We start from the raw sequence: 67,577 nt of genomic DNA on the forward strand, positions 1-67,577 counted from the left end.
TATTATACTATGTACATTATATAATATATAATATATTAAATATAATACATAGTACTTTATATATAATATATTTTTATAATCTCCTCTATATATTATATTATTTTATTATGTATTTTATATTATATTATACTATATATTATATATTTATATTATATATTATACTGTATATAATGTAGTATTATGTATAATATATAGTTAATATATTAAATATAATACATAGTACTTTATATATAATATATTTTTATAATCTCCTCTATATATTATATTATTTTATTTTATTATGTATTTTATATTATACTATATATTATATATTTATATTATATATTATACTGTATATAATATAGAATTATATATAATAGATATTATATATTATTATATATATTATATATTATATCTATTATTAAATATTGAATGCATTTAATATTAAAGGCATAAATACATAAGTATTTTGGAGGGTGTTTGGCTGCATTTCAACTCATTTCAACTCCAAATCTTGTGCTTGAGTCACCATCAACCCTATTGCAATGGTGGGGTTAAAACCAACAAGCAGCAAGGCTCAGAGCTGGCCATTGGATGTGTTTGCTGGGCTGTAAATTGCATTTATCCTTCAGCTTCTGGCCAAATATCTGGGATGTGGTGTGGTCCACCAGCAGGATCAACAGCTGCATGATTCAAGCTCTCTGCTTCAATCTCTTGAACTGGTTTAACATTGCTGTGGTTGAAACTGCCAGGCAGCACCAAGACAGGGAGATGAGCAATAAAAACCCAATCAGTGTGGGAAGAGGTTAATGAGGCCATTGGAAAAGCTGTGTACAAGAGAAAAATAAGCCAAGGAAAAGCCTTATTGGCTGATGAATAGAACGTTTCACTTCCAGATGAAAAGCCAAAGGATGCAAAAGAATGGCAGAAGGAGAAAGCTCCAGCTGAAAACACTGTTATGAAGAAGAAATTTGGGGGTTTAGAAACTACAAAAATGAAAGAAATGGCAAAACAGAGCAAAGCAAAGGGAGATTCCCAAACAACAGGAGCAAACATTTAATTTCTCATGGCCAGGAGCAGGAAGCAGAGGGAACAGAAGAGGAGGAGTGGGAAGAGAACGGCAGGGATGGACACCAGAGAGGCAGGGGCTGCAGAGGGGGAAAGCCCCCCTGGTGGGTTAACCCAGCGAGCAGAGCAGGAGGGAGTCTGCAGGCAAACATGGTTTTTGATGTGCTGGCAGCCGGGGGCTGCTCCATGCCAAGTGAAGGCAGGTGTCAGAGGCAGTTTGTGTTCTGCTTGCTGAAGCATTTGGTGTCATGCTGGCGACTCCGATTTCATCACAGGGAAAGGCAGGTCGCTGCCGCACGGAATAATTAACCGCTGCTTTATTCCTCCCCTTGGAAGAGGCGACAGAAAACGCCCACTCAGGTGACATTTTGTGCAGCCAAAGTATTGCAGACTTCAAGCGGCTGAGACAGAAAATATCAGTGTTTAGGGTTTTTTGGGTTAACTGAGCCCGGAGTGCCTGGGGTTGGAACAGGATCTTCCTTAAAGTCCTTTCCAACCCAAACCATGATGTAATTCTGAGATTCTATGATAAAGTCATGATCAAACCACACCGACCTTGATCTGATGGGCAAGACGTGATGGTGAGGAGACAGGATTTATAAACAGGCTGAAATATTCATTTTAAAAGGAAATTCCTCTTGTCTTGATGTTAGAAGATGCTCACAGTATTGAGAAACCTCCCTAGTTTGGCTTGGCTGTCCCAGACCCCCAGCATGCCTGTTCCAAAACCCGTGTCAGCGTTACTGTCTTAACGAAATCTGCCTGATTTTGGCCCTAAATATAATTGAGGGCGTGCACAGCTCAATTTTTAGGGTGTTGGGTGAAAGTGTGTTCAGAGGTGCTCCCTGCAGCGGGGAGGGCAGGAGCTGGGTGGCGCCGGCCGAGGTGAGGTAAGGAAGCACCGATCGCCTGCACCGGGAGGGGAGCGGATGGAAATTCCCGTTCCACCGGGAGCAGCCCGAGCGCTGGGACGGGGTCCAAGGCCGCGGGACGGGGAGCGGCTGGAGCGGGATCCTGGGATCCCATGGGGCCAGGAGGGCCGGGATTCAATAGGGACCGGGTCTGTAGGACCGGGATTCAATAGGGACCGGGTCTGTAGGGCTGGGATTCAATAGGGACTGGGTCTGCAGGGCCGGGATTCAATAGGGACTGGGTCTGTAGGGCCGGGATTCAATAGGGACAGCGTCTGTAGGGCTGGGGTTCAATACGGACCGGGTCTGTAGGGTTGGGATTCAATAGGGACCGGGTCAGCAGGGCTGGGATTCAATAGGGACCGGGTCTGTAGGGTTGGGATTCAATAGGGCCCGGGTCAGCAGGGCTGGGATTCAATAGGGACCGGGTCTGTAGGGTTGGGATTCAATAGGGCCCGGGTCAGCAGGGCTGGGATTCAATAGGACTGGGGCCGGGATGGGGGCTGGGATCGGGACCGGGACCGGGACCCGGACCCGGATCGGGCTCGGGATGGAGGCCGGGATAGGGATCGAGATCGGAATCGGGATCGGTATCAGGATCGGGATGAGGATCGGGACCGGGGCCGGGATCGGCATCGGGATCGGGATCGGGATCGGGATCGGGACTGGGCACTCGCCCTGCCCCGGGCGCGCCCCCGCCTCCGGCGGCGCGCATAAAGCCCCGCCCACCCTCCAACCTTAGCCAATGGGAAGCGCCGAGGGAGAGCCAGGCGGGGCAGGGAAAGCGGGGTCCGCGCCCCCTCCCTCTGCCCCTTAGCCAATAGACAGCGCGGGCGGCGCTGCGGACAGCGCTGATTGGCCGAGGCGGCGCGGTTGCTAGGCAGAAGCGGCGGCGCGGGGCGGCATGGCGGGCGCGCTGGGCGTGGGGCCGGGGGTGCTGGCGCTGCTGCTGCTCTGGGCCATGGCGCTGCTGCTCGTGATGGCGCTGGGCCGCGCCGGCCGCGCCCGGTGAGCCGGGGGGATGGGGTGGGACGGGCCCGGTGAGCCGGGGGGATGGGGACGGACCGGCCCGGTGAGCGCGGGGTTCGGGCCCGGTGAGCGCGGGGTTCGGGCCCGCCGGTGCTGAGCTCGCCCCGCCGCTCCGCTCTCGCCCAGGCTCGGCGCGGTGCCGGTGGTGCTCGGAGCCGCCGCGGTCACGGCCGCGCTGCTGCTGTTCCCCCGGGAGAGCGAGAGTCCGGGCCCCGCCGGCGCTGAGGAGGTGAGCCCGGCGGGAGGGGAGCCCCGGGGCTGAGCCCGTTCCGTGGGCACGGCCCCAGGTGGGTCTCTGGGCCAGGGACGGGCCTGCGGCCATCCTGGAGCCCTGGGAATGGTTCCTCACCCAGGGATGGGCTGCAGGATGCTCTGGGAATGGATCCTCACCCAGGGGCGGGCTGCAGGATGCTCTGGGAATGGATCCTCACCCAGGGGCGGGCTGCAGGATGCTCTGGGAATGGATCCTCACCCAGGGGCGGGCTGCAGGATGCTCTGGGAATGGATCCTCACCCAGGGGCGGGCTGCAGGATGCTCTGGGAATGGATCCTCACCCAGGGGCGGGCTGCAGGATGCTCTGGGAATGGATCCTCACCCAGGGGCGGGCTGCAGGATGCTCTGGGAATGGATCCTCACCCAGGGGCGGGCTGCAGGATGCTCTGGGAATGGATCCTCACCCAGGGGCGGGCTGCAGGATGCTCTGGGAATGGTTCCTCATCCAGGGATGGGCTGCAGGGTGTTCTTGGAATGGATCCTCACCCAGGGATGGGCTGCAGGATGCTCTGGGAATGGTTCCTCACCCGGGAATGGGCTGCAGGATGCCCTGGGAATGGATCCTCACCTGGGAATGGGCTGCAGGATGCTCTGGGAATGGTTCCTCACCCGGGAATGGGCTGCAGGATGCCCTGGGAATGGATCCTCACCTGGGAATGGGCTGCAGGATGCTCTGGGAATGGTTCCTCACCCGGGAATGGGCTGCAGGATGCCCTGGGAATGGATCCTCACCTGGGAATGGGCTGCAGGATGCTCTGGGAATGGTTCCTCACCCGGGAATGGGCTGCAGGATGCCCTGGGAATGGATCCTCACCTGGGAATGGGCTGCAGGATGCTCTGGGAATGGTTCCTCACCCGGGAATGGGCTGCAGGATGCCCTGGGAATGGATCCTCACCTGGGAATGGGCTGCAGGATGCTCTGGGAATGGTTCCTCACCCGGGAATGGGCTGCAGGATGCCCTGGGAATGGATCCTCACCTGGGAATGGGCTGCAGGATGCTCTGGGAATGGTTCCTCACCCGGGAATGGGCTGCAGGATGCCCTGGGAATGGATCCTCACCTGGGAATGGGCTGCAGGATGCTCTGGGAATGGTTCCTCACCCGGGAATGGGCTGCAGGATGCCCTGGGAATGGATCCTCACCTGGGAATGGGCTGCAGGATGCTCTGGGAATGGTTCCTCACCCGGGAATGGGCTGCAGGATGCCCTGGGAATGGATCCTCACCTGGGAATGGGCTGCAGGATGCTCTGGGAATGGTTCCTCACCCGGGAATGGGCTGCAGGATGCCCTGGGAATGGATCCTCACCTGGGAATGGGCTGCAGGATGCTCTGGGAATGGTTCCTCACCCGGGAATGGGCTGCAGGATGCCCTGGGAATGGATCCTCACCTGGGAATGGGCTGCAGGATGCTCTGGGAATGGTTCCTCACCCGGGAATGGGCTGCAGGATGCCCTGGGAATGGATCCTCACCTGGGAATGGGCTGCAGGATGCTCTGGGAATGGTTCCTCACCCGGGAATGGGCTGCAGGATGCCCTGGGAATGGATCCTCACCTGGGAATGGGCTGCAGGATGCTCTGGGAATGGTTCCTCACACAGGGATGGGCTGCCGGATGCCCTGGGAATGGTTCCTCACCCTGGGGATGGGCTGCAGGATGCCTTGGGAATGGCTCCTCACCCAGGGATGGGCTGCAGGATGCCCTGGGAATGGTTCCTCACCCAGGGATGGGCTGCAGGATGCCCTGGGGCCCCAGGAATGGGCTTCCAGCTCAGAGCGAGCCCCGGTGCCATCCCCGTGCTGCCTTTGTGCTCTCCCCCTGGCTCAGGCTGTGTTGCTGCTGGAGCTGGGAACTGTTAATTTCTGTGACTGAATTGCTGATTCACACACTGGTCCCCCTGTCCTGGGGGTTTTGGCTCCCCTCCTCCCGTCCCCAGGGGCTCTGTGCAGGGATTGCCCTCCTGCCTTGGTCCGTCCCGGCTCCAACAGCTCCGCTCCCTCTGCCATTCCCTTTCCTTGTCCTTCTCCTTCCAGTGTTCCCTCAGCTCTGATTTCTGATTAAAGCCCAATAACAGCTCTTCAGCTCTCCTGTAGGTTCGTGCCATGCTTGAGCACGAAGCCATCTGCCTTGTCAGGCCCAGGGATCTCCCCCAGTTTTTGGATCAGGCTGTCTGAGCTGCCACCTTGAGCTCTCCCAGAGCTCTTTGGGCCTTGAATACACAAAGTTTTGTGGCCTTTCAGGTGCCATTTCCTCTGTTCCATTATTAATGCGTGTTAATTATTGCTTTTCTGGTTCTTGTTCTGTGTAAATCCCTACTAAAAGATACTTGTAATGTTATTTTCTTCTCTCTGTGTCACATCTGACCTGCTCCTGTGAAGGTTAGGAGTGAGATGAAGGGCAGCCCAGTGCGTGTTTGTTGCCTGGGAGGCAAATGGAATTGCAAAGCTTTTTTTTTTTACAGATCTTCAATTGGACTGGACCTGCCCTGCCTATCAATAATACATGACCTGGGCTTTCTGCACCAAAACTCTGCTAATTGGCTAATTAAAAAGTGAAACGTGCAGACGGAGCCGGCACTTGGCTCACCAGAGACTCTCTGCAGGAGCACCAGGGCTGAGCTAATGCGATGGATAAAGCTGAGCTGGGGCTGAGCAGAGCTCTGGGGGGTCTGGGGAGCAGAGAGGGGATTTCATAAACAGCCTCCTGGCCGTGGGCTTCTCTTTGTCTTGCCTGGCTACCATGGCTTTTTTTTCATTGTTATTTTTCTCTTTTCTCGCTGTCTCCCTTCTAAAAGGGAATGGAGGTTTGTGGCTGGGGAGAACTGCTTCAGGGCTTGACTGCTGCTTCTTCCCTGTGCTCAGAGCTGTGCTGCTCCACATTAACATTCCCAGCAGCTTTTTGCAGGGATTCTTGTTCTCGTTTGTCGCCCACTGTGCATTCCAGGGATGAAAAGCAAGGAGAGAAATCTGGGGGAGCCCCAGAGGTTCCTTTTTCCAGGATGTGGCATTCTCCCTCCTTTTTCCTTTTCTTTTTCCAGAGGTTCCTTTTTCCAGGATGTGGCATTCTCCCTCCTTTTTCCTTTTCTTTTTCCAGGATGTGGCGTTCTCCCTCCAGGCTCCTGGAGCAGGCTGGGGCTGTGACGTGCTGGGATCTTTGTGTTTCTCTTCCCTGCAGGTTGTGGACACCTTCCTCATTGGCCGCTTCATCCTCCTGGCTGTGATGAGCCTGGTCTTCCTCGGGTGCCTGTTCCTGTTCCTGATTTACCACCTCATGGAGCCTGTGTATGCCAAGCCACTCCACAGCAGCTAGAGACAGCAATCTCTGCAAAGAGGAGATCCTGATTTCCTGGGAATAAACCAGACAGAGACAGCAGGAGGCTGCTCTGGAGGTGACCTTGATGTTCTGAAAGAGCCAGCGAAGCGAGTGAAGCTTTTGCTTCATCTTAAAAAGCAAAGTTTGGTCTGAGCATGAGCTCCTTCCTCCCCAGGGGTTCAAGCCTGTGCACCTGCAAAGGTGTGTGAACATCTGAATGCTGCTCTGCTTTCAGAGAGCTGAGATCCAGCACTTGTGCTGCTCCTGGTGCAGTGCACTGAACTCAGCTGAGATGGTTTGTTGTTGTTACCCACAAGACATGGGTAGAGCAAACAAACAAACAAGTAACAAACAAGAGCAGTTTGTTACTGCTCCTTTTTCACTGTGGTTTAATAAAACTCTTTGAGAAATCCCTGACTCAGGCTTTATTTATTCCACAGGGATGTCACATTTGGCCACACTGTGGTGACAGTGCCCATGAGAGCTGCCTTTTTTTGGGGCAGACGTGGGGGTTTGAGAAAAAAACCCAAACAAACATCAGTGTGTGGCTGTGGGTTGTTTGGGATGGTCCCCTGGACTGGAAATCAGAGGGGAGCGGAGTGGGGAGCCAATGCCAAGTGGTGCCAGAACAGCAAAAGGAAAGCTGCCCTGCCAGGAGTGAGGGAGAGGCTGTGTCTGCCCTCGCTGGTGCTGGGCAGTCCTGCCAGCCATGGAAAGCCCCTTGCTGATACCTGAGTGTTCCCTGCCTGTGCAGGCCCTCAGGTGTCACCCTGGGTGCTGCCAAAGGCTCACAGTTGCTGCTACCCTAAAACTTCAAACCTTTGCTCAATCCTAGCACAGATCCTGCTGGTCACCTCCGACACCTTCCCTGTCCCTGTTTTCCCCACTTGGGGGAGGAAACACCCTCTGTGTTTTAGAGGAGCAGCCATGGGGTTGAATGCCATTTTTGCTCCTGTTTTTGGGGAGAAGCCAGGGGAGCAGTCCTGCTGCAGCAGAGCCTGTGCTGAGGGGGAGCTGTGGGCAGCAGTGTCTGTGCCCTCCGTGGCAGCAGTTTGTTTTCTTGCATGAAATCTCAAAAAGCTTTAAATTGCAGGGAAAAAAAAAAGCATTTTTGGTGGCCTGGAGCATCCTGTGACTGTTTCAGCAGGGAAGAAGCCTTTACCCTCGCTTCTGTGTGGGGAGAGGCTCCCACAGGTGCCCAGGTCATGGGCTGAGGTGGGCTCTGTTATGTCTCATGTTCTCCAGCCCACAGGGATGGAGCTGCTCAGCCCTCCATGGCTGAGCAGGCAGCAAGAATTGCAGTGAGGTCAAAGTGTGAGACACCCCTGAGCAGTGGTCAGGGTCAAAACAGCCAAAAACTTAAGGGCAGAAACTCAGATTTTTTTTCCCCTTTTAGAGATTTTCTTTTTAATTTTGAACTGATGACGGTAAATCAAAGAACCAACTGGCTTTTTCCAGCCCTGTCCTGACAGCTGCCAGTCACCAAACATGAAGGATTGATAAGGCAGAGCCAGTGGGCGTGGAGGTGATGCTTCCCTGGCAGAAAATGCCCCAGCACCCCGGAGCACTGACTCAGTCAGCTAAAAAATGTTAGTACAGTCCCAAAAAAAGCAGAGATGAGGCATCTCTGCTTTCCAAACTGCAGCCACGCTCAATCCCTTCCTGTCCTGAAGCCCGTGTCCAAGGGAGTGTGTTGAGGAAATGCTGAGCATTTATGCATCACAAGCACATTGGGGTCTCCTGGTGATTTTGATGTTACACCTGAGATAAAATTCATATTGAATTCATTGTGTTAATAACATTAATGAACATGGAGTTTCTCTGGCAGCTCCAGCTCTGTGCCTGCTGTGTTGTTATCCCTGTGTTTGTGGGATGATTTGGGAGCCTCATTGAGGCCACAGTTTCACCAGGGCTTCAGTCCAGCTAATGGGAGGGAAACCACAGCAAAAGCAGCTGGGGCACTAAAAACCCAACCCTAACAGCAGAAATGTGAAACTATTCCCCATTTTGCACTGTCATTAAACCCAAATAAGGGCTTTTTTCTGTCCCCTTAACTGTGACTAAAATGAGTCAAAAGGCTGATAAAGCAGCAGTTATTTTGGGGAGAGCAGAAAGCCATGCTGCAAGACAGACACAGTAGCTCCTGCTCAAGGAGGTGATTTCAGCATTTTCCCAAAAACCCCATTAACTGGAGAAAGCCTCATGTGCTCTCACCCCCACTGAGACATTCTGAGCTTCATCCTCATCCTTCAGAGCCCTGGGCAGTGGGGAGCCACCAGCTGGATGAACTCAACCCGGGCTCTCTGTGTATTTATTTATTCTGGGGAGTTCTGCTCCTCCCCGCATAGGGGCTTTCCAAACGGTTCCTGTTTATTTTTGGAACAGGAAAGACCACGTCAAGGAATTGGTATGAGCCAGAGCTGCTTCCCAACCAGCCCCAAACGGCCATTTTTTGCTTCCATCCACATCCCAAAGCTCCAGCTCCTGGAGGATAATCCCTTCTAGCACCTCTGCCTCCACCTAGCAGCCTGATCCTTTCTTCTGGAATTAACGTGCCACAGGAGGGCAGGTTTGTCTTAAACCCCAACCTCTCTGTTGCAGGTGAGGATTTTGGGACCTCAGAGGATGTTAAAGCCAAGGAGCCCTGCTGCAACCCAAACTGATCCAGCCCTCCTCCTGCAGGATCAGAGAACCAGATCTGCCATGTGCCCAGGTGCAGGCAGAACATCAGGCTGAATCTCAGCTCAAGAAAGCTGCTGTGCTAAAAGACCCCATGTGTGCCAGGATGAGGGCAGGCTGGTTGCTTTCAGGTCAGGGGGAAAAGCAGCCCTTTTCTCTCCCTAAATTCTCTGCCTGTCTCAGAAATGAGCAGGGATGCCCTGCACAGGATGCTGGTGCCCAGGTAGTGCCAGGCTCACCAGCCCGAGGGCAGCTGCTCCCTCCTCCCTGAGGAGGGCAGGGAGCAGTGCCAAAGCAGAGATGGAAGGAGCAGGAGTGTCTGCAGGGGAAACTCCTCTCCTTGATTTAAGGTCCTTGAATGACGGCAATTCCTCATGTCTCACGCTGCTCTCTGCTGGCACTTAATTACCCTCACTGGAAAAACTGCCCTCAGATTTCCACCTTGACTTTGCTGACTTCAGCTTCCCTGCTGTTGGATCCTGATTTGCCTTTGGCTGCTAATTAAAAAGCCCTTCAGCCTTTGCCAGCTGCTCCTTGCATAGGTAATTACAGACCGTGCCCCAGCCACCTCCTCACCTTCCCAGCAGACCAGCAGCATTCCTCCAAAATCTGTGCAGCCTCTTCCCCGTCTGCCTCCTGGGGGATGGCATTGCTGTGCTGTGGGACGGTGGGGTCACCTACAGAAAAACCCAAACACTGATTTACCAAGGCCAAAGAGCCCGTTTGGGGTGGGATTTGTCCCATCACAAAGGTGGACACGTGTCCATGCTCTCAGTGCCACAGGGGCTCATGGCAGAGGAAAAGCAGCAGCTCCTCATCCAGCAGAGGAGGAACAAGGCAAGTTGTCTTGCACATTCCTCCCAGAGGAGCTCAGCTCCATTTAAACAGTGTTTTTTGGCTAAGCCAAACCCAGGGGATCCCCTCTCTGCCTTCCTACTCACCCTTCAATTCCAAAGCTTAGTAAGACCTGGAGTTTTCTTTGGCATTTGGCTCCTTTTTTTTTAAGTTTAAAACTGCCATGGGCTGTGTGCCCTTTCTCCTCGCTCCTGGCAGTGGAGCCAAGGTTGTTCAGACTTTCCAAACATAAGTGGGACACGGCCCAGGCCTAAATTTGTCCCGGAAAAATTGTAAGCAGCTGAAAGAACAAGCAGGAAAGGGAGGGGGGAAAAAAAAAAAAAAAAAAAAAAAAAAAAAAAGTAAGAAAGGGGAGGTGGGGGGAAATCCCCAAACCAACTTGCTGTTGGAATAAGCCCCCATGTGTGTCAGGACTTACAGGATTTTTTGCTTGAAGGGGTATTTTGAGGCCCCCTCCCCAGAGGATGGTTTTAGGTCACACAGCAGTGCCCAAGCTCCATCACACTGACAGGGCCATCCTCAGCCCAGCTCATGGGTCTCTGCCAGCAGCAAGGGCCTTGTGCCCACAGGGTGTGTGTGCCACGAGCCTGGGGACGCTGCAGGGTCACCCCGAGGCTCTGCTGAGGACAGACCCTGTTGTGACACCTCTCCTTGTGGCTCCATCAGGGTGTAGCCCAGTGGGGTTGATGTTTTCCTGGGGAAAAGGGCAATTGTGGATTTTATTTTTCTCTGGGTGCTCCATTTTTCCTGCTTTTTTCCCCAAGGCCCATTGAGCACCAACAGTCAGAGTGGAGGGGATTAAAGGCCATCACTGTTTGGCCCCCCCAAACCTGCAGCTGCCACTCTCCCAGCTGCCTGGTCCCCTGTGCCACTCCATCCCCCTCAGAGCTTTACAGGGAGCTGGTTCAACTGGCTAGCAAGTTTCCTCCTTTTTTTTCCCCCACGCTTTTTTCCCCTTTGCTGATGAAATCAGCACTTAATAAAATCGCATCAGGCCCAGATGTTTTCTCCTCGGGTCAAGATTCAAGGAGGTGAAGTCAATTAGAGCTGCAATTTATCGCTGTCACACACGGAGCCCCCGGCACCGGCACCGGGCACTGCTCTGCCCTGGGCAGAGCGCCGGAGCCAGGCGCCCTCCCCGGGTGGCGAGGGGATGCAAACACATCCCAGGGGATGCAAACACATCCCAGGGACAGAAAACACATCCCAGGGGATGCAAACACATCCTAGGGGACAGAAAACACATCCCAGAGGATACAAACACATCCCAAGGGACAGAAAACACATCCCAGGGGACAGAAACATCCCAGGGGATGCAGTCATATCCCAGGGGATTGGAAACATCCCAGGGGATTGCAAACACATCCCAGGACACTGCAGTAACACCCCAGGGGACAGCAAACACATCCCAGGGGATTGCAAACGCATCCCAGAGGACAGCAAACGTATCCCAGGGGATTGGAAACATCCCAGGGGACAGAAAACATCCCAGGGGGTTGCAAACACATCCCAGGGGATGCCAACATATCTCAGGGCACTGCAAACATCTCAGGGGATGCAAACACATCCCAGGACACTGCAGTCACATCCCAGGGCACTGCAAACTTCCCGGGGGATGCAAACACACCCCAGGGGACAGCGAACATCCCAGGGAACAGCAAACACATCCCAGGGGAGGCAGCCACACCCCGTGGATTCCACACGCCCCTGCTCCGTGCACATCAAAGCCGCACCCCGGCGCACACAGCTGGCTGCACAGCTGGCCCTGCCTTCAGCCAGCTCACACCGTGGGGGCTGCTGAGCCCCATCGCTGCCCGGGGAGCCTGCGGGGCTGGGCCAGCGGCACCGCCGGAACCTCCTGCGGCCGCTCCTCATTAGGAGGCTCCCAAGGAAGATCATCAGCTGCCGCACCGGCCCGAGAGCAGCCACAGTGTGCGAACATTTCACCTCGGTGTGCGGCTTGATGCATGTTCTTTTGGAGCTGAATGGTATGATTTTGGAACATTAATAATCAGGAAAAACACCGGGGGGTTTTTTTTGTTGGTTTTTTTGGTTTTTTTTGGGGTTTTGGGGTTTTTTTGGTTTTTTTTTTTTTTGTTTTTTGTTTTGTTTTGTTTTTTCTTTTTTTTTTTTGTTTGGTTTTTTTTGCAGTGGGATGAGTCAAGGAGTAAACCTAGCTTAATTTGGGCTCAGCCCAGGGATGTTCCCTGTGTAAAAGAAGCAGCTTTTTGTTGGTGAGGCAGTGCCTAAAGTGATTTGGCATCATCCTCCTGATCCAGACCCTGGAATACCAAGCAGGGTCCGGATGGGCCAGGCTCACAAACAAGAGACTGCACGTGGAGGAAAGCAAGGACAGGGGCGTGATCGCTGCCCCCAGGTATTCACAGACTTGGCCGAGCCTGTCAGGACACGGCATGGAGTGGTTTTGTTTTGTTTTTTCTTTTTTTTTTTTTTTTGGTTTTTTTTGCAGGGGGATGAGTCAAGGAGAAAACCTAGCTTAATTTGGGCTCAGCCCAGGGATGTTCCCTGTGTAAAAGAAGCAGCTTTTTGTTGGTGAGGCAGTGCCTAAAGTGATTTGGCATCATTCCTGATCCAAACCCGGAATACCAAGCAGGGTCCGGATGGGCCAGGCTCACAAACAAGAGACTGCACATGGAGGAAAGCAAGGACAGGGGCGTGATCGCTGCCCCCAGGTATTCACAGACTTGGCCGAGCCTGTCAGGACACGGCATGGAGTGGCCACACGGATTTTCCACGTTTTTATTAATAAAACGGCCGATGGTGCAGAATTGACCCAGAAAACCGCTTGGCCAGGGCCCCTTGACCACTCCTCGCCCTTCCTCCGTGGGAAGCCAAGCCGTGGTGGCCCCGAGCCCGCGGGCCGTGCCCGGGCTGCGGCTTTGCCCGCGCTCCCTGCCGTGTGCCCCGGCCGCTCCTCGCTCCGGCCTTGGGGCGGCCGCAGGGGACGCGTCAGAACTCCTTAAACCTGCGGGGACAAAAGCGAGCGGCTCAGGGCGGCGGCACGGCCCCGCGGGCTGGGAGCGATGGTGGACACTGCGATCCATGCTGGGCACTGCGATCGATGCTGGGCACTGCGATGCTGCCGGAGATGGAAAGGGAAAACAGCTGTGCCGGGAGAGCCCAGCCCCGTCCGCGCCACCAGGAGGAGAAGCAGGCGCGAGGAGGAGATGCAGCCACTGTTGTGTCTCCGGCCAAAGCTGAAATGTCCCCAAAAATCCTACAGCGTTTGTGCCTCTTCTCTGCAAGCTGCTCCAGAGACACTCCCCAAAGCGCTGAAGACACTGCAGCATTGCCACATGAGCCAGCCGCTCCCCCCAGCAGAAACCAGCCAGCGTTTGGTGCCAACGCGGCTGCTGTCATCCCCTAGGACAGTCGTCACCCTAACCAGCCCCGGCACCAGAGAGCAGAGCCTGGCAGCCCTCCACCGGCAGCCGGAGAAGGAGATTTGGGCCGCACTTACCGCAGCACGAGGCCCAGACTATTGGTCTGTCACCTGCAAACACAAGACATAAGGGACGGAATGTCCGCAGGGGTCGGGGTCCGGCAGCCCCACTGCCAGGACTGGCGGTGGCCCCTTCCTTTAGATGTCACATGGGGATGTTGGTGGCAATCGGAGCCAGGGCAGTGCTGATTTGGAGATTATTTATACACTCGCTGCAGTGATTCACCCAGATTTGATTAGCCAGCCCTGGCTGCGTGTAATCAAGCTCAGTTGCACAGGTGGGCAAAGCCTATAAATTCAGTCCTTTCAAGTGCATTAATCAATGCCAATCGATTGGGCATCTGGGCCAGTATCTGCTAAATCAGCCGGATTTAAAGGATGCGCTGCCCAGCCACATCTCCCTCTCCCCGCTTCCTCCCACACTCTTCCCTGGCCATTGCAATTTGATCTTTTGATTCCCAAATCTTGATCTCGGCCCTAAATGATTGGAGCAGTGGCTATTTCTAGGCTGAGCCTGCAAAGTGAAACTCAGAATCAGAATGGATCAGGCTTGTGTTCGCATTTAATCCTCAGGGCTCAAGTGAAGATACTTACACCGAGCTACTTCCCATCCATCACTGACTCTGTTAGCTGCACACTAGAGCTACAAAGACACAAGGACACTGTGTTTAGCACCCCAAGTGTTTTTTGAGGTGCAGCTGGCTAAAATCCCCCAGGCGCTGCCCCGGCTGGAGGTGGCAGCGTCTCAGTGGCCCCAGGGCGCGGGGCAGGCGGGCTGGCGATGCCCACGCGAAGCTGCAGCAGCGACAGCAAGGGGTAACAAACATCCTTCTGCAGCAGCAGCAGCGACAGCGTGCCCGGGCGGCGCGGCACCGGGGGCCGCTCTGGGCTGGCAGCTACGTACCCTCTCTGCCTCGCCATGGAGCCACACCAGCCACGCGCCTCCTTGACCACCACGCGAGCCAGGAGCTGCAAGAGCAAGGGTGCAGGGTCGCTGCAAGGCTGGGGCGCTGCAGCCTCCAGCCCCGGCACGATTCCCACCACCAGCCGGTCAGTTCTACAGCTCTGCCCAGCAAAGGTTATGAACTAAACCTGTGCGAGGAGGAAAAGCCAAGTGAAAGCAGAGGTCTGGAGTCTGGGGGGAATAGATTTGTAAAGAATTCTCAAAACTTGACAGAAAGTTTACACAGTCTTGTATATTTGTATGTAAATACTGAGATAAGGTGTGTAACCTTAGGAAGGTTATGGAATGGAGATGACATTGTTGAGAGAAAGAGATTGAAGTACAAGTAAGTTTTATTAGGTTTCAAAGTATGATTTTGAAGAAAGATTAAATATTTTAGAGAATTTGAATTGTGAAAAATGTATTGTAGTAGAACTATGTGGGGAAGAAATACAGGTGATTAGTGTTAAAAGTAATAGTAATATTGTGTAGTAAAAGTTAATAGGTTGAAAAACATTTATAAGGTATTGTAACTAGAAGATAGGTTAGTTTCTGATGGAATGGTGTTGAGTTTTTTGTGACTCACTATTTATTGAGACTGATAATAGAATAAAATATTTTAAAACATTTCTCAGTTACCCATCTCTGTAAAAGTTGAGAAAACTAACAAAACAGTGCCTGGTGTGAGGAAGGAATAATTCAACTATCTAAGAGGTGTTTAAAACACCTCTTAGTTACCCATCTCTGTAAAAGGTGAGAAAACCAAGAGCCAATACAGGCCTTTGCACTTTGCCCTGTGCCTGGATGTCTTCTGAGAACCATCTGAGCCCTCCAGCAGTGAGCAGGCAGCTAAAAGGGAGCCTGTGACACCCCAGGGCAGACAAAGGAGTTCTGCCCAGGTGACACCTACCAGACAAGCCAGGACATCAGCTGCTATCAGCATGTAGAACACGTTATTCCAGCCCGTGGGAGAGATGAGCCCTGCCAGCAGCGGCCCCAGCGCAGCACCTGGGGGGCACACGAGCCACGTTAGCCCTGTTCACACCTGAGAGGGGAGCAGGACCCCCAGCACCCCCCAGGACACACCAACAGATCCCGTGCCGTCGATGATGGCCGTGACAGTCGAAAGGGCTTTGGCATTTCCTTTGAGAGACTCATGGGTGCCCTGGAAGGATGGAGGGATAAAACATCAGGAGAAAAAGCAGCTTTGGGGTGCACAGCCAGCATTTTCCAGAGTGAAGCCAATGTCCCAGGCAGCAATTTCCATGTGTCAGACCCAGCCACAGACAGGAAGACCAAACTCAAATGCTGCCTGCAGCCAAACCGTGGCAAAACTTGGATTGTCAACAGGAGGCAGAAATTCCCAGGGAATCTGCCACCAAATATTTCCACTCTGCTCGTGCTCAGAGAAAGATGCAGCAGAGCTAAAACACAGTCATGTGGCCAAGGTGAAAAAGCAACAGGAAAAAGCCCTGTATTTAAGGGAGGGTGTGGAGAGCAACACCAGGTGTGACAGCTCTGCCCTTCTCCAGTGGGCTTCAGAGGCATTGGAAAAGAAAGGTAAAGTGCAAAAATCCCAGCAAAACATCCCTCTGGGAAAGAGGGAGCAGGCTCTGGGTGTGCAAGGGCAGCGTGGCGGGGTTGAGGTGCACCTCTTACCAAATCTGCCGACACCGCTGTTGTGATGAGCGCGTAGGGCCCATTAACCAGAGCACCACAGATGATCAGCATCGCTGCAGAGGAACCCGGGAAGAGATGAAATCTTTAGGTGCAGGGAGCAGCAGGACATTGGATGCATCATCCCCACCCCACGTGTGGACATTGCTGTCCCACACATCCGTCTCCTGTGCATCTCCACTTTCCCATGAAGATCCCACTCAGCAGGCAGTGAACACTCATCCAACACCACCCTCCCCCAAATTCAGCCTGGGAGCCTGGCTCAAGAGGAGGAACAAAGGCAGGTGAATCCTCAGTATCTTCCAGCACCACTTCAGTGACAGGACCAAGCTGCACCATGGAGCTCCTTACCTATTGATATGCCAATGCCGTTCTGACCCACATGGTTATACAGGAACAGCTGGAAAAGAGAAAAAGGTGAACCAGTTATGGCTACTCCAGCTGTTTTACCAAGAGTTTTCCTTGCAGCAGTACCCTGGGAATGGGATGGAGAATGTGGGGACCTGAATTACTGCTTGTGCCAAGCACCAGCTGGGATGGGGGGCTGAGTGCACCCTGACCTCTGCATCCCACTGGCATGATGAAATACCTGGCAGCTGGCAAGCAGAGGTGCTGCCACGATTTATGGCCAGTGAGGCTCTGCCACGTCCCACAGCTGCAGCCAGACATAATTTGCCCCAAAGGTGCTCTCGGGGCCGCGGACGTGACGCAGCCCCTCTGCTTCCCAGCACGTGCCAGCTCCTTCAGCAGGAGAGGCTCCCACCCCAGAGCCAGCCAGGACTGGATTACAGCTAATTAACCATGCTGTGGAAGCAAAGCCAAATGAGCTCTGTGCAGGTGCCTGGGAAGGACATCCAGGCCAAGTTCCAGTGGAGCATGAGGCCGTTGGCATGGGGGCTTTTGGGATGAAAATCAAAGAGACAAAAGCTGGACTGGATCGGTGGGACCCCTAAGGCTTTGAGAAGAGTTATGGCAGGATGGAAAAACCTAAGGGTGTTTTTAGTTGTCAAGGTCTCTGCAATCCCTCCCCAGCCCCTAGAGCTGGACATCCTTCCCAGGAACATCTGGGCACGTGAATCAATCTCAGCCGAGCGCGTGACCAGCCTATCCCGGGCACTTGGGAAGAGGAAGGCAGCTGTGACTCAAAGGAGCCGGAGCAGAGGAAAGCCTCGTGATGGGTTTTGAGCCCATGTGACAGCTCACCATGGGAGCAGCGACCACCAGCATCACGCAGCACGTGGTGGCTCTGCCGCCAGTGTAGTCAGAGATGAGGCCAGCGAAGATCCCCCCTACAAGAAAGAGTCACAGGTGTCACTCACACCGCCCCAAAGGCAGAGCTCTGCCCTGGCTCAGCCCCAAATCAACGTGATGCTCTTTCATCCCCATCTTCTGACCAGTATGCCCCCAAGGTTAAACATAATAATGTCAGAGTGAAGAGCTTTGATTTATCCCTTCCACTTCCTCCCTGCAGATGGTTTCTCTGCACTTCCATGCCGCCCTGATCTCTTCCACATTTGCAAACAATAGGAAAAGGAGCCTGAGCAAGTGAGACCTGAGGAAAGAGGCTGTGATGGTTGGCAAAACAAATGGATACCAAAATAAAAGGGATGGGCGTTTGCTGCCTGCTGAGTGCTGTGAACACTGAATAAACCTCCTGGGGGAAAGAGATGGTGTTGCCTGTGGGGGGCACCAGCCAAGGCTGGTCAAGGCCAGGATTGTCCCTAAATCATCCCAGACCCATCCCTCCATCCCGGTACATTGACGAACCTAAAATACCCCCGACATCAAAGAGGGTCGACAGGTCCCCGGCTTCCTTGGCACCGAAATGAGCTGTGGGGGAGAGGAGAGGGGTGAGGAGATGCTTCCCTTGCAAGGCTCACTCGCACCTTGCTGTCCCCAAAACTCACCGACGTTGACAATGTAGAGGGGCAGCCAGTACAGGAAGGTGTAGCTCACCAGCTTGGCAAAGAGCAGGCACAGGGAGAACTCCACTACGCCCTGGGAGGAGAGGAGGGGACATCAGAGGAGCCTCCTTACCCCTGCCTCCTCTGGATGGTGGGTTTGTCCCATTTTCTGCCCTGTGGATGCTCTGAGCTGCTCTGGATTTGCTCTTTCCTCCATCCCAGCACTCACAGGTATCCGAAGTGCCCCAAGGAAGCTGATGGCTTCAGGCTCCTCAGCTGGCTCCTTGGGGCTCTTGGAGTGGTCCACATTGCTCTGGCCTGAGAGGCTGTGTGGGCCCTCATTGGAGATGACTGCTTCAGGATCCTTCTCACTGGTGGTCACTCCTCCAGGATCCTCATCAGCAGCCATCTAAAATCAAGGCAAAAGCAGCACATGTGGCTCTCGTGGCTGGAGGAGGCTGAAACATTGGCTCTGCTGCTGGGGCATGACCCAGAGGATGCTCCCAGTGGAAGAGCAACAACCATCCCCTGTGACAGCTGAACATTGCTCTAATTCCTGCCGTTACAACCTGATGACCCTCTTGTTTCACCCAGCCCAGGACGGGCCCCCTGGGAATCAGCGTGACTCACGTGATGCAGAGGTGGATTGCAGTCAACATCCTCAGGATCTGCACGGAGAAAGAATACCCTGTGAGGAGAGCCTGGAGCAATCCCACTCCACCTGCTCTCCCTCCAGCACCTCACAGGGGCTGGGAACCCCCAGGTCTAGGCTGCATCTCTGGGTACTCTCTTCCCCAGTAAAAACCCAAAAGACTCCCCTGGTATTTCCTAGAAAGGCAGGCTCAGAGGAGTGACTGGTATAGGGGATGAGCCTGCCTGGACAACCCCAAAATGATACTGAGCATCCCCATGGTGGTCAGATCCACATCCCTGCTAGCCACAGGCTGGAAATAAGTTTTTGGGATTGTCAAAAATGCTTAGAGATGGGCAAGGTGGAAAGTTGTTTGTATTATACTGGTTGTCTGCTGTGCCCCAGATGACAACACTCACACTCCACGAGGAAGAAGAAGCAGATGATACCCACGACGGTGATGATGATGCCAGGCACAATAAAGGAGAGGCCCCAGGCAGAGGAAACCCAGGCACCGGCGATGAGCGACCCTAAGATGTTGCCAACGGAGGTGTGCGAGTTCCAGATGCCCATGATCAAACCTCTCCTGGTGGGGACACAGCCGGGTCAGTGGCACTGGGGTGGCTGCCAGGGTCAACAGGGACCAGGACTGGCATGAGACACATAGGAGAGAAACTCACTTTCCTTTGCCAAACCAGTTTCCAACGCATGCCACGACAGCAGGCCAGCCTGTTGTCTGCACCAGCCCATTGCAGACCTGGCAAGAGATGGGAGCATCACCCAGCACGCACCGACCGCAGCCACGCAGCCCTGCATTGCTCTGGGCTGCTGGGCTGGAAAACAGCCACCCCTATCCAAAGCTGTTAAGAAAACACTTGGTTTGTTTGTTTTTTCCCTGCTGGGGCAATCCTGGGGCCGTTGGCATGGCTCCCATGGCTAAACCGGGAGTGGCTGGGGTTGCCAAACCAGCTGCCCGCAGCGCTCAGAGACGGGCACGCCCGGCGGTTTCGACGCCCACGCCACGCACAGCCAGGTTTTGCGGGGAGTGGAAACGCTCAGCGCTGCCCTGCTCAGAAACTGGGCCACGCCAACCCCTTGAGGTCATTGAAAGACTATGATAAAGCCCAGGCACAACACACCTGCACGACGATGAAGTACCAGAGGACGTGGATGTCCCAGAAGTAGCCGAGGCCGAAAAGGGCGGTGAAGAGCCCGCTCACCACCATTCCCCCCGACAGGTAGTAGCGCAGAGGGAGGCGCTCCCCAAAAATGCCACTGCAGAGACAGGGGAGAGCACAGCAGAAGCTGAACGGGTGATGCCAGCAATGGGCATTATCACAGCGAGCCAGTACCCGAATCCTGAGCGGATCCCTGGCTGCTTTCCTGTTAGCATGACCCCATCCCAATGGAAACCAGTTTCCACCAGACTGGTGCAAACTGGTGAGTGGAGGGGAAGGCCCTGAGTACCTGATAAACATCCCGATGGCGTAGGCCACCAGGAAGGCATTATCCAGTGCCCCAAAAAGTTCCTTGTAGTTGTCCCCATCTGGAAAACAAATATTAGGGCCACCTCAGGCTGGCCCCCACCTTGTGTCCCCTCCCCGTGGCTGCTGGCTTCATTGTCCCCCCTTCCCCAAAGCCTGGTCTCCATGGGGGCTTCTGGGGGCATGGCCAGGTGCCATCGGCACTGGGACCTGGTCCTGTCCTGGACTTCACCACCCGCTGCTGCCCTTTGGCCCAGGGGCATGGGACAGATCTTCATCACTTAATTACCTCCGGGTGCCTAATGAGCAGCTGGCTCCCTGCCAAACCCTGGCCACGACCTGGTATTAGGGAATAGGGGAGCCCAACTTGGCTGCCACAAGTGTGGGTTTTGGGGTGCCTGGGGGAGCTCAGCCTTACCAAAGGGGGCCCAGCTGCACCAGGTGGTGCTGTTGGAGTCATTGTGGGGGTTCGGGCCCAAGGCTGAGCAGTTGGGGTGCAGCTGGCTCTGCAGGGAGAGAGAGGGGGGGTGAAATCAAAGTGCTGTCAGCACTCTCCTCCCCACGTGCCCTCTGCAGGCTCCCTGTCCCCACAGCAGGGGTGAGGCTGGAGCTCACCTTGACGATGCTGATGGGTTTTCGGGAGAGGTGGTAGCTGGTGTAGGAGAGGAAGGTCAGTACCAGAGTCAGTCCCCGATAGCTGTGGGAGGAAGGAAGCAGAGAGGTCAGGGTTTGGTAGGACAGGGAAGAGTGGCCTCAGAGGCCAATGAGACTCTTCTACTGGATTGGTAACCTGAACCAGCTCAGCTGAGCTGGTCAGGAAGTGAGCAGACCCCCCAAAAAAGCCCAGGATGTGGCTTAAAAAGATCAGCTGAGTTTTGTGGGGAACATCAAGCAGTGTTTCCACCTCCTCAAGCAGTTACATCCCACCGAAACACAGGGTGAGCAAGTGCCTTCCTGGTGTCACGAGTGGAAACTGTGCTGATTCATCATCACTGCCAGGGTTAATCAAAGATAAGCTGGAAAAAAAAGCAATACCAGCTCCCCTTCCTCCACCAAAAAGCCATTTCACCCCCTTTGCTTGGATTAAATGCAGGGAAAGGGGGAGTCTGGGCTCAGGAAATGGGGATGCTGCACCCATCAGAGCTAACAGATAAAGCCTGGAGAATCCCAAGTAGGATCTAGCACTCTCTGGAGCAATATGAGTATCTCTGCAGGAGCTATCCTGCCTTCAGGAAGAGTTTTATGGCAGCACAGAGGATGCAAGTAGTCAGGGGCAGCTGCAGCACACAAACATGTCACGGGGTTGCTCCAAGTTAAAAAAAAACAACCTTTCTTTTGGTGGTTTTGGCCCATTCTGCTCCTCTTTGCAGTTTCACTTCTCCCTGGAGCTGCAGCAGTGACGGGTGTCCTGCAAATCCAGCGCAACTCCCTGCGCTGTGGTGCCAGCTCCAAGGCTGCACTGTGGCTGAGAAACTGCTGCTTCCCACCCCAAAAAATGAATAAACCACCCAAAATCGCTGCTAGTGGCTGCAGGGCTGATCCAAGAGGAGCAGAGAGGCCACAGTAGGGAAGGGGAAGATAAACTTCACATGCAACACCCCCTGGGTCAGACACTTGGGTGTACAGTTTTTTTTTACCCTACACGTTCTGGCAGGGAAAATTCCAGCAGATGGAAAAGCAGGGGGGGGGCGTCTGGCAATGGGCTTCCAAAAAATCCAACTATTACTCAAAATTAAATGGGCAGCAGTCCCATCACCTCATCAAAAGAGAAGGCAGCAGGCAAGGTTTCTGTTTTGGCCACATCCCACTGAATTTTGAGTGTGAGGGCCTGAGACATCTGGAGGCTGGTGGGTGCTGCTGCCCACCTCGAGGTTCCCCCTCCCAGGCCAAGTCCCAAGCCCTGGGCCGCAGTCGGTGTGAGCTGATCCCAGCTGGGTCCAGTGCCTGAAGGCAATGCTGGGCTCTGGGGGAGTGACCCTTCATCCCTGTCCATGTCAGTCCCCAGACAAGTGGTCTCTGGTGCTGGTCCCAGTGCTGGTGCCGGTCTGCTGGTCCGGGGCCAGCCTCCATCCCAGTGCCAGTCCCTATGCCCAGGGCCAGTCTCTATCCCAGTTCCACTTCCAGTGGTTGCCAGTCCCCAGTGGAATGACACCCCTCCTCCCTAACCCGGGGCTGAACCCTGTGCCGGTTCTGGTGCCCATCCTGGTGTTGGCTCCAATGTCCAGGGCCACTCTCTATTGCAGTGCTGGTCCACGGAAGAGCGAGCCCTGTTCCAGAGACCGTCCCTATCGCGGTGCCGACACCCTCCCTGCCCGATCTCAGTCCCTATGTCCAGGACCAGTCCTGATCCCCCTGCGCAGAGCCGACCCCGCTCCCGGCTCCGGTCCCTAGATCCAGAGCCAGTCCCCACACCCAGGGCCAGTCCCGGTCCCGGTCCCTACAGCCACAGCCAGTCCCGATCCCGATCCCTATATCCATAGCCAGTCCCGGTCCCGGTCCCGGTCCCTACACCCACAGCCAGTCCCACTCCCGTGCCGTGCCCCATCCCGCTCCCCGCTCCCGCTCACCGGCTGTCCCGGGGGAGGGCGCGGAGCAGGCGAACCCCGGGGGCGAGCGCTGCCCTCATGGCGGGCGGCGGCGGCACTCGGGCACCCCCGGCTCCTTTTCACCGCCCCCGGGGCCGCCGCTCCCGCCCCGCCGGCCCCGGTCCCGCCCCGGCCCTGCCCGGGCACGGCCCCGGTTCCTCGGCCGCGAGGGGTGAACCAGGCTGCCCTCGGTCCCTCTAAAACAAATATCGCCTTCAAATCCGGCTGGAACGAGGGAACGGCCGCGCTGGGCAGCGGGAGGCGGCACAGGCCCGAAGGGACCGAGCAGCCCTTTTCGTGTGCCCCCGGGGCTCTTTGAGCTTCCCCAGATGCTGTATTTTCCAGCAGAAAAAACCCCTAGATTTAACTTTTTCACTCCCATCCCAGCAACCCCCAAACAGGCTTCACTGCCCTGCGGGTGACTGAGCGACCCCAGACACGGCTCGGGTTACGGCCAGGGATGTCGGGAGTCCTTCTCTCCTCCACCCCCTTTCAAAGTATCCCATTTATCTTGATAGGGGCAGATTGAGGATGAGGAACCACAACAGCTGTATTTATTCCTTTAACTAAGCCCCGAATCAGCCCACAGCCCCTTTGGGGATCACTCCAGAGAGGTAGGAACAGCGGTCCCCAGGGCCTGAGCAAGTTCCCTGGGGACTTGCCAAGGAACTGCTTGTCCTCAGCTGCCCTAGAGCTGAAATCAGTTACAACAAACCCATTTACAGCTTTAGCCCTTTGCTTCCTTGCCCCCTCACGGGGCAGATCCTGCCCTTTCCAAACCCACTCCAACACCCTGAATTGGGGCTGCAGCACTGACGCAAGCAGCTGTTAATAAACAGCATTAGCCACCACAGATCCCTCAGTGAATGATTCTCCAGGGGGAACCGAGGAGCAGTCCCTGGCTCTGTGTTACCTCTGGACCAGAGGTGGGTTTGCTTTGTGCCCAATGGGATGGGAACGGGGAAAAGAAATGATCCGGCACGCTCGGCCACCCATCCTTCCTGCCGTGGTTAATATTGGAGAGGGAGGCCAGCAAGGAGTAAATATTAATGACAGGGTATGGAGTAACCTCTGCCCAGCACCACATTACCTCACCACAGGCAGTTCTGGGAAAACCCATCTTGCTCCAGGCACTCCTGCAAAGGTCTGAAAATTTTTTTACTAGAAAAATGCTCCTTCCTTTCAGGAGCAAAGTAGAGGCTATGGGAGTGTGGGTCAGGTACAAAGCTTCTGGAAGAGAGGGCCTCACACAGAAAAGGAGGAGGGAACAATATATACCTGGCTCTGGAAGGTGATCCAAGTGGCAGGCAGAAGCCCTAGGAAAAGGGAAGGAAGGGAGCAGGGAAAGGTTAAAAAACCTCCCCTAAGAGATATGACCCCTGGCACCTCATCTCTCCTCCTTTCACACTTCAAATGAGACAAACAATCTTTGAAAGCAGTTTATTCCACAATAATGATTAGTCAATAAGAATATGTAGTCAATAGTCAGCTACTGGAATGCAAATGCCTGCCATAAACCAACTCCACAGAGCAATTGCTTCCTTCACCTCGACCATCGACCATCGCCCCGGCCAGCTGCACCCCTGGGGCAGAGTGGGAGAGGCACAGCACAAACTGGGAGAACAAAGGTGACACCGTCCTGGCAGCTGGCGTGGAGGGGCAGGCAGGATGCAGCAGGGCCCCCCTCCCTGCTCAGCCCAGGTGCTGGGACATGGAGCTCCTCGGTCACAGACGCTTCCCAGAGCGAGCACAGAGAGCAGCCAGGTCCTGGAGAGAGCGTGTGGCTGCATGGGCACAGGAGGAGATCACCGAGTGCAGCGCCTGGCTGTAGGCTGAGCAGGACAGGGACACAAACACTATCAGGGCATGAGAGTTGCACTTATGGCCCGAAACTGGGCTTGGCTCTAGCCTTTCACCAGAGCAGAAAGGCAGTGATTGGGGTTTAAGGTAAATCGACATGCTTGCAGGTTTCCACACACCCATTTGCACGCTCTGCACACTCCCGAACATAAATCAGTACACAAGCCAAAGATCATTTTATGAACCCAAATATCTCTATTTTCCCTCCCAGATAACTCCCAGTGGCCCAGTCAGATATTTTCCCAAGCTGTGCTCAAGGTCAGTGCACTCCATCACCTAAGGAAGTGATGGATCCATTTCCACAACTTTATACATCCTCCTAGCAGAAGATTCATCATTTAAGGCAGAGGGTTCTGTGTCCCTAATGAGATGCTTTGCAGCATTTTCCTCGTGGTTGTGTCCATAGCCACACGTGGCTGTGTCACAGCTGTGTAATTTAACACACTGTAGGGGCTGCAGCCTTGCTGAGGATGCCACTACACTCCCTAAGGGACAGAGGTTGGGTCAAGCAGCAGAACCCCTGACTTGCCCTCTCCAGAGCATATTTGGAGGAGCATCTCTGCACAGCAGCCCAGGAGCATGGAAACACCTATCCTGGTTTGAGTTCTCCCTGTATAATCAGGCCCAGGTGTCTCCTCTCTGAAAGCAGGAGCTCCTACCTTTATGATTTTTGTAGAAGACGCAGTTATTGGCACAGGTATCCGGGTGGGAATCCCAGAAATCAGACCCACAGGAACACAGTGGGGGCAAGTCAATGTTACAGAGTTTGACTTTCTCCCTCATCTGGGCTCTCAGAGCTTCAACATACCTGCAAGGGATCAAACATTCACCTCTGGCAGTGACACCTGTGACACCTCTGCACGAGGAGCACAGACTGCCTGTACCTCATGTGCTCCTTTTCCCGCTGCTGTCTGTCCCTCACTCTCCTCTCCTCCAGCTGGAGCTGGGCCAGGGCTACCCAGGTTCCCTCTCCTGGGGAGGGCTCTCTCTGCTCAGCCATGTCTTGCATCCTCTGCTCCTCTGCCCGGCGCTGATTCTCCTTCTGCCTCTTAATCCTGCAGGGACACACATGCTCAGAGAAGGAGCTTTCCATCCCAATCTCCATTCCTGGCTCTGAGGTCAGGGCACAGGAATCTGGGTGATGCTGCTGCTTTCAAAGGCAGAAGTAATTCTGCACTAATCACAGCATTAAATATAAATAAATATAAACAAACATATTGGCTTAAAACATAGAATGGTCATAAAAGCTTCCTGAGCCTCCATTCTTCCCCCCATATGGCGACACCAGACTGTGAATGGTTTCCTGCCCTCAAACTCTTCCTGCCTGCCTGTTTTCTCACCATCCTGGACTTCCTCTTCCAGCTCCTTCCTGCAACACATCCACACGTGCTCCTGCCATACACAGTTCCCCAAAGCTGCTCTTCTGTCCTTAAACAAAGCCTGCAGGCTGGGCTCTTTAATATCCCCCAGAAAGGACCAACACCTTGGCTTTCCAGCTTGCCCAATATTTCTGATATTGGGCAATATCAGATTGGGCATAATCAGATATTTCTGATTATGAGGCAGCTTGGATCCTTCTGTAAGCACCTTCCAGGACAGGGCAGCATGACAGGGCTGGGTACAGCAGAGACATTCCAAGGATCCCACCTTTACTCCAAAATAGTCTTTAAAATGTACTTTTAACCAAGTTTTCATCTATTTCCTCAGTCTCCTTTCCACCTATGTGGCCCTACAGCCCTTTAGTGGGACCTGGGTTGTGTAATTTCCACCAAACACAACACACATTCCCCTGACAAGCAGCAATTGCAAAGCACAAACACTTTACACCAAAGTATCTGACATTTTGTTCCCAAATGCAACAAGTGTCCCAGGCCACTCCTGGCCAGGGGGCATTAAAAACAAAATGAAGGCTGAGCAGAAGCCAGGACAAAGACATTTCAGACCTTACTTCATGTAGGGGGTCAAATCTTTACATCCAGAAAGAAAATGCTACAGGTGACCTTCTCTGGTTGAGTTATAAAATTGGAAATGTTTTTTAAATGAAATGTAGAACCTTAAGTACAGCACTATAAATCCACTCCAGAAATTGAGGCCAAGGCCAGCTCGGGCTTTAAACCCCGTAATTACAAACCCAGCTCCCCTCTGCACACACTCTAAGCTAAAAATCATAATAAAAAGGTATTGCACTAACTAGGAATCCCTGGGGCCTTGCCAGCACTCACAGCGTAGGACTAGCTCTCCCAAGCTCCCAAGTGCCACTGGAATGTCAGGATGTGGCTCAAGGAGCACTGCTTTAGACTGGCAGTTTTTCCCAAAAAACGCCCAGGAAATCCTGCCCTGTGGTGCCTGTCCCACTCCCCCAAAGCCTGACAGCAGAAGAGCCATGATGGTCAGATTTAGGTCAGCTCATTCAAAGGAAAGCCAGGGAGAAAACAAAAATTAGAGGAGCTTTCCTGTTTTGCTGTGAATTTGCAGAGCTTCTCCTTAATCAACCCCTTCACAGGAGAAGCTGAGAAAACTCCACCACAACCGATACTTTTACACAGATACCAAGTGTTCAACTCCAGAACAAATGCCTGTAAAATATTTTATTACACTGTATAAGTTTTTATGGCCACAAGGGTGAAGGGTCTGATATTAAAAATGCCAGGGATGGTCACAGTTTAGCACAACGACATAACCTCACCCTAAAGTTTCTAAACATAGGCTTAGGTTCATGGTTTGGGAAGTTGCACCTCTTCCAGCCCCATGATTTGGCTCCCAACTCCTAAACAAGCTGCACAGGGAGTTCAAAACTAGACAGAGAAGTGCTAAAGGACTCAACATGGCCCAAGGGTTTCTGCTGGGGGTTGGCTGTGTGAATCCCACCCCAGGGCAGTTACACATCAGTGCCTGCTTTACACCCCACACACTCACAAGACTTTTCCAACCTCCTGAAGGACCCTGATGGAGGAGGTGACCCCACCACCTGCCCGGACTCACCGGGCAACTCTCTGCTGCCTCTGGTGCTGCCGCTGGTGCTCCCGCACTCGCTCGCGCTCCAGGGCCATGAAGAGGCGCCGGCACCGCAGGAACTCGCTCTGCCGCTTCGGAGCACAACACAGGGACATTTGGGAAGGATGCCTGGGATGAATATCCAGTGATACCAGTGCTCTGCTTGTTTCTGGAAGATGGAACCTCGCTCTTTCCCCAAAAGACCCTCAACATCTCTGAGTGCGCATGACCCAGCCCTGGGAAGCTGGAGAGATGGCAGCAAGGTAGGAAAGACCAAGTCATCTCAAAGCATTGGGGAGCTTTGTACCAGCATCCCTCCACTGACACTGCCTATGGATGCCACCTGGCAAATTCCTAAATTCTCGCTTTGCTGAGGGGAAAAGAGCCAATTCCAACTTCAGCCTGCTTGAATTTGGAGCCACCTGGATACTGTGTTCCCCTGAAGTGCACTGGAACCCTGTTATCTCCTCCAAAAGATGAAAGTGTGACACCAAGATGGATTCTCTACAGGCAGAGGAGCCACCAAGGTGGCAAAACCATAGCTGAGACAAATCCAGGGGACCTGCAGGGAAGAACTCCCATATGGATACTGAGGGTTTAGTGTCTGGGCTTTGGCTGATCCCACTGATGCAGCAAGGGCAGGGAAACATCCTGGCTAAAGCTCACATCAAAAGCCCTCCTGCTGTGGGGTACAGAGAGAGTTTGAGCTCCATGACTCCCAAAAGTTTAATGCATAGATTTTTCCTCATGAATGCCAAAACCTTTGGGCTGAGTTTGTCCACCTCACTCGATGGAGAGAGCCCAGCACAGCTGGAGATAAAGGAGGAGGAGAAGAGATCACCAGGCTGCCAGTGAATAAAACTGGATGGAAAAAACCCAGGCAGAGGAGAGTGCTGCAGAACCAGTTATCTTGGATGGATCAGAGCCAAGGAGATTAAAAGCAAGAGGAAAGGGAACAGCAGGGTTAGGAGGAGCAGCCTGAGAAGGCCCAGCTGTTGTCACACTGGCGAGAAACCACAACCATATTTGGGATCCGCTGGGCTGAAAACACTTGTAAGAAACAAAAAATATGCAAATTGTTCATAATTTTGCACTGCAAACTGCAAGGAAGTTGACAAAAGGAGAGAGAAATGTTCCTGTTCATGGCAGGAGGAAGCAGGAAAATCAAAGTCACGGGCTTTAGGCATCCAAGAGAAACATCATCACTCTGTAACACCGAGATTAGCATGAGCCAAACTGTCCAGGACACAGGCTGTAAACCCTCACTGTGAACTCATCCACTTGGCCTGCAGGCTGAGCTTGAGGCTATTCCCAAGAGCAAAGAAACCTTTATATTCCAGTCTTGTATTTAAACAAGATAAAGTTGGCTTTGTTCTTTCTTCTTCCTCATTTTTTTTAAGCATTTTTGGCAGCTTCTTGAGCTCCTTACAACTACAGCAAGCACCCCATGGTTTTGCCAGGCAGAATGAAAGGAGCCTGTTTCTCCTTCAAATTTCTGGTGTCACTGAGATCCCAGATTTTGTAGGAGTAGGTAACAGCTCCACTTAGTCATGACAGATTTTGAAAAATAACCTGGTAGCTTTGCCCAGGCCCTGAGACCAAAAGCTGACAAACTAAACCCAGTAGGAGTTTCATATACCAAAGCTCCTCTGAGGTTTCTTATTAGAGGCAGCAGCATTCCTAACACCCAATTTCTTTCAAACAAAACCACAAGGGATTGGCTACCCTGGACAAACCTGCTTCCTGGTTTCCTCTTGGTCAACACCAGCCCAGAGTTTGAGGGGAGGTTGGCATTCACTGTGTGGCCTCCCAGGAGGCCCAGGCAGGCTCGAGTCCTTCAGTGACCCACCACAGACCTGAGAGATAATGGAAGGGAGCAGCATCAGCATCACCACAGCTCTTTCTCATCTTCCCCCAGCAAAATGCTCTTCACTGGAGGCAGGGCCCCTGTGTGATCCCTCCAGACCTCAACGGGATGGCCTACCTTGGAATGGGCTTTACCTGGGGTCCAGGTTGGCCATGAACAGAAGAGATGTGCCACAACTCAATACAGGAGTCTGAGCACCAAAGCTTTGACAAAACACCTCTAAAGATATCCTTGGAGGAGGGTTCTGGTTTACTTTAATATGGATGCACATCTCCCCATCCCAAATTTATATTATGAATTTCTTGAAGAGTGAAAAAAATAACTAAATGTAAGGGGAATTCCACAGCCAACATGTCCCAAAACCTCAGTGTAAACCTCAGCAAAAACTTCCGCTGTGTCCCCATCTGCCCAGCCAGTATTTCTGCTCCAAGCTGGACTAATCCCCAGCCAAGGCTGGGCACACACTGCCACAGCCATAAAGCCTCTGCCAACCACCCCAGGCAATCAGGATGAACCATTTCCACCCCCCAGATGCTCAAAAACAGCTGCCTGAAAACAAAAGAGGAAGGATAAGTACATCAAGCCCTCCTAAACCCGTCCTAGGGCAGGGCCTGCCACCCCCAGGCATGGACACAACCATCTCCTTCACCTGATAAAAAGCTCTTTCCCCACCCCCCTCTTTTCAAGGTTTCTGACTGATTTGTTCTCTTTTGATCTATTCCACCCTCGGGTCTTTCGGCATGGTCTGAGCATGACTCTGGGTATGATGTGACTGCCCTGGTTTCAGCTTTCACCTGGGCAGCTGCCAAGTGGCATCACAAGCAGGCAGCAATCCAAGGCCATGGAAGCAGGGATGGCAGTGCCGACCTCACTGAGCTCCAGTACTGCTCCCGAGCCCGCTTTGAGGATGGTGGGTTTAGGAGTTAAGCAGGCCTGAGGGAACAACTGCTCTACTCCAAGAGCAGCCTCTTCCAGACACCAAAATAAATCTATGATCTGGACCACTTAAGACCAACTTTGCATGAGTCTTACTTTTTCAAACTGAATTTTGATGTAGAAGTCATCATCCTGCTCAGTGCCATGTGCAGCTGTGCCCTGCTCCAGCAGCTCAGCAGGCAGATCGTGGTGTCCTGCCAGCAGCAACTCCTCACTCTCCTCCATGGGCACTGCAGCTGCCAGGTAAGGGTCTGGGTCCTGGAGAAAGGAGGACATGGGTGTAAACATGGAATTGAAATCTGCCTGCTTTGGTGCCAAGGGAAAACTGAACCCCCTTGGAGCAGCTTTTACACACAGGAGGCTGTATGTGCTGTCACTTGGATGTGATCTGGCAGCACCACGTGTTCAGCAGCACCATGGGCCACCAGAGCTGGGAAACAGGAATGTAGCAGGGTGACTGTGACTCCCCAACTGCAGAGGCAGTGGGACTAACATGGGGTGAAGGGAGAGCAAGGCAGAAACCTCTCCAGGCACTATTTCACAGTGGCACGGAGCTGGAATCTCTGAGCGACACCGAGTACGGAGTACACTCCTTCAGATGGGAAGTGGGCAGGCTCCCCAGTGGCAATCCACAATATTTTGAGAGGCAGCAGATTGTTTCCTACAAAATAAAGAATTAAAATGCCAGAAGCAAGCTTGAAGCCAGGATAATTTTTTTCCCTTGCTTTCTTTTTTTCCTTCAGCGTGGTGGGAAGGGAGGCGCAGGACTGCTGACAGAGAGAAAGGACAGATCAGTAGGAGAGCAGGTGATGCCAAGAATTCCTTGATATGGCTCTGCTGGTGTTTGGGAAGGACAGAGAACAGGAGTTCTCTGTCAGTCTGAACATGGAATTATTTGATAGACACAACAGTAATCACTCCATCAACCCCACTATGACAGAAACACCACAGAACAGTTGCTTTGGTAAGGCTAAGGGAATAGAGGGAAGGGTTATTGCTTTGGAAGTTGCTCTGGAACACTGAAGGCAGAAAGACATGACACTGTGGAAAAACAACACCAATTTGGTGGAATGAGACACTGGGGAAAAGCATTTGGGTGCTGCCATGCTGGGGAGCTACAGCTGTCCACCAAAGCCTGAAGGCAAAACTCAGTAACAGGATGAGCTGGAACACTGGACAGGTCATTTCCAGGCAATTACCACTCTGGTATCTGCTTGGGAAAGCAAGCAATTAACTCCTTGGATGCTTTTAAGCTGAAAAGAAATCTTGGGGGTAGAGAAACAGAAGCAATCTTAGGAACATGGATTATTATCACAGGGAATGCAACATTTTACAGGGAGAAAGGAAAAAGAAGAAAAATGCAGAAAACAGGACTGAGGGAAAGGAACCCCCAACTTTTCAGCCAAAGACTTCATTTGAGTTAGCAGCAGCAGGGAGAAGAATGCTGGGACTATTACTGGGAAGAAAAAGTCAGGTTTATTCCTAAAGCTGAATTTTTAAGGAGGATGGACCTCCCCTGGGCCACTGTCAGAAGCACAGCAGCTAAGGTGCAAACAGCTCCCTGAAATCTGTGGAGGTCCAGATTATCAGAAAAGGGCCCAAGGAGTGTCTTTATTGAAAGGGGAGGAAAAGGAAATACCAAACAGAAGATTTTAGCCTCAAGAGTTTAACTGTGACTTTTGAAAAAACAAGAGGAAATCACCTTGCAAACTAGCTGCAAGCCACAAGAAAACAAGATAAGCAGCAACCACCATAAATTTATCAAGAGTCAGGCCAGGATAAACTGAATGTCTCCTACAATAGAAGGAAGAGGCCTCAGGCAAAGAGCAGCAGAAGACTCTGGGGTCCAGCTGAGCTCTTGACGTGGCCTAATTCAACGCTGGGGTAAAGCAAAACCTGTTAGATGGAAGTCTGATGTGGGATGCACAAAACTGATTAAAAACATGGCCCAGATTTGGTCTCAGGAGTTCACTGCACAGAAATAGGGTAAGAACCAGGTGGGCTCTGTTCTTTGATTTCATTATCAGCCTGGATGAAGGAAGAAAGAAGCATCTTGATTAAGCTACTGACCCCACTTGCCTTGTAGAAGTATAGGGTGAAAAACCCTTGGGATACAATCAAAGAAAAGGGCTAGAATACAAAGTTCTAGGAAATCCAGGGAGCACAAAAGCAGAGGCAGCACTACTAAGGGGGTCAGGTCCATGGTTATGTCTGTGGCAGCTTTTACACCTGAAGAGAAGGGAACATGCTGCTCTCCTGCCAGGCTGGGAACATGCCAAACTTTCATACAGGGAGAGATTTAGATTAATATGGGAGCTTTTTTCTCCTCATATATCATAGAGTAATAAAACAGAGCAATGCAATAAATCAGTATATTCCTCCCAGAATAAATCAGGGAAGCTGTTAAACTTCCTTATGTAGATTAACTGTAGGTGCAGTGAGGCTGGGATGGGAGGATGGCCCCAAACCCCTCCCAGTGTTTCTCACTGCTGTGGATGACTTGCCCAGGACTCCCACGGATCTCCTGTAACCCTCTGGCTCACCTGGGCAGTGGCTTTATTATTTATGCGAGGTCATAAATCAATTTATCTCACTGAATGCATTAGAAGCTCAAACTAGAAGGATGTTTGCTGCTGGGAACAGGTAACAAGGTTCTTGAGACCATAATTATTGTGTTTCTCTGAGTCCTATTTGCAGAGCTGACTGACTTCATCAGAAATCCAAGAGTACAAAGAAAGGGGAGTTTCTAGATAATCAGCAAAGATCTACTTCACCTTTGGTGAACCTGAAAAAGAGAAGAGAATGAGGATTTACAGGATGGGCAGGAAACTGGCTCCAGAGGCAATAAGTCAAAACACCAGGCTGGGTTGCTCCTGATGTTCTGTACATCAGTTTAAGAAAGGTCTTGGCATAGAGACCGGGAAAATAGCTACAACACAAAAGTGGTCTTGAGAACTGAAGGAGCAAAAGCAGGGTGAAATTCAGCAGAACAAAAAGTGGGACTGACCTCCTTCCATGCACTGCTTTGAGGAAAGCAGCTGCATACCAACCATTCTCTACCAGAAGCCAGCCCGGGGTGAGGAAAAACCCTCCAGATCTTCACCACCCACACAAAACAAGCAATTGATGCAATGGAAAGAGTTGTTGAGGTTTGAAGAAATAAAGGCACCCGAAGGGAAGGCTGGTCATCACATTTCTCCCAGATACCCAGATCACAATCTCAACCTTTAAAAGTCTGTTTTGCATTCTTGAGTTCATCTCAGAGATGTTTTCACACACTTTATCCCGCTGCCTTCTCTGAAAGCAGGAAAAGCAGTTTATTTCATTCCTGCTGGAGAAACTTCCTGAATGATGTTTTGGATTTGCTAATTAGAGACAAACTTACAGCAGTTTGCAAGGTGATTTCTCTGCCCTCAGCCCAGCCAGCCCTCCTCACCTCCTGCCTGCAGGCTCCGGGGGACACGTGGGACACGATCCTGCGGGAGGCCAGCCTGCGCCGCACCTGCTGCACAGCCCTGCTGAGCTGAGCCCGGAGGAGAGGCAGAGAAAACACAGCACAAGTTCAGCTGCATGGAGACATCTCCCAGTCAGTCTGCTCCGGCCAAGGAGCTCCATCAAGGCAGCACGACCCAACACACAATCAAGGTCTTTCAGAGCTGCCCCAAGGTACCAAAATTCTGATCCAGGCAACTCATCTGCTCCCAAAACATGTTGCTGAGATGCCAGATCCCAAATTTTCTTGACTGGTATCCAGCCAGAAGTGATTTTCCACCCCATGGTGCTTCAACTGGAATAACTCCAGCTCCTAGTTGAGCACACAGGCTTTCTAAATCACCAAATGCGCCATAAACATCACTATTAAAAAAAAAAAAAAAAAAAGGGCTTAAACAGTCCTGAAGGCAGGTTTCCCCAGATTTTGGGCTGCACGAGTCAAGTTGCAATGACGTGGCACCACCTAGTGCCTGCCAGCAGCCAGACCAGTCCAGCCACAGCACCTGGGAGGAGCCACCCAGCTGGATGCTCTGAGGAGCACCACAGCATTCAGGGTGACAGTGCAAGCTAATGTTTAATCCAACATCTAAACCCACATAGTAGGGATGTGCTGTAGAAAGAAAAAAGAAAACATGGCCCGTTCCCCATTTCAAACACTGAGGATCCAAAATGCCGAAGCGGCGATGGAAGCGCAGGAGGGCAGGGCTCACCTCGGCAGCTTGCTGCTGGAATGGCTCCCTGTGCTCCTCTTCTGGCTGGGCTGGGCCAGAGCCAGCGCTGGGTGCACAGATGATGGGAGCTGGGAAGCTCTGGAACAGGCATGTGTTCTTCCAGGGGGTCGAGTACTGCACAGCAGCACAGCTCTCCCTTTCCACCTGCCAGGAAAAAACCACAGGGATCTCCAACCACGACCCAGCAAGATGTCAACCGTGGTGACATTTCACCACCCTTGGGTGAAATTGCTTGGGAGGGAGCTCCCAAGTTTGGCTCTCCATGCTGAGAATACAAAGAATCATCAGGTTCTTTGGGGCTGAGGGCATTTGCGGGCTTCCCGCTTGGAGCTGGCAGAGTTACATGAGGACATCCCTAGCCAGCCATGGAAACAGCCCAAACACCCCAAGGGTGGCCAAGGCTGGTGACATGTCAGTGCATTCTCTTTTCTGCCACAGTCAGATCCTGGCAAGCCTCCCCAGCACTTGTTTGAGAATAGAAAGAATTAAATATATTCACAGCATAATCCAAAACAAGCATACGGGGGAAAAGGGAATGTGAAGACAGAGGGAAAGCGTTGTTTGAAAACTGCTTGGAAAAGGGATCGGAAAAGAAACTGCAGAAAAAGTGCTTTACTTCAAAGGCAGCCAGGACACATCCACATCATTCCCAACTCCTGCTTGGCTGTTTTTTAACTCCACAGGCAATTCCACAGAGAGTTTCAGAACTCTGTTCTGCTGCTGCTTGAAGGAGCCAGTAACCTTTCCCTGGGGAGGCTTCAAAGCATCTCCAGCACCAACCAAAGTGTCACACTGACCCAGCCTGGACACCGTTTGCCACCACAGGGTCTGGAACCTCAGATTTTCTCATTTTTTCTCATTAACACCTTGACTTAAGCTCCAGTGTTTGGGTTTTTCCCCATTCACGCTGTGTTTGGAGTTTCTCCTGACAGAGCCTCACTTACTGCTTCGTAGGCCTCCTGCAGCTCGAGCCTGCGGCGCAGCCTGGCCTGCCGGTTCACCCGCTGCCTCACCTCGCCCTGGAATCTCCTCAGGCTGGCTGCCTTCCTCCGCTGCTGCTCCTGCAGCTCCTCCTCCACCCGGGATGCCGAAGCCTGGGCAGGTGGAAGCACATTTCACCAGGGTTTGCTACACTGTAGCATTAGAGCAGCCTGTGTCCCTGGATTCCCTTTTCCCCCACCCGGAGCGACCAGGCAGACAAGCAGCACCCAGAGCAAACTTCATGTTTTGTGTGGAGTAACAGCTTGGACAATATCCACTGGGTTATTATGGGCTGGATTGAGTCTGACTAGAGAAACAGAGCATGCACACCTCTGCCTTTACCTCTCTGCAACACACAGGGAAGGAAAGAAAAAGGAGACCCTCGGAGCAGCTCCCAGCTCCCGCTCCCATTAAAGGATGCTCAAATAGCCAAAGCCTGGATCCAAAAGGAACAGGCCAGGCCCTCACCCTGGTGATGTTCTGCAAGGCTGGAAGCACATCAGGGAAGCAGTTCACAGAACACAACACTGCTTCAGAATGCCTTTACCCTCTGAAGTGAAAGATTAAGAGCAATGACCTGAAAAACCCAAAAATCCCATTTTGTTTTCTTTGCAGTTCTGCCAAGCAACACTACCATGGCTTAAATTAAAACAGCACTGCTCTCCTGGCTGCAAACACAGCAAGAGAAACCAGAGACTGAAGGGAGGGAGGAAAGGGGTGAGGCCCTAGATGAACTTGAAACAGCAGGGCCAGCACAGCCCAACAAAACTCCAAGATGGGGAGAAATCTGCACTTTTAGGGACGAAACCAAAACAGTGCTCCAGAGAACAGCCCAGTGCCAGCTCAACCACTGCCCAGCTCAGCAGCAACTCTGGTGCATGAAGCATTACTATGGATTAATTAGAAGTGTATTAAAAAAGCTCAGATAACCCTGGGCAGCTTCATTCACCTCTGGAAGCCTCACATGGGGAGCCCCAGGAGCATCCAGACCCCCTGAAGCTGTCAGGAAAAGATCAGCTCCCCCAGAAGTTTCATAGTGCCAAGATGGAAGTCCTGTGGAATATGGAGATGATTGATTTCCATAAATTATCTCAGCCTTTCAGGATTTAAATTACAATATAGAAATAAATCATCTCAGAAGGGCAGGAGATTCTATAATGTTCAGACATTAATTACAGGGGACTGAACTCATCATCCAATATTTAATGCACTTTTAGTCCTCTTAGAATAACCCTGAAAACAGAAATCCCCGAGATAAGCATCCATGAAGATTTCCTTATGTGTTTCTAACAGGGTACAGTAGGCATTGGCTCCAGAGCCTGAAACACTCAGCTTAATTTTTAAATTTTTTTTTAAATCAGCAACACAGAGTAAAATCTTGACTCCCTGACATCCTTAAGGGATGAGTGGGAAAGAAAAAAGCAGCACTGGCTGGGTTCCCCACCTGATTGATGTCTAAAATGGATGCATTTCTCCTCAAAAACCAGAGTTTTTTGGAGGGGAATCCACTATTAGAGATGCTGAGGGCTTGTGCAAAGGGGAGGCCAGACTACAGGGACATCACAGCTGCTTCTGACCCCGCTAAATCACATCAATACTATTTTTAGGAGCCATGTTCCTGTCTGCCCTCAGGCTGTGAAAAAGATCCCTTCTGGCTCTGGCCCCGCTGGGTGTTTTAGTGGCACACCGAAGGGCTCGAGATGCCCCGGGGCGCACTCACAAAGGCCGGGCTCTGCTGCCCGGGCGCGCCCTCCACCCAGGCGCCCACGGGTGCCACGCTCCGGTTCCTCTCGGCCAGCACCCGCCAGCTGCGCTGCAGGGATCGCGCCCGCTGCCTCCCCGGGGGCTGCCCGGCCGCCCGGCGCGGCTCCTTCGGGGGCAGCACCATCCCGGCACCGCCGCTGCCCGGCCTGGGAGGGGAGAGAGCTCGGGGTGAGTCCGCGGCACCGCAACCCGCAGCCCGCCCCAGCTCCCACGGCGGCTGAAAGCCCCATCGCTGCCCCCCTTCTCTTCTCCCCCCGTCACCCAGCCCCGCGGCACCCCACCTCCAGCTCCAGCTCCCCCGAGGGTCGGCTCCGATCTCCCGGTACCCCCACTCCACCGCCCCCCCTGTGTACCCTCACCCGCCCCTGGGCACTGCTCCACGGCCTCGGGCCCCTCCTCCCGCATCCCCCCACCGCCTCCGGAGGCCCCTGCACCTTCATGCCCCGCAATTCCCCGCCATTCCCCGCAGCCCCCCTCGCCGAGCCCCGAGCCCGCCGGAGCCCCTCAGGCCGCACCAACCGCCACTTCCGCCGCCACCGCAGCTTTGAATCCTGGCGCCACTTCCGCCGCACGGCCACGCCCCGGCAGTCCCGGCCACGCCCAGATCGCGTCCTGGTCACGCCCACAGAAGGTCCGGCCATGCCCCGATCTCGCCTCGGTCACGCCCCCTGAGTCCCGGCCACGCCCTCAGGCTCCCCGGTCACGCCCATAATTGCCCCGCCTCGCCTCAAGCCCCGCCCCCCGCCGCAGCCAACCGCAGGCCGCCCCCAGCCCCAGCCCCTCACGGTTCTGGGATCCCCGGTTCGAGTCCCGCCTCCGGTGGCAAGGGGGTGGAGGAACCTCGGAGCATCCCCGAAACTGCCCCCTGAGCCTCCCTGCAACACCCCACACTGAGCGTCCCCGTGCCAGTCGCTCCCAAATATCCTGACCGCATCCCTGACCCTCTCCGAGTACCCCATTACAACATCTCCACGCAGCATCCCCCCAAAGACCCCCAAAGCACCTCCCCATAGCGTGACCCCAAAGCACCGGCCTCACCAGCCTGCCTCCCTTAAAGTCTCCCCAAGACTCCCTCAAAGCCTCTTTCTGTAGCATCCCCCAAGCCCCCTGCACCATCGCCCGCCCCAAAACATCCCCCTCCCTCTGGGACAGGATGCTCGGAGGCATCGACGCCTTTTGGGGGCCAGGAGACCCCCGGGGGGGTGGGCGGTGGCTCGCTGGGGTGATGAGCCTGGCAGCGCTCGGGAGGGGGGTGGGAAATGGCTCCGGGCATCCTGCCTCGCATCCCGCTGCCCTATTCAGCGATGCCCGGGGAACTAGCGCTAATTGGCATGGAGCTGGAATGGAGCCTGGATGCCACCGGGCTTCGTTTTAGAGCCTGGGAAGAGGGGGGGGGGAAAGCGGGGGGAGCTCTTTTGGGGTGGGGGTTCAGCGTTGCAAAATACCCTTCCTAAAGAAAACCCAGCTTAGCTGAAGGGGGTGTTCAGAGCCCAAAATCCCGCTGGATTGTCCGCGGAGGGCAGGGCAAACCTTTGCTGGGCTCGATGGGGTGATGCCCCCCACCCCCAAGTGCGTCCCGGGGACTGGGAAAACATGGAACTGGGGGTCTGTAACCGGGGAAAAAATTGCAAATCCGAGTGGTTTTTCCTGAAATAAATGTCAGCTCGAGGCCTCCGAGGAGGCGAAAGCCACCAGGACACAGGGCTCTATTGAGAAAGGAAAGAACAAAAAAAAAAAAAAAAAAGAAAAAGGAAAAAAAAAAAAAAAAAATTTAACTTGTTTTTGCGTTAAACATTGCCTCTAGCATTTGAACTTTTTGAAAAAAAAAAAAAAAAAAAAAAAAAAAAAAAGAAAAAAGGAAAAAAAAAAAAAAAAAGAAGGGAAAAAAATAAATTAGCCGGGCGAAGCGCCAAGCCGGGAGCTCCGAGGGACGTGCCCGGAGTGGGGAAGCGGAGCAATTCGGGGGGCGAGCCTGCCCGAAATGTGGGGAGCGCCGGCTGCCCCGCGGGGCCACCCCGCTCCCCCCTGCCTGCTGCCCGTGACCTGGCTTCTGGCGCTGCACGCAGGTAGGGAGTTTTCCCTTTTTTTCCCAAGGTTTTCCCGTTTTTTCCATGGGTCTTGGGGGTATCCAGATGGAGGATGAGGGCCGGGGGGGTGATGAGGGTGGTGATGCCCGATGGGGGGGGTTGGAGGGAGGGTTGTTGCGCTGTCGAGCTCTGCCTGGGAGCTGGGAGAAAAAGGGGGTAAAATTGGAATGAAAACTGGGGAAAAGACTTTTCTGGAGCCAAGCAGGTCCCGATGTGGGGGAGGATTTGGCACTGCCCCCAGCCTGAGCTTCTCCCCGGTTTTTTTTTTCCTCCCCAAACCCCATTTTTTCCTAATTTCTTAGCATCTCCAAATATTTTTCTCTTACCCATTCTTCAGCTTCCCTTAAAAAGTTATTTTTCACCCCATTCCTCGGCTTGCCTCATCCCACTGCAACCCTGGTTTTCTCCATTATTTTTTCTCTAAATTCTCACTTTTTGGATTTTAATGAGCCCCAAACCATCCCATCCTATCCCACATCTGGCAACACAGAAAACCACCTTCAACAATTTTGTTCCATTCTACCAAAGTTTGCACCAAAAGCAGCTCTGGGGAGGCCCCATTTCCCTTCAGATCGGGAGGATGGATGAAAAATAAAACCAACTGGGCTCTTTGCTGGCTTTGATTTAGACCCTAAAAACAGCCAGGGCTGCAGCGAGGACACCCCAAAAAATACTGCAGGGCTTTTTTTTTTAAAAAAAATAGGGATTTGTGCCACAAAATAGTGTGAAAATGAGGATTTTTTAATGGGCTTTTTCAACAGAAGCTATTGAAAAGGTCTGGGAGATCTCCATCCCTAAGCCAAGGAAGCTGTAGGAAAATTGAACATTTCCTGATTTATTCATGAACTCCCAATTTTATTTTTTTTTTTTAATCCAGAGTGGAGAAAAAATTAAGAATAGGGTTAAAAAGGGGGAAGAAACAGTTAAAGAGCAGCGACAGGGAGGGGGCAGGGATGCCTGGAAGGTTAAGAATAGAGTTAAAAAGGGGGAAGAAACAGTTAAAGAGCAGCGATTTGGCGGCGCACAGGGAGGGGGCAGGGATGCATGGAAGACCACATCCCCATCCCATGCCTTGGCCTTCCCTGTGGGGTGAGGGTTCCCCTAAATTTGGCGAGTCGGGGCATGTTTGTGGCGCTGCCGGGGAGGACGGACGGACGGACGCTGCATACCAATAGGTCCCATGACTTTTCGGGCTTGTTTAAGGCCTTTCTTGCTCCCGCTTCACCCAGCCCAGCTGGTTTTCCCACTCTGCCCTCCTCTTCAATATGGGGTTTGTTCGCCGTGGATGACGGTATCCGTACGGGGGGCTCACGGATGGGACCTCTGGGAGGTCAGGACGGGGATGCTGAGGTATTTTGGGGAGGGAGAATGTTTTGGGGAGTGCCCTCCCCCAGAAAATCATGTTTTTACACTTTTTCCCTGCCTTTTTTGGCTTAGAACCAGCAATGAGGAGCAATGCACGTGCATAGACTCTCGTGATGCAGTTTTGCATCTGAGGGGGCTTTGTCTGGACAAGAGCATCCCATGGGGGTGGGGTGGGATACGAAACCCTTCCCCCCCACCATTTTTGGGGTAATTAAGGTATCTTTGCAAAGCATTCCAAGCACTGGCATCTCTCACTCCCAGGCAGTTTTTGCAGGGCAATGATACAACTTTGCCAAGGGTTGCCTCGACTTGCCTCCCACCTCCTGCATTTTTGCAAGTGACGTGTGCATTTTTGCAAAGGGTTGCATCGACCTGGCTGCAGGAGAGCATTTTTGGGGGTGGTAGATGAATTTCTGCAAAGGGTTGCACTGACCCAGCTGCAGGAGAGCTCCTGCCCAAGCCCTGCACATTTTGGGGACACCACATGCATTTTTGCAGAACCTAGCAACAGGAGGTGTGCCATCCACTCCTCCTCCTTGCATTTTTGTGGTGATGCATGCATTTTTGCAACGGGTTGGTTACATCTGGGGGTGGTAGATGAATTTCTGCAAAGGGTTGCACTGACCCAGCTGCAGGAGAGCTCCTGCCCAAGCTCTGCACATTTTGGGGACACCACATGCATTTTTGCAGAACCTAGCAACAGGAGGTGTGCCATCCTTGCATTTTTGGGGTGATGCATGCATTTTTGCAAAGGGTTGGTTACATTGACCTGGCTGCAGGAGCACTCCCACCCCCAAGACAGCATCTTCACAGGGGGTTGTATCGACCCACCTCCCACGCCCAAAGCAATTTTGGGGGTGATTCCTTAATTTTTACAATGGTTCTGCAGGAAAGCTCCCACCCCTCATGCACTTTTGGGGTCACGCGTGCATCTTTGCAAAGATGGAACCAAGCTGGGCACCTTGGGGGTGCACAGCACAGCTCCAGCTTGGGGTTTCCCTGTTTCCTCCACGCTCGGCACCCCACTGTCTCTCCCCACGCCCCAAGGTCTGCTGGCAGGGGTGAACATCACCAGCCCCACGCCGCTGGTGCGCGGCACGGCGGGCAAAGCGGCGCTGCTGTCGGTGCGCTACGCCAGCGCCAGCGCGGACAAGCCGGTGGTCAAGTGGCAGCTGAAGAGGGACAAACCCGTCACCGTGGTCCAGTCCATCGGCACCGAGATCATCGGCAACCTCCGGCCCGACTACCGCGACCGCATCCGCGTGCTGGAGAACGGCTCGCTGCTCATCAGCCCCTTGCAGCTGGCTGATGAAGGCGCTTACGAGGTGGAGGTGTCCATCACCGACGACACTTTCACCGGCGAGAAAACCATCAACCTCACTGTGGACAGTAAGGGCACGAAGGACATCCAGGGGAGACTGGGTTATCCATGGGGTGTCTTCCCTGAGCGCATATTGGGAGGGCTTTCTCCAGCTGGGAGGTGGTTTTGGGGGTTTCAACCACCTCATGCTGGTGGGGTTTTTATGTCTCTCTTCCTGCACCCTGAGCCCATCCATCCCCTGAAACGTGGCATCACCGTGGTTCCTCTACTTGCCCACAGTTCCCATCTCAAAGCCACAAGTGCTGGTGGCCTCCTCAACGGTGCTGGAGCTCAGTGAGTTCTTCACCCTCAACTGCTCACACGAGAACGGCACCAAGCCCACCTACACCTGGCTGAAGGACGGGCGGCCGCTGAGCAACGACTCCCGCCTGCTCCTCTCCCCTGACCAGAAGATCCTCACCATCACCCGTGTTCTCATGGCTGACGATGACGTCTACAGCTGCCTGGTGGAGAACCCCATCAGCCATGGCCGCAGTGTCCCCGTGAAGCTCACTGTTTACCGTAAGCCACCCTTCTCCCCTCCTGCACTCCCAGATTTGGCCATCCCTTGCAGGTGCTTTCAGCTAAAATTTTTGGGGGGCTGTCCCCCCTCATTCCTCTCCTGCAGGCCGGAGCTCTCTCTACATCATCCTGTCCACAGGCGGCATCTTCCTTCTTGTCACCTTGGTGACAGTTTGTGCCTGCTGGAAACCCTCCAAGAAGTATGTGGGGCAATAACATGAGAGACAAAAGGGGTTGTCTCACCTTGTCCCATCCTGGTTTTTCCCATTTCATCTTTTCCCATCCCATCTTGTCCTTACCATCCTATTTGTCCTCATCTTGACACATCCTTCCCTATGCCATGCCAAGACATGCCATGCTGTGCTCTGGCGTGCCATGCCGTGCTGTGCCATCCCGTCCCATCCCATCCCATCCCATCCCATCCCATCCCATCCCATCCCATCCCTGCAGTACTTGACCCTCCCCTGGATGAGCCACAGGCAGTTCCCCCACTGCCCGTAACACGATGCCAGTGCTGCCCCATCCATCCCCTTTCCCTTTCCAGGGAGAAGCGACAAGCAGAGACACAGCCAACCTCTGACTACGCCGAGCAGGACGAGGAGCGCCTGAAGCACGAGGGTGAGTGCCGGCCTCGGCGTGGCGGCGGTGGGCTGGGCAGCACCAACCCATCCCATCCCATCCCATCCCATCCCATCCCATCCCATCCCATCCCATCCCATCCCATCCCATCCCATCCCATCCCATCCCTGCAGTACTTGACCCTCCCCTGGATGAGCCACAGGCAGTTCCCCCACTGCCCGTAACACGATGCCAGTGCTGCCCCATCCATCCCCTTTCCCTTTCCAGGGAGAAGCGACAAGCAGAGACACAGCCAACCTCTGACTACGCCGAGCAGGACGAGGAGCGCCTGAAGCACGAGGGTGAGTGCCGGCCTCGGCGTGGCGGCGGTGGGCTGGGCAGCACCAATGCTCCTGGCATGCTGAGCAACACCTTGCTTCCTCACAGCCGAAGGCATCCCACGGAGCGGCGAGCACGAGCGCAAGAACCCGGTGGCTTTGTACATCCTTAAAGACAAGGTGAGAGCCAGCAGCACCAGTAGCACGTCAGCAGCGTCCCAGCACAGGGTCTCGCACGTGTCCCACATTTTTCTCCTCTTGTCTTTCGGCAGGACTCGCCGGAGGCGGAGGAGGATTCACTGCCTGAACCCCGCGGCACGGTGGAGCCAGGCTACACCAGCTCGCCAGTACCAGCGGCCGGCCGCTCGCCGGGACCAGTGGGGCGCTCGACCCGGCGTTACCATCGCTCGCCAGCTCGCTCGCCCGCCTCGACGCGGACCCACCGGTCACCCCCGGGCTCGCCGGCACGCTCCCGCGGCGCTCCGCGGCTGCTGCGGACTGCCGGCGTGCACGTCATTCGGGAGCAGGAGGAGGCCAACGCCGTGGAGATCAGTGCCTGAGCAGGGGGACCGTGCGCGCCTTGGTGGCAGCGTGCAAGAGGGCAGGGACACCAGCACGGCCACCGAGCAAGCGGGGACACCGGCACAGCCCTGCTCCCGCCACTGGGCGTCATTCTGCTCGGCGTAAAGTCACTAATTTCCTATTGATCCCACCCAGAGCTCCCCTCTTCCGTCCCCCGTCTTCCTGGGGCATCGCTTTAATGGCTTTCTCGCCGGGACGAGTGTGCAGGGAGCGTGCAGAAAGCACACGCGTGTGCAGAGAGAACATGCAATCAGTGCACGGAGAGAGTGTGCGGAGGGTGCATGGAGCATGCAGAGGGAGCGTTGGAGCACTGCACATGTGCATGGAGCGTGCAGGAGAGCACATGGACTGTGCACACGGGGGCAGGCACGAGGGTGTGCAGCAGGTGTGCACACTGTGCGAAGAGGATGCACAGAGCTTGCAAGAGAACACGTGGAGCCCATGGAGAGAACACACAGAGCAGGCAGCTAAGGCTGCACAGGGTGCACAGGGCGTGTGTGGCGTGTGCAGAGCGTCCACTGAGCCTGCACGGCCTTTGTGAGCGTGCCAGCCCTGCGTGTGTGTTCCGAGCGTGCACAGAGTCCATGCAGAGAGAGCCTGTGCAGAGCGTGCAGGGAGCGTGGGGAGGGAACATGCACGCAGCATGCGGCGAGTGTGCAAAGAGGGTGAGCAGAGAGGGTGTGTGCAGTGCTTGCACGAAGCACACACAGAGCCTGCACGGTGTGCGTGGAAAGAGCGTGCACAAAGTGAGCAGCTGAGTGTGCTCAGAGCATGTGCAAGAGTGGACCTGCAGTGCTGGCACAGGGCACGCGTGGAGCCTGCAGTGAGTGTGCAAAGAGTGCGTGTGCTGTGCTTGCACAGGGTGTGCGTGTTTTGTGTGGAGAGAGCGAGCACAAAGCAGCTGAGCGTGCTTGGAGCGTGCACACACACACGGGGAGCACACACACTGCACGCCCAGCGACCCTGCATGCACACGTGTGTGCAAGAGCACGGTGCCCGCCCGCCGTGGCACAGCCCCCATGCATGGAGCAGGACATGCACTGGCACACAAGCTCGCCCAAGGGTGCAACAAGCAGAGGCCACCCTGGTCAGGCAGTCTAAACAGGGGGCTCCCTCCTGCTCCCCGGCTCCCCAGCTGCCATGTCCCCTAAACGTGGGCTGGAAGCCCTGGTCCAAGCATTGCCCCTTTGCCATGGTAGGATTTTCTGTGAAAATCCCCCGGTTTTGGGGCACACGGCGCTGTCTCTCCCCAAGCCTTCATGGGAAATAGGTTTAGGATGAAAAGCAGAGAGCAGCCGGCCAAGCGAGCCGGGCCCTGGGGCACCTGGGGTGGGTGCCGGGGCACCCCGGAGTGCTCGGGGTGCACTACTAACCAATAAACTAAACATACTACCCGTCTGGTGGTGGCACCTTTGGGTGTCTTTGTGGGACAGGGGTCCCCCAGGGTGGGGGGACACATGAGAAGCGGCTGACAGGTAAGACCACACAAACCCGAGACACCTGGCTGGCACTCAAACTGGCATGGGAGACCTTGGACTGTTCCCTCTGGTGCCTACTGATGGCATCCTCAGCTGAGAGCCCGTTTCTTCTTAATTTGTTTTCCTCTGAACATGGCGAAGGAAAAGGGGAATTTATTCTGACTAATTAAATTCATTAACCGCTGGTGTCCCCCCACTCTGCTGTCTCCGGGTGCTGCCAGTGCCACCGTGGCCGGGCACTCCCACTGCCACAGGATGGCTGAGATGTTTTTGTTCACCGTCACCTTCCCCCCCCTCCGGCATTTCCCGGCCCCCGCATCCGGCTATTGTACCCCCCCATCCGGAGCCGGATCCAGCCCCGGTGCTGGCGGGGAGGAACCGGGATTTCGGGAGGAAACGGGAAGGCTGGCCAGGGCCGGCATGGCGGGCGGCTGGGAGACAGCGCTGGGCCTGGGGCTCTGCCTCGCCGCCCTGCACCGCGGAGGTGAGTGCAGCCCACGGGGGCCAAAATCCACTTAACCCTGCCCCTGCCCCACCCCGGATCTGAGAGCCTGCCCACTTGGGGCACCTGCTGGCATTCCCCCACCTCCTTGTCACCCGACAGGCTGCCGCTTCCCCAGCGTGGCCACGGCACCCCAAACTCCAGCTGGTAAGGACACCTGGTGGGTGGGAGATGCAGGTGGGCAGACACCAGAAAATCCTGTTCCCCCCACCCACAATGTGCCCTCCCCACCGCAGTGCTGCGGGACAATTTCCGCCTGCAGCCAGGTGATTTGGTGACCACAGCGGGACAAGCATTGGAGCTGGATTGTGTCCCCCCCTTGGGGTACCCTGAACCCTACATTACCTGGAAGAAGGACGGGGTGACCTTGGACTTGGTAGGTGGCAGGTACAGGGTCACCAAGGGGAAGTTGCAGGTGGCATCGGCGCAACGGAGCGACTCCGGTCTCTACATCTGTGTGGCGGCCAATGCGGCGGGCAAGAGGGAGAGCCGGGGTGCCCGCGTCTCTGTGCTGGGTAAGCCAAGGGTCTCCCACCGGGGGTGGGCACGTCACACCCAGCCGTGGTGCCACGTCCTTGATGTCCCCCTGCAGAGAAGCCAAGCATCGTGCGGCACCCAAGCGACGCCGTGGCGGTGCCCGGCAGCACCGTGGAGCTGGGTTGCAGCGCCCTAGGTGACCCAGCACCACAGGTGCAGTGGCACAAGGAGCATGGAGACCTGCCGTGGGGCAGGTAGGTGGTGGCAGGGGGGACATGTCCCATCCCTGGCGTGGGGATGAGGCTGATGGAGAGCTGGTGCCCCACAGGCACGAGGTGGACCGGGAGCACACTCTGCGCCTCTACGCCGTGACGTCCGCCGATGCCGGCGCGTACGTGTGCACAGCGCAGAGCCAGCTGGGCACCGCCGCCGCCACCACCTTCCTCCACATCGAGGGTCAGTGTGGGACCTCTGTGGCCTCCACCATCACAGGCACCCAGGCCCATCTTGGGGTTCATGCAAGGGGATCCATCTAACAGGGTCCATCTAATGGGGTTGATCCAAGGACAGTCTGTCTGTGGGGGTCCATCCATCATCCATCATCCATCAAATAAAGTCCATCCAGCTAAGTCATTTGAGGGGATCCATCAAAAAGAGAACTTCCAAAGGTATGTCCATCTAAACACGTCCATCCAACAGGATCCATCCAAGAAGGTCCATGTAAGTGGAGCCATCTAAGGAAACGCATTGAGGTGGGAGTCCATCCAAGGGGATTAATTCAGAATCACCCATCTAAAGGGGATCCAGCCAACGTGGTTCCTCCAAAAGGATCCATTTAAGGGGCTCTATGGAAGGTGGAAGTACATTAAAGGGAGATAGAACAACAAATATCCATCCAAAGGGACATCATGGAGAAGTATATCATGGGATCCCATCCCATGTCCTCATGGGATGGGATCCCATGATATACTTCATGGGGCAACACATCAAAGGGGGCCCCTCCAAGAGGGGTCCATTCAAGACAGACCCATCAAAGGGTGTCTATCCAAAAGAGTCCATTTAAGTGAGTCCATCCAGGATCTCCATGTGCAGGTACCTGAGGGGGATGTCTGGGCAGGTTCCTGGGGATCTTGGTCCTGCCTGGTGCTGCCATTTGCCTTCTCCTGCCTCACAGACCGGCTGGCAACGGGCCAGCAGGAGCCTGCCCCACGGGACCTGCTGGCCGTGCGGCTGCACCTGGACAACGGCACTGCACTGCCCACTGCTGCTGTCCAGCTCCGCTGGCAGGTTGGTGTGATGATCGGCTTCCCCCAGGGGAGGGGGGACGGGACACATCTCCGTGTCCCACCTTAACTTGGGATCCTTCCCATCTCCTTCAGATGCTGATGCCGGTGCCGGTGCCTGTGGGCTACGTGGTGCTGTACCGCAGCCTGCTCCCGGTCGCCACCTCCTGGGTCCAGCACGATGCAGGCAGGGAGCTCAGCGCCATCATCCCTGCGCTCCGCAGGGGCTACAAGTACGAGTTCAAGGTCCGACCCTACACCGGAGGGAGCCAGGGCTCAGACAGCAACAGCAGGCACCTCTGGATACCCGAGGAAGGTGCGTCGTGTGTCCCCCGGGATGTCTGGGTGGTGGATGGGGAGGTGGCTGGGGGTCCCAGGGATCTCAGCATCCCTGTCCCGGCAGTGCCAAGTGCGGCGCCCCAGCGTGTCACCATCAGCCAGGCTGAGGCAGGGAACGGCACCGTGGTCGTGAGCTGGGAGCCACCTCCTCCTGAAGCACACAATGGTGTCATCCGGGGCTACCAGGTTTGGGACAATGGGGCAAGTGGGCAGGGCAGGGATCTTCTGGCCAAGGAGGGTCAGTCCAAGGGGATCCATCCAAAAAGGGAGCCTGTCAAAGGTGGGGGTCTATCCAAGGGGGGCACCATCCAGGGAATCAGTCCAGGACGGGGTTCATCCAAAGGGGCCAGCCAGGGTGGGGGTCCCTCCCAGGGCATCTGTCTAGTGGCATCCAAGGGAGCTCATCCAAAGGAGTCCAGCCAAGGGGGTCCATCCAAAGGGGGGTCCATCATGGGGGTCCATCCAAGAAGTATTCACCCAAGGAGGTCCATCCTCGGGGCATGCAAGGGAGCCCACCCAAAGGGGTCCTGCCAAGGGAAGTCCATCAAGGAGATTCGTCTAAGGGCACCCATCCAAGTGAATCTGTCCATGGGGAATCCATCAGTGGGAGTCTGTTGAGGGATGTTCATCTGAAGGAGTCCGTCCAAGGGGGTCCATCCACAGGGGGTCCATCCACAGAGGGGCCATCAAGGATAATCGTCTAAGGGAACACATCCTCCTCTTGGTGCCTGCCAGGTCTGGTCAATGGGTGAGGGCTGGCAGCATGCCACCAACAGGACAGTGGACGGAGCCACTCGCCGCCTGGAAACCCTCCTCCCACACCCCGGGGCCGAATTCTGTGTCCAGGTGGCAGCTTTCAACAGCGCAGGGCTGGGGGTTCCCAGCAATGCCACCTGTGGAGTCCTGGGTAGGAGGAGAGCAAGGTGGGGTGCGGGTGGGGGTCAAGGTGGTGACATGAAGTGACACTGATGGGACTCTTGTAGGGCTGACAGCAGGGAGCAGCAGGGTGGTCCAGGCACTGCGGCAGCCAGCTGTCATCGCAGCCGCTGGTTCCATGCTCTGGTTGGCCTTACTCGCCCTCCTCCTCCTCCTCTGCCAGCGCCGTGCCAGCCAGGACGCTGCAGCTCGACACAGGTGAGAGGCCATGGGGTGGGGGACACAGCAGATCCCTGATGTGGTGGGGATTGATGCACTGACAGCACCTCTTGCCCTACAGGCTGGTGGCTGCTGACTCGCCATGGCTTGGTGGTCCCTGGAAACCCAGCTGTGCCCCCCGAAACCTCAGCAGCAGCAGCAGCCTCAGCAGCCGGCTCCTGGGCAGTGATGGCAGGGACCCTCACCCCTCCAGTGAGCCCCGTGGGGACTGGAATCCTCACCCACTGCCATGGGACCCCCACCCCTCCAGTGAACACCAGGGTTGGGACCCCCACCTAGTGCCATAGAGCCCCCCACTCTCCCCACCAGTACTATGGGACCCCGTCAATCCCATGTGATGCCACTGGATCCCCATCCAGTTCCATGGAACCCTGGCCTGCTGCAACAGGGCCCCCAGCCCAGGCCTTGGACCCCCACAGAGTGCCACGGGACCAGCAAAGTGTACCCAAGACCCTCACCCTATGCCAGGGACCCCCAGTGCCATGGGACCCTCACAATGGTGTTCCCCGTTGTCTGTCTGCAGGCATCAAGGACACACAGACCCAAGGGCAGAGGGGACAGGGGACACATGGCCTCATGGGTGCCCTGACCTCTCTTACTCTTCCAGCCCTCTCCTTGGAGCCGCCGAGCCTCGGCCCCCCCACACCCCCCATCCACAGCAGCCTCCGTGGGGGACAGCCACCACCCCCTGGGGACATGGGGTGCTGTGCTGGGGGGCACCCCGGGGTGCATTCCTCACCCAGCACCCCAAACCCAGCACCCTGGGAGCGTGTTTGCAAGAGAGGTGGGTGTGGGGGGCACATGGGGGGACGTGGGGGACACCAGGATAGTGGCCCATGGCTCTGTGTCCCTCACTCCCCTCGCAGAGCTGCACCAAGTGCACAGCACCCCGGTGCTCATAGCTGGCCCCAGCCACATCCCTGCCACTGGAAGTGGAGGCGAGTGGGGGGCGGATTTTGGGCTGGCAGCCAGGCAGCCTCGGCAGAGGGGACACGAGGGTGACACCACCGCTGCCGTGACAGACAGCAGGGACCCAGGGCTGCCGGTCTTCAGCTCTCCAAAACCACCTCGGGGCAGCAGCTCACTGGCCTCTGGTGTGACCACGTCACCAGTGACACCCCCAAGACCACCCCATGCCTGGCACTCTCCAGTGACACGGTGAGTCTGGGTGTCCCCATCCAGGTGGGTGCCCTGCAACACAACTCTTTGCTGCAAAACCCAACATGTCCCTTGCACCTGCAGGTCACCGACCTTCGTGTGCCCCAGGGACACATCTCTGGTCACCAGGCATCCCAAGGACATGACCCCAGTCACTAAGATCCCCAAGGACATGTCCCCAGTCACTGAGAGCCCCAGGGGTGTGTCACCGGCCACCAGGAACCCTAGGGACGTGTCCTTGGTCACTGAGCACCCTAAGGACACGTTCCTGGACAGCAGGCATCCTAAGGATGTGTCCTCAGTCAGGACCCCCAGGAACATGTCACCAGCCACCAGGCACCACAAGGATCCATCACCAGCAGCCAAGCACCAGAGGGACACAGTCTTGACCACCAGGCACCCTGAGGACACTTCTGTGGTCACCAGGTGCCCCAGAGACCCATTACCTGTAGCCAAGTGCCAGAGGGACATCTCGCTGTCCACCAGGCACACCAAGGACACGTCCCCAGCCAGCAGGCACCCAAAGGACACATCCCCAGGCACGAGGCTCCCCAAGGAGATGTCACCAGCCACTAGGCACTGCAGGGACAAGTTCCTGGCCTCCAGGTATGCCAAGGACCTGTCCCCAGCCAACAAGTACCCCAGGGAGCCATCTCTCATGACATGCACCAAGGGACATGTTCCTGTGCAGCAGGTCCCCTGAAAACATGTCACCAGCCTTGAGGCATCCCAATGACACATTGCCAGCCACTGGGCACCCCAGGGACACATCCCCACTCACCAGGCACCCTGAGGAGATGTCACCAGTCCCTGCGCGCCACAGGGACAAGTTCTTGGACACCAGGTACTCTGAGGACCTGTCTCAGGCCACCAGGAACGCCAGGGACCCATCACTGGTGGCCATGCACACAAGGGATGTGTCCCTGTGCAGCAGGTACCCTGAAAACATGTCACCAGCAATAAGGCATCCCAAGGACACATCTCCAGCCACCAGGCACCCCAGGGACACATCTCCAGCCACCAGGGACCCCAGGGACACATCTCCAGCCACTAGGCACCCCAGAGACACATCTCCAGCCACCAGGCATCCCAAAGAGGTGTCTCCAGTCACTGGCCACCAGAAGGACATGTTCTTGGACACCAGGTATCCCAAGGACTTGTCCCCAGCCACCAGCCACACCTGGAATGTGTCACTGGAGGCCAGGCACTCAGGGGACATATTCCTGGCTACCAGGTACACCAAGGACATGTCCCTGGCCACCGGGCGTCTCTCGCCAGCATTCAGTGACGGGGTCCTCACACAGCAGCAGGTGGCTGAGGTCCTGGAGATGGCGCAGGACACTACCTGCTGCAGGTATTCCCCATCCCCCTGGGACACTCCCATGAGTGCTGCATCCCCTGGTGCCAGCAGTACCCCCACTGTGTTCCCCACAGACCCCCGGCACCGACCACACCACGGTCCTTCTCACCACCGCACACCTACGGCTACATCTATGGGCCACCAGCCTCTGAGCTAGGGGAGGAGGAGGAGGAGGAAGAGGAGGAGGAAGAGGAGGAGGAGGAAGAGCGTACAGCAACGAGGGGCTCTCCAGGAGGGTCGCTGCTGAATGGCTGGGGGTCTGTCTCGGAGGACAACTTTGCCAGCACCCGCTGCAGCTTGGTGAGCTCCTGCGACGGCTCCTTCCTCCTGGACGCCAGCTTCGCCCGGGCACTGGCCGTGGCTGTCGATGGCCTCTGCTACAGCCTTGAGGACACTGATGGGGCCTACGGGGGTGAGTGAAGGTCCCTGGACCCCCTCTCTGACCCTGAGCATTGTCACCTCCTCAAGAATGATGGCTCCGTTGGGACACCATGGTGATGCCACCAGCTCTTGCCTTCTTCCCTGCAGGTCCCTCACCACCACCATCACCTTTGGAGCAGGTCTTCCCACCCGGAGTCCCCTCTGCCACCTGGGACTGGTGGACCATGCTGGAGGTCCCACAGAGAGCCAGGACAGAGGCAGCCGTGAACAGTCGCTCACAGAATGGTGCGCAGTACCCCAGTGCCAGGGTGGTGGGCATGGGGGTGGTGAGGTGTTGCAGGGTGTTGGAAAATGTTTCCTTTGCTTTCCAGGTGGCCAAGGGTCAGGGATTGGCAGCCCCTGGGCCAGGGAAGGTGGTGAGCTGCGGACAGGAGGGACAGGAGTGTGGCAGTCCCCAGGGCGCAGGACACAGCAAGGCCAGACCTCTTGGCTCAGCTAAAATCCAGCTTTATTAGGCAGTTCCCCAAACAGGGGCTCTTTACCAGGAAAAGCTATCCACAAAGAGTGGGTGGCACCTAGGTGGGTGGGTGTCCCTCCTTATTCAGCGTTCTTCCCAAGTGTCCCTTTCTTCCACAGTTTCCCCATCCCAAATTCCTCTTTTCTTCCCAGCATCCTCATCTTCCCCAAGAGTCTGCATCCCTCTAAGTGTCCTTGTCCTCCCTCAGTGTCCTGCTCCTTCTCCAGCATCCTCATCCTACCTAACTATCCTTCTCCAGCCCAAGCACTGTTGTCCACTCATGTCCTTGTCTTCCCCTAGGGTTGTTGACCCCCTTGACCATCCCCATTCCCACTGACTATTCCCATTGCTCCCAGCTGTCCTTGTGATCTCTGATAGTTCATGTCCTTCCTCAGCATCTTTGTTCCACCTTTTCTATCATTGTCTCTCCCAAATATTCTCAACCTTCCCAAGCCACCTGGGTGGCCTTGTGCTCCCTCTAAATGTCCTTGTCCCTTCTAATCATCCTCATTCTCAGGCTTCTCAGCCCTCCTGAGTGTCCTGATCCTTCATCAGTTGTTTTGTCCCTCATGCCAAGTGTCCCCACTGTTCTCATTCCCCCACAGCCATCTCCCTTGTCCCTTACTGCTGTCCTTGTCCCTCCCAAGCAATCTCGTCCCTCCCAAGTGTCCTCTTCCCCCCAGCAATCCTCAATCCCCTAGAAATCCTTGTCCTTCCTCCATGTCCTCTTCCCTCCAGGCATCTTTATCCCCCAGCCTTCCTTGTCCCTCACCAGCACCCTCATCCATCTGCTGTGTCCTTGTCCCCCCATGTAATCTTGTCCCCCACCGAGTGTCCCCTTCCCTTTCAATCACCTCATCCTTCTCAGGCATCCTTGTCCTTTCCCAGCACCCTTGTTCCTCCCAGCTGTCCTTGTCTCCAGGATCCTTCCCCACTCAAGCATCTTCCTCATCCTTCCACAGCACCCTCATCCCTCTTCTGCCTATCTGTCCCAACTGTTTCTGCCCCCAGGGTTCATGTCCTTCCTTGAGCATCTTCCTTGTCCCTCCTGAGCATCCTTGTCCCTCCCCAGGATCCTCATTCCTTGTGAATTTCTTGCCCCACCCCAAGAATCCATGTCCCCCCTCACTCTGACGCCCACTGGCCGCGACTTCTGTGCAACCCTATTTCCATGGAACCACTCAGAAATTAAAGAACATCCCTCCGTGTCCCCTGCGTTCCCATCCCCATGTCCCCAACTCTGTCACCGACTCGCCCTCCCTTTTATCGCTTCTCCTGCGGCGGGCAGGGGAACGGGGCCCCGGGGCGGCGGCCGTGCCCGGTCCCCTCGCCGCGGTCCCCGGGGGTCCGGCTGCGCCCCGAGCCGTGGCCGCGGGAGCCGCTGGAGCCGCGGGACGAGACGCTGCCGGTGGTGGAGCAGCTGCCAGACACCTGCCCGCGGGGCAGGCAGGAGGGTTTGCTGTAGGGGCTGGCCTCATCTGCAGGGGAGGGGACAAGGCTGGGGCTCGGCAGTGACACCCCCAGCCCTTGCGAGGGGCGGTCGGGGGCTCTGGCTTACCGCCGCGGGCCGGGCGGGGGGGGACCCTGCGCTCAGCCCCGCTCGGCTCCAGCTCCGGAGCGGCGCCGGGGGTCTCGCCGGGCGGCGGCAGCGGCGGCGGCGGCAGGTCTGCGGCAGAGAGGGAGGAGAGGGCTCAGCTCCCCCGAGCCTCCTGAACGCCCCGGCTTTTTCCTCCCGCTCACCTCCCGTCTGCTTTTCCCGGCGGTAGCGGCTGCATTTGGGCTTCAGGCGACTTTTGGAGATCGCCCCGCGGGTTTTCCCTGGGGAGGTGGGGATGGCAGCGTCAGCCCCCTCAACAGCCAGCGAGGCCCCCACCCACCCAGACTGGCCCCTCGGGGCTCACCTGTGCCAGGAGGGCAGAGGGCTCGGGGTGGGTGGCCCTCGCTGGCATCCGGAGTCACCGAGGGGCTGGGTGCCTGTGGGGGGATGCTGACACCGTGGGGGGGTCTCCTGGCAAAGAGGGGGTGGAGTGAAGGGTGGGGGGAGTGGCATGGGGGCTCAGTGGCCACCGCAGTGCTGGCACAAGCCCTCTAGAGCTGTGCCAGAGCCAGAAGAAGCCATGTGGTATTGTCACAGCTGGGTGGCAGTGGTGTAGGTGGGCTGAAGCATCACAGCTGGGTAGAAGAGCCACAGCTGGATCACAGCTGGGGGGCAAAGGGGAGCTGGATGGGTGCAGTGGCTCAGCTAGGGTGGAGGACCAGAGCCTGGCAAGGCTGTGATAGCATAGCTGGCCTGCAATGGCACATCTGGAGCACAGCTGGATAGAGGCGGCTCAGCTGTTTTACAGCCACACAGCTGGACTGCAGTGGCACAGCTGGACTACCACACATCTGGATTGCAAGCACACTGGCAGATTGCAGCTGCACAGCTACATCATGACACACCTACATCGTAGCACAACTGAAATGCAACCATGCAGCTCGGTTGCAGCTGCCCAGCTGGGTCATAGCACAGCTGGATATTGCAGCTGCACAGCTGGAGTGCAGTGACATGCCAGCACTGTGATGGCACAGGTGGATCATGGCAGAGTTGGGCCACAGCAGCACAGCTGCGTGGTGATGGCCCACCTGTCTCGTGATGGTGCAGCTGTATTGCAATGCCCCAGTCACCATCAATGTCATGGATGTGTCATGAAAACATGGCCAGAGCACAGCTGGAGAGCAAGCGTAGATGGTGACACCATGCACAGATCATAAGAGACATCTGAACCATGGTAGGACATCCAGACTCCATTGGGGCATCCAAACCCAAATGGCATGGTCAGACCATGGTGGCACAGCAGGAACAGATCATGACAGAGTGGCTGGATTGTGATGGGACACCCAGGCCATGGTGAGACATCCAGAGCCTGATCCAGAGTCCAGTGGCAAGGCCAGACTATGGTGGGACAGTGGAACTGGATCATGTAAACATGACTGGGCATGACATCCAGAGCTCAATGGGACACCTGGAGCTCAGATGACATATCTGGACCTCAGCAGCATGGCTGGAACATGACCGCATGGCAGAGCCAAATGGTGACAAAATGGCTGGGTTGTGATGGAACATCTGGACCATGGTGAGGCATCTTGACTCCAACAGAACATCTGGACCTCAGTGAGGCACCTGGACCCTAATGACACAGTTGGACCATGATGGCATGGCAGGGCTGGGTAGTGACAACGTGGCTGGATCACAATGGAACACCCAGGCCATGGTGGGACATCTGGACTTCGATGGGACATCTGGACCCCAATGGGACATCCAGACCCCAATGGCACGGCCATACCAAGCAAGGCCCATCTCCTACCGGGGCAGGAGGGAGCTATCGAAGTCGCGGAGGCGAGGGATGTCCTCGGTGGTGCGAGGTGATGGTGTCAGCGTGGCGGTGGAACGGCAGCCGGAGGAGGTGGTGGGTGAGGATGCAGCAGTGGCACAGGGGATGTCCTCACCAGGGTACCACACCTCCATCCCCAGCCTGCAGGGTGGAGACCACAGGGTAGCTGCTGGGGGCAGCATGCCCAGCCCCCAAGCCCCCACACTCACCCTCCAGCTGCCTCTTCCTCTTCATCCTCCTCTTCCTCCTCCTTCTCCTCCTCCTGGGCACACTGGCTGAGCTCACTGGCTGAGGGCGGCGGGGGCAGCAGCTCTGTCCAGCTCACTGCCGGCGGTTTCACTGCTTGTCCCAGCTTTGCTCTGGCCCCTGTGCCAAGGAGGGATGCTGGGGGGGCTGTGGGGAGGGCACCACACCACGAGCACCCACGTGTGCCCCCACCCATCCGACCACCCTACCGTGCTCAGCCCGGCCACGGGGCACCTGGGAGGCTGCAGCATCCATTGGCTGGGAACCCCCCCCAGGGTAGGAGGTCCCATACTGTGAGAAGGGACGGGGGAATGTGCAGAGCTCTTCACTGTCAACCTCGATGGTGCTGTAAACCGGCCCCTCGCCAGCCCCCACTCCAAACTGTTCCGTCTGGGCGATGTAACGGGTGATGCCGGCATCTGCAGAGGGTGACCAGCACCATCAGGGCTGATCATGAACCCCTCAAGAGCCACCCAGCCCCATGCTGACCCCTCACCATTGTAGTATCTCTCAGTGGACCCCAAACACCCGGCAGAACTGGCTGTGCTGCCACCACGCCACGCATCCACCAGCCACGGGTAACCACCGCCAGCAGCTGCCCTGCAGGGGGACGGGGTGAAGGAATGCTCATGGTCAGCCCTGGGGCTCCTGGGCAGGACAGGGGGTGCCGGGGGGGTTACCTGGGGTTGCTGCGCACTGGAGCAGGGAAGGTGACTGTGGAAAGAGACGGGGGTGAGGGCAGCGAGAGGCCATACTGGGACCCCGCAGCACTCATGGGCTTACCGGTGGGTGTGTAGGCAAAGGATGCTGTAAAGAGAGGGACGGTGGGTGGCTGATGGGTGAGGGGTGAAGGGTGAGGGGTCCCAGGGGTAGCACCCCCCTGTACCGGTGAAGTGGCTGAGCTCCTTCTTCCTCCGGCGGCGGCTGTAGAGCCAAGCAGCAAAGGCGGCGAGGATGACCCAGCAAGCGCCACCAACGCCGGCAATGAAGGCTGGCTGCCTGGCTACTTCTGCTAAATGCTCAGCCAAGCTGCTCCCAGCTGCTGGCCCCACATCTCGCTCCACCAAGGGGGCTGCAAGTGACACGGAAAAGAGGGACACACCGGCGGGGTGCCAGGGAGCCATCCCCAGCACCGCAGTGGGTGACCCCATCATGCCCCACCCATGGGTGCCAGTTGTGACAATGAGGGACTCACCAATGTGGATGGGGACGGGGGCACTGCGGGCACCCACACCAGCACTGGTGGCAGCGGCAACCTCAGCACGGTAAGGGACCCCGGGGACAAGTCCCCGCAACACTGTCGCCAGCACCGTCCCCTCCACGCTCTGGTTGATGTGGAAGCGGCTCTCATTGCCCAAGCACCAAATCTGGTGGGGACCCGGAGGAAAAGATGAGGAACACACATAAGGATGCCATGACATGGTGCCATGAGTGGACAGAGTGGAGCTGCCACATGCCTGCTGCTGTCCACGCTTACCCGGTAATCACGGATGACCCCATTCTGCTCTGCCAGAGGTGGTGGCTGCCACGAGATGCGGACACTGGTACCATTCCCAGCCACACTGACAGCTCCTGGTGGGGCGCTGGGGGCTGCCGGTGCAGGACACATGGGGTATCACCTCCAGGTTGTCCCCAGGGACCCTCACTATCCCCTCCATCCCCGCACTCACCCGCTTCAGGGGTGCGCAGAGCCCGCACAGCGCTGTCGGGACCACGGAGGTGATGAAAATAGGGTCGGACCTTGACCTCGTAGTCCTGGCCCCGGCGCAGCTCGGTGAGCAGGGCCCCCCGCTCCCCTGGTGCCCACACCGTCTGTGCCTCCTCCCAGCGCCCGCCGCGCTGCCGGTACAGCACCCGGTAGCCCTGAAGGAAGGGTGCCTGGTGCTCCACCTGAGGAGCCGAGGGAAGGGTGGGATGGGGGGATGATCGATACTGGGAGCCCTGTACTGGTAGGGAGGCTCAGCACTCACGGTCCAGGAGAGGTGGACGGTGCCCAGTGGCAGCACCACAGGTTCCTTCAGGTGCACAGCCACTTGTGCCAGCTCCTGCTGCACCTGCTCAGGATCCAGCCCTTGCTGCATGGGGTTGGTGTCTGCTGGAAACATGAGAGTGGAGAGTCCATGCATATCTCCACTGGTGTCACCAAGGGAAGGAGTCATGGTGACCCATACCCATGAGAAACTCCACTGGCATCACTGGGCAAGGATAGACCCAAAAATTTTGGGTGCACGGGCACCTCCATTGGTGTCACCAAGTGGAGATGGGCCCAAGGGTGGGGGGTTTGTGGACACCTTCAGTGATGTCACTGCTGGGTCTCACCTTGGGTGCGCACAGGCTCTGAGACGCCGCTGGGGTCACTGAGCCCGTAGGCATTGACTGCCCGCACCAAGAAGAGGTAGACAGTGTCAGGGACAAGGCCAGTCACTGTGTGGGTCTCACTCTCCACATCAGCTGCCACTGTCTGCCACGGGCCACCCACTGCCTGGCTGCCGGGGGACAGGGGTGACTTGTGACAGTGTGGTATCAGGCCACCACACCATCCCTGCAGCCAGAGAAGAGGCTCGTGTGATACCTGAAAGCCTCCACTATGTAAGAGGTGACATCAGTGGCACCACCGTCCTCGTTCCCTTTCCAGCTCAGGGTGACACTGCTTTTGGTAACGTTGGTGACCACAGGGGTGGAGGGTGGCCCAGGGAGGAGATCGGGTGCAGGGGAAGGCAGGGAGAGGTCAGATTCATCACCTGCAGGGAGATGCATGGAGGTCTGGGGTGGCTTTGTTACCAGTGCCACGGTGTCCCCGCTGTGGTGAGATCCCCATGACCCACCTTGTACCTCCAAGGAGATGCCCCAGCGTGTCTCGCCCGCTGGGCTGGTGGCCACGCACTTGTAGAGCCCGGAGTCTCTCACCTGCAGGGGGAACAGCTCCTGCCCCATCACCCTGAGCACCCATCACCTCGGCACCCACCACCCTGAGCACCCACCATGCTTTGTACCCACCTCTGAGCACTCACCACACTTTGTACCCACCCCTGAGTACCCACCACGCTTTGTACCCACCACCCTGGGCACCCATCACACTTTGTACCCACCCCTAAGCACGCATCACGCTTTGTACCCACCACCCTGAGCACCCACCACGCTTTGTACCCACCACCCTGAGGCCCAGCACTGCTTGCACCCACCACGATGAGCATCCATCTCCCTTTGCTCCACCCCTCACAGCCACTGTCCCTCCCTCCCTGCAGTACCCCCGGGGGTGCCCCTGCCGGGGCCGGCTCACCCGGAGGCCGGTGATCTGCAGGGTGCCGTTCTCCAGCAGGCTGGCACGGGGCTGGACACCTACCAGGGCACTGCCATCCTTCAGCCACCCCACGCTGCCTGGAGGGTCATGGGCCCCCGCCCCACAAGGCAGCCGCACTGTGGCCCCCACTGGCAGCACTGTGCGGTTAGTGGGAAGCAGGCTGAGCACCGGTGGCTGGAGTTCAGCGGGTGCTACAGGGAGAAAATTGGGAATTGCTGCGTGGTGGGATGGGTGTCACTCATATGCTGAATGTGCCAGCTCTCCACTGGCACTGGACTTACCCCCTGTCACCTCCAGGCCTGCCCTGGCCAGGACACTGCCGGCCACGCTGATGGCCTGGCACAGGTAGTGGCCGGCATCGCTGGGCTGGACGTTGACGATGGTCAAAGCACCGCTGGGGCTCACCCAAACACGGCCAGAAGGGACCGGGGGCTGGCCCGGGAACAGCAGGGTCTGAGAGGGAGTGGGATTAGTGTGGGGATGGGGGGTGAGAAGCAGGGGATGAGATGAGGACAGGGTTAGGGGTGGAATGGCAATGAGATTGGGGACAGCGATGGGATGGGATGGGATGGGATGGGATGGGATGGGATGGGATGGGATGGGATGGGGACTGTGATGGGAATAGAATGGGGACAGGGGTGTAATAGAGACTGTGATGGGATGGTGATGAGGACAGGTAGGGATGAAGATTGGTACTGGTGTGAGGTTGAGATGGGATGAGATGAGGATGGAGTGGGAATTGGGATGGGGATTATGTTGGAATGGAAATGGTGATGGAACTGGGATGAGGATGCGGCTATGATTGGGTGTGGGGTCAAGGATGAGGGAAGGAGACAGACCTGGCTCCCCTCCTTCTGCCAGAAGACAGCGGGTGGTGGGTTGCCCTTGCTCTGGCACTGGAAAGTCACGCTCTGGCCAGGGGTGACAGCTTGGTCGTGGGGCCCAGTGACAAGCTGGGGGGGCACTGCAGCAGTGTGGGGAGAGACAAGGGCTTGTCTGGGCACTCCACCAGCACCCAAGGGTGCCCCCAGGGCCCCCCTTACCATGCACAGTGAGGGTGCCCGATGCCTCCGACCTGCCCACGCTGTTATCAGCCACGCAGGTGTAGGTGCCCTCATCCTCCACCTGCAGCCGGCTGATCCGCAGGGTGTTGTCTGGCAGCACCTCCCACCTGGGGGAACCCCACGAGGCTGTGGCACCAGCGGCGTGCCGGGGCACCAGGAGGGCGTGAGGTGCCATGGGGTGGGGATGTAGTGAGGATGTGGAATGTGATGGGAATGTGGGATGTGACAGGTACAGTGGAAATGTGGGATGCAAGAAAATGGGAGATGTGATGGGGATGTGAAATGTGGTGGGGATGTGGAATGTGATGGGGATGTGGGATGCAATGGGGATGTGGGCTGCGGTGAGGATATGGGATGTGATTGGGATTTGGGATGCAATAAGAATGTGGGATGCAAAGGAAATGTGGGATGCAATGAGGATTTGAGATGCAAAGGGGGATGTGGAATGTGATGCAGATGTGACACAATGGGAACGTGGAATGCAGTAGGGACACAGGATGTGCTGAGGATGGAGGATGCACCAGGGTTATGGGATGCAATTACTAGATGCCATGAGGATGCCAGGTGCTCCAAGCACACCAGGCTGGCACACACTGAGCTGCCCAGCTGCACCACAGAACCCTGGCTGGCCATGGTGTCCCTGAGCCACCCCCCTTAACCCCTACTCACCTTCCCAGTGGCATTTCACCCTCCTCCTTGCGCCAGCGTGCCGCCGGCTGCGGATCCCCCATCACCTCGCAGGCAAACTCCACCGTCCCCTCCACCAGCACCACCTGGTTGTGGGGCCTCTTGCCAAATGCTGGACGCTCTGTGGGGTGGCTGTCAGTCCCAGCAGGATGGCACCCACCTCCCTGACGCCCCAAACATTAAATCCCCACGTACCAAAGACCACCAGCTCGGCCGGCTCGCTGTCCCTCTCCCCCACCACGTTGGTGGCCACGCAGACATAGACACCAGCATCACTCTTGTGAGTGCTGGCCACCATCAGCTTCCCACCACGGATCTGCAGGAAGAACAGCTCATCCCACATCCCTATCACATCCCACATCCCCATTACATCCCACATCCACAGTGTATCCCATGTCCACACTGTATCCCATATCCCCACTGCATCCCATATCTCCATGACATCCCACATCCTCATTGCATACACACACACATCACATCTCCCATCCCTATCAAATCCTGCATCCCTGTTGCATCCTGCATCTCCATTGCATTTCATATCCCCACCACATCCCAAATCCTCATTACATCTCACAATTGCATCCACACTGTCATCACATCCCATGCTTCCACTGCATCCCAAATCTGTGATGCATCCCATATCCCTATCCCATCCTACATCCCCATCTCATCCCGTATCCATCACACAACTCTATTCTGCATCCCCCATCCCCACCACATTCCAGGTCCTCACTGCATCCCGCATCCTCACTGCACCCCATCCATGTCACACCCCACGTCCCCGTCCCATCCTCGTCCCTACGGCATTCCCCATCCCCCTTGCATCACCTTCAGCCCAGTTCTGGCCCCTCTCACCGTCAGGCGCTCGTCCTTGTCGCTGAGCCGGACTCCGTTTTTCTTCCAAGAGACGCTGGGCTCGGGGTGCCCGCGGGGCGGGACGCACTCCAGCACGGCCGGTTCTCCCGCCGCCACCACCACGTCCCCTGGGGGCTGTCGGAAATCGTCCCGCAGCACTGCGGGGACACAGCGGCCTCAGCTGCCCAGCCCTGCGGCCCCGGGCTGGGGGCAGCGCCAGGGGTCTGAATTGGCTTTAACAGACTTTCATTTATCTTCATTGATTTTTACTTGATTTTCAAACGCTTTCAAATATTTTCATTTGTTCTCATTTATTTTCATGTATTTCCAATTATATTCACCTCTTTTAATTTCTTTTACCATGCTTTCATTTATTTTCACTCCTTTGCAGTAATTTTCATTTATTTTAATTTATTTCCAATTATTTTCAGGTTTTTCATTATTTCTCTTCACTAATTTGCACTTATTTTTCATTTATTTTCACTTACTTTCAGTTATTTCCACTTTATCTTTTTTCCATGTTTTAATTTATTTTCTGTTATTTACATTCATTTTCACTTCCTTGCTTTTGTTTCCATTAATTTTCACTTGTTTTCTTTCTTCATTTGTTTTCATTTAGTTTCATTTATTTCCAATACTTCTCACTTCTTTGAATTTATTTTCATTTCTTTTCACTCTATTTATTTTCAATTATTTTCCTCTTATTTTCATTCATTTTCCCCTCTTCACTTGGCAAGAGAGGTCTGGGAATGTGAAAGCCCCTCGTCCCACAGCCACTGGAGCAGGCTGGGCTTAGGGGTGACACCAGAATCCCAAATTTCCCCCGCTCAAATCCTCCCAACCCCGTCAGGACTCACCGGCCACCTCCAGGGAAGCATTCCGGCTGGTGGCTTCCCCCAGGTAATTCCTGGCCACGCAGACATAAACCCCCTCGTCGGGCTTTCCCCGCCTCCCGTGCAGGATGCGGAGGAAGAAGAGGGAGCCGCCCGGGAGGAGCGTGCGGTGGGAGCGGGGATCCTCCCGGTCCGTCTCCACCCGCTCCCCGTCCTTGTACCACTCCACCACCGGGGCCGGGCGTCCCTCGGCCTTGCAGCTCAGCGTGGCCGGCTCCCCTTTGGACACCAGGACATCCGTGGGGTGCTCCACGATGCGGGGAGCCGTGTCCTCCAGCGGGGTGTGGGATCCTGCAGGAGAATCAGGAGGGGTGGGGGTGGGTTTGGGGCTGAGCATCCTTGGTTTGTGTGGTGCTCTCCCGGCCCCAGGACCTGCTTTGCTTGGAAGGCAAGAGGTGAGAGATGAAGTGTGGCCAGGTCCCAGCCCAGCATATCCCAGGGTGGGTGCTGTGGGGAGGGAGCAGGACCAGAGGATCACAGGATGACAGAATTCAGAGGATCACAGGATCACAGAATTCACAGGATCACAGAATTCACAGGATCACAGAATCACCAGGTTGGGAGAGACCTTCAAGATCATCGAGTCCAACCCAGCCCCAACAGCTCAACTCAACCCTGGCACCCAGTGCCACCTCCAGGCTTTGTTAAACACACCCAGGGATGGTGACTGCACCACCTCCCCGGGCAGCCACTCCAGAACTTTATTGCTCTTTCTGTAAAAAACTTCTTCCTGATATCCAACCTAAATTTCCCTTGGTGCAGCTTAAGATCGGGTCAGGAGGGTGTCAGGTAAGGCCAGTGGGACAAAGCAGCTTCGCTCCCAGTAATGGCCTTTTCCACCCAGTTTCCACCCGGATGAAATGGGGTTGGGACTAAATTCTCCCCAAAATGGGATTTTTCCATTAGCTGCAAGTGCTGACTTTCTGTAGCAGAGCTGGTCGTTCTGGGCTGCACAAAATGCTTAAGTTTTAAAAAGCCCCATATTGGGGTTGTGGGGCTGTTCCAGAAAAAAAAACAACCCTAGTAGGGCATGGGAATTAATAGATGGTCATTAATGCCAGGATAATTAATGCTCATTAATGCTGGGGCCAGCTGGGCTGAACCACGTGTGTCCCCAGCACCACCTGGGGTGTCTTGGTAGTTCGGTCCCCAAGTGTCACTGCTGGTCCAGTGGCACAGGCACTCACCCCTGCATGCCCAGCCACACGTGCGCACACAGGTGTGGGTCTGCACGCACCTGCATGTGCACAGACACACATGCAGCCATGCACAGACACATGTGCAGCCGTGCACTGCATGTGTTTACCCACAGGTGCATGCATGCACACATGGATCGCCATGCAGGGGTGCACACACACACACAGGCACTCACAGGTATCTGCGCACACACAGTGGGAATTAATAGATGGTCATTAATGCCAGGATAATTAATGCTCATTAATGCTGGGGCCAGCTGGGCTGAACCACGTGTGTCCCCAGCACCACCTGGGGTGTCTTGGTAGTTCGGTCCCCAAGTGTCACTGCTGGTCCAGTGGCACAGGCACTCACCCCTGCATGCCCAGCCACACGTGCGCACACAGGTGTGGGTCTGCACGCACCTGCATGTGCACAGACACACATGCAGCCATGCACAGACACATGTGCAGCCGTGCACTGCATGTGTTTACGCACAGGTGCATGCATGCACACATGGACAGCCATGCAGGGGTGCACACACACAGAGGCACTCACAGGTATCTGTGCACACGTGCATTACACACACGTGCATGCGTACACACATGCATTGCACACATAGGTGCATGTACACATGTGGGCAATCACGCAGGGGTATGCACACACACACACACACACACACACACACAGAGGTGCAAACACACACGCGTGCTTGCACTTTCACACACACATGCACACATGTGCATTCAGGCAGGGGTGTGCATGCCCCTGACATGCACATATGCATGTATGTGTGTGTGCATTCATGCAGGATGTACATGCACACATCTGCACACATGCATGTGTTCAGGTGGGGGGGTGTCCTTACCCATGTGTGTTCAGGCATGCAGAGGTGCATGCACACATGCACATCACACAGGGGTGATGTGCATGTGTGCACACACAGGCTGCACACACATGCTGCACACGCACAGGGGCACACACAGATCCATGCACATCCATGCACATCCACACACGCTCAGGTGGGGCCATGAGCTGACACTTACCCACATTGCTGCATGCACACACATGCACACTGTACAGACATGCAAATACCTGCACAATGTACAGACATGCAAATACCTGCACAATGTACAGACATGCACATGCATGCACACAGCACATAAATGCACACATGCACACTGCACACATAAGCACACGTATGCACACTGTATAGACATAAAACACCTTCACAATGTACAGACATGAACATGCATGCACACTGCCCATAATGCACACATGCAGACATATGCACACTGCACACACAAGAGCACATGCACACATATGCACACACACACATATGCACACTGTACAGACACGCACATGCATGCACACACATGCACACTGCCCAAAAATGCACACATGCACACGCGTGCACACATATGCACATGCACACTGTACAGATATGCACGTGCATGCACACATGCACACTGCCCATAAATGCACACACATGCACACACATACATGCACATGCACACACAACCCCCACACACGTTTCCCACTCGCACACGCCCTTCCCCTGCTCCCCCACACCTGGGGCAGGATGCGGGCACAAGGGGCTGCAGTTTGGGGTGCCCACGGGGTTGCCATGGGGATGGGATGTGGCTGCCATGGGGACGGAAGGAATGCTGCAGGGCACTGGGTACCCCGGGGGGCACAGCAGGGACTGAGGGGGCCGCAGCTGGCCCCGTGACTAATTGGGACAAGCAGGGGGTCAGGACAGGCCCCCTCCTGTGCCCGGCTGGCTATGCAGGGGCAGGGGCTCCCGTGAGGTTTGGGAACACCCCCGCCCCCTCCCCACCCACCCATGGCCAGCTGGAGGGGGACAGACTAAAAAAGAAGGGAGACACTCAACATTTAGTAAAAATTCAGTCAGACACGCTCTCCCTCACCCCCACTCTGTCCCAGACAGGGGTCATGGGGCTGGTTTGGGGACATGGGGAGGATTAGGGCACACACAGCTGGCTGGAGGACGCTGGGATGGTTTAGGAATTTAGAGATGGTTTGGGAACATGGAGCCAGTTCCAGTTTGTAGTCTGGGGCTTGCCTTGGGGACACAGGACTGGTTTGGAGACATGGAGTCTCTCCTAGTTTTGTCTGGGAGTTGGTTTGGGCACACTGGGACAGGTTTGGGACACAGGGCTGGTCCTGGTTTGGAAACTGAGCATGGATGTGGGGACATGAAGGCTGTTTGAGGACACTGAGTTGCCCCTGATTTGGGGTCTGGGGACTGGTCTGGGGACATGGGCACAATTTGGTGTCTGTCCCAACTCACGGTCTGGCAGTTGATGAGGAACACGGGACAGTTTGGGAACAGGGAGCTGCTTGCAGTTCAGGATTTGGGAACACGGGACTGGTTTGGGAACACCAGGACAGTCCTGCCTTGGGGAGAGCGAGCTGGTCTCGGTTTGGGGTTGTGGAGACGATCTAAGGACACCACACCACTCCCGGGAGTTGGTCTGGGGACAGGGAGGTGGTCCCAGAATGTGGACACGGGGCCGGTGTGGGGACACCGGGTCGGTTCTGGAGTTGTGACATGGGGCAGGTCCAGGTTTGGGGACAAGGGGACAGGTCGGGAATCCAGTGTCGGTGCTGGTGGGGTCCCAGCTGGGGCTGGGGTCTGTGGGCTACTTCCAGCATCCCGGCCGGACCAGGAGCAGGAACTCCGGGGCGGGGGAACAGAAGGACCGGGGAGCACGTACCGTTACCGGGGGTGAGATCGGGCAGGTGCAGCGCGGCGATGGAGCGGTTGATACCGAGCAGCAGCGAGGACGAGTTAGAGCCTTCGGCTCCCAGCGAGTCGGCGAACAGGTTCATCTGCAGCAGCGTCTTCAGCAGGTACCGCAGCATCCTGCCCGGCTCGGCTCGGCTCTGCACGACACTGCCCTGCACGGCAAAGACTGGCTCAGCTTAGCCCGATGCGGCTCAGCTCAGTTCAGTTAGGCTCGGCTGGGGTCGGCTCAGTCAGCCCAGTCCCGCTCAGTTCAGCTCCATCCGGTTCAGCCCGACTCAGTTCAGTTAGGCTCGGCTGGGGTCGGCTCAGTCAGCCCAGTCCAGCTCAGTTCAGC

General features: G+C 55.6%; 6 protein-coding genes across 8 annotated transcripts; 3 read left to right on the forward strand and 3 right to left on the reverse strand.

Annotated features, from left to right (window-relative positions):
* The first annotated feature begins 2,859 nt into the window (after positions 1-2,859).
* Positions 2,860-6,977, forward strand: TMEM218 (transmembrane protein 218). Its single transcript, XM_041413891.1, has 3 exons — positions 2,860-2,966; positions 3,114-3,216; positions 6,432-6,977. The coding sequence occupies exons 1-3, from the start codon at positions 2,863-2,865 to the stop codon at positions 6,564-6,566; spliced, it is 342 nt and encodes a 113-aa protein (XP_041269825.1). The 5' UTR covers positions 2,860-2,862; the 3' UTR covers positions 6,567-6,977.
* A 5,872-nt stretch (positions 6,978-12,849) lies between these two features.
* Positions 12,850-22,900, reverse strand: SLC37A2 (solute carrier family 37 member 2). Of its 3 annotated transcripts, none has more exons than XM_041413848.1 (18): positions 22,773-22,900; positions 20,821-20,902; positions 20,624-20,711; positions 20,189-20,267; positions 19,861-19,996; positions 19,402-19,478; positions 19,141-19,307; positions 18,721-18,758; positions 18,320-18,499; positions 18,094-18,184; positions 17,954-18,016; positions 17,390-17,475; positions 16,538-16,586; positions 16,169-16,242; positions 15,596-15,674; positions 15,420-15,517; positions 14,471-14,535; positions 12,850-13,089 (listed from the first exon to the last, which is right to left on the reverse strand). In XM_041413848.1, the coding sequence occupies exons 1-18, from the start codon at positions 22,829-22,831 to the stop codon at positions 13,074-13,076; spliced, it is 1,527 nt and encodes a 508-aa protein (XP_041269782.1). In that variant the 5' UTR covers positions 22,832-22,900; the 3' UTR covers positions 12,850-13,073. The 3 variants fall into 3 exon arrangements, with proteins under 3 accessions (XP_041269782.1, XP_041269781.1, XP_041269780.1); XM_041413847.1 differs by lacking the exon at positions 12,850-13,089 and adding an exon at positions 14,097-14,209; XM_041413846.1 differs by lacking the exon at positions 12,850-13,089 and having other exon boundaries at positions 14,232-14,535.
* Positions 22,901-24,224: 1,324 nt separating this feature from the next.
* CCDC15 (coiled-coil domain containing 15) lies at positions 24,225-38,056 on the reverse strand. The gene is made up of 11 exons (XM_041413743.1): positions 37,935-38,056; positions 37,372-37,561; positions 35,615-35,764; positions 34,650-34,814; positions 33,884-33,970; positions 30,544-30,705; positions 29,381-29,500; positions 27,633-27,736; positions 25,535-25,705; positions 25,310-25,458; positions 24,225-24,622 (listed from the first exon to the last, which is right to left on the reverse strand). The coding sequence occupies exons 1-11, from the start codon at positions 38,054-38,056 to the stop codon at positions 24,516-24,518; spliced, it is 1,527 nt and encodes a 508-aa protein (XP_041269677.1). The 3' UTR covers positions 24,225-24,515.
* A 1,309-nt stretch (positions 38,057-39,365) lies between these two features.
* HEPACAM (hepatic and glial cell adhesion molecule) lies at positions 39,366-45,625 on the forward strand. The gene is made up of 7 exons (XM_041413818.1): positions 39,366-39,481; positions 41,915-42,256; positions 42,468-42,749; positions 42,856-42,949; positions 43,294-43,367; positions 43,755-43,825; positions 43,918-45,625. The coding sequence occupies exons 1-7, from the start codon at positions 39,397-39,399 to the stop codon at positions 44,203-44,205; spliced, it is 1,236 nt and encodes a 411-aa protein (XP_041269752.1). The 5' UTR covers positions 39,366-39,396; the 3' UTR covers positions 44,206-45,625.
* A 460-nt stretch (positions 45,626-46,085) lies between these two features.
* ROBO4 (roundabout guidance receptor 4) lies at positions 46,086-54,094 on the forward strand. The gene is given in 22 exon segments (XM_041413817.1): positions 46,086-46,189; positions 46,310-46,354; positions 46,444-46,722; positions 46,800-46,938; positions 47,013-47,140; positions 47,384-47,404; positions 47,859-47,971; positions 48,064-48,283; positions 48,371-48,492; positions 49,042-49,213; positions 49,290-49,440; positions 49,523-49,653; positions 50,069-50,245; positions 50,328-50,619; positions 50,704-51,225; positions 51,311-51,463; positions 51,554-51,763; positions 51,854-51,973; positions 52,054-52,391; positions 52,508-52,645; positions 52,732-52,843; positions 52,845-54,094. Coding segments are annotated over 22 exon segments (3,678 nt in total). The 5' UTR covers positions 46,086-46,125; the 3' UTR covers positions 52,876-54,094.
* A 2,022-nt stretch (positions 54,095-56,116) lies between these two features.
* ROBO3 (roundabout guidance receptor 3) lies at positions 56,117-67,456 on the reverse strand. The gene is made up of 22 exons (XM_041413842.1): positions 67,212-67,456; positions 63,262-63,588; positions 62,405-62,562; positions 61,745-61,865; positions 61,532-61,670; positions 60,842-60,969; positions 60,638-60,762; positions 60,080-60,251; positions 59,778-59,989; positions 59,323-59,404; positions 59,070-59,238; positions 58,817-58,983; positions 58,468-58,589; positions 58,168-58,387; positions 57,975-58,087; positions 57,693-57,864; positions 57,384-57,569; positions 57,178-57,304; positions 56,994-57,097; positions 56,707-56,916; positions 56,461-56,617; positions 56,117-56,392 (listed from the first exon to the last, which is right to left on the reverse strand). Exons 1-22 carry the CDS (start codon positions 67,357-67,359, stop codon positions 56,221-56,223), a joined length of 3,531 nt encoding a protein of 1,176 aa, XP_041269776.1. The 5' UTR covers positions 67,360-67,456; the 3' UTR covers positions 56,117-56,220.
* Between the last annotated feature and the right edge of the window lie 121 nt (positions 67,457-67,577).

This window comes from Onychostruthus taczanowskii, unplaced genomic scaffold (assembly GCF_017590055.1).
Source record: "Onychostruthus taczanowskii isolate IOZ18803 unplaced genomic scaffold, ASM1759005v1 scaffold43, whole genome shotgun sequence".
NCBI lineage: Eukaryota > Metazoa > Chordata > Aves > Passeriformes > Passeridae > Onychostruthus > Onychostruthus taczanowskii.

Bases quoted from the DNA above. Each gene is read 5' to 3' on its own strand.
- TMEM218 (XM_041413891.1), top strand. From the start codon at position 2,863: ATGGCGGGCGCGCTGGGCGTGGGGCCGGGGGTGCTGGCGCTGCTGCTG. The intron at 2,967-3,113 runs GTGAGCCGGGGG...GCTCTCGCCCAG, and splicing joins GGCCGCGCCGGCCGCGCCCG to GCTCGGCGCGGTGCCGGTGG. The intron at 3,217-6,431 runs GTGAGCCCGGCG...TCTTCCCTGCAG, and splicing joins GCCCCGCCGGCGCTGAGGAG to GTTGTGGACACCTTCCTCAT.
- SLC37A2 (XM_041413846.1), bottom strand. From the start codon at position 22,831: ATGAGGGCAGCGCTCGCCCCCGGGGTTCGCCTGCTCCGCGCCCTCCCC. The intron at 20,712-20,820 runs GTGAGCTCCAGC...CTCTCCCTGCAG, and splicing joins AACCCATCAGCATCGTCAAG to AGCCAGCTGCACCCCAACTG. The intron at 17,476-17,953 runs GTTCGTCAATGT...TCTTTCTTGTAG, and splicing joins TGATGTCGGGGGTATTTTAG to GGGGGATCTTCGCTGGCCTC.
- CCDC15 (XM_041413743.1), bottom strand. From the start codon at position 38,056: ATGGCCGGACCTTCTGTGGGCGTGACCAGGACGCGATCTGGGCGTGGC. The intron at 30,706-33,883 runs GTGAGGAGGGCT...TCCTTTCTCCAG, and splicing joins CCGGAGCCTGCAGGCAGGAG to GACCCAGACCCTTACCTGGC. The intron at 25,706-27,632 runs GTGAGTCCGGGC...GTGTCCCTGCAG, and splicing joins AGGCAGCAGAGAGTTGCCCG to GATTAAGAGGCAGAAGGAGA.
- HEPACAM (XM_041413818.1), top strand. From the start codon at position 39,397: ATGTGGGGAGCGCCGGCTGCCCCGCGGGGCCACCCCGCTCCCCCCTGC. The intron at 42,257-42,467 runs GTAAGGGCACGA...ACTTGCCCACAG, and splicing joins CATCAACCTCACTGTGGACA to TTCCCATCTCAAAGCCACAA. The intron at 43,368-43,754 runs GTGAGTGCCGGC...GCTTCCTCACAG, and splicing joins GGAGCGCCTGAAGCACGAGG to CCGAAGGCATCCCACGGAGC.
- ROBO3 (XM_041413842.1), bottom strand. From the start codon at position 67,359: ATGCTGCGGTACCTGCTGAAGACGCTGCTGCAGATGAACCTGTTCGCC. The intron at 58,088-58,167 runs GTGAGTGCGGGG...CTGCACCGGCAG, and splicing joins TCTGCGCACCCCTGAAGCGG to CCCCCAGCGCCCCACCAGGA. The intron at 57,305-57,383 runs GTACAGGGGGGT...CTCTCTTTACAG, and splicing joins GGAGCTCAGCCACTTCACCG to CATCCTTTGCCTACACACCC.